The 70,808-nt window shown below is 38.3% G+C and overlaps 5 protein-coding genes, 2 long non-coding RNA genes and 3 pseudogenes across 14 annotated transcripts; 5 read left to right on the forward strand and 5 right to left on the reverse strand.

The window, feature by feature from the left end:
• Nucleotides 1-10,295: 10,295 nt before the first annotated feature.
• LOC103953134 lies at nt 10,296-12,114 on the forward strand (annotated as a pseudogene).
• A 645-nt stretch (nt 12,115-12,759) lies between these two features.
• LOC103953075 (two-pore potassium channel 5) lies at nt 12,760-15,335 on the forward strand. Its single transcript, XM_009364796.3, has 2 exons — nt 12,760-13,994; nt 14,652-15,335. The coding sequence occupies exons 1-2, from the start codon at nt 12,928-12,930 to the stop codon at nt 14,797-14,799; spliced, it is 1,215 nt and encodes a 404-aa protein (XP_009363071.2). The 5' UTR covers nt 12,760-12,927; the 3' UTR covers nt 14,800-15,335.
• A 3,410-nt stretch (nt 15,336-18,745) lies between these two features.
• LOC103953135 lies at nt 18,746-21,037 on the forward strand (annotated as a pseudogene).
• A 1,370-nt stretch (nt 21,038-22,407) lies between these two features.
• LOC103953076 (proline-, glutamic acid- and leucine-rich protein 1-like) lies at nt 22,408-31,136 on the forward strand. Of its 8 annotated transcripts, none has more exons than XM_009364799.3 (14): nt 22,408-22,770; nt 22,866-23,148; nt 23,549-23,665; nt 24,437-24,501; nt 24,713-24,830; nt 25,736-25,807; nt 26,449-26,508; nt 26,636-26,765; nt 26,854-27,047; nt 27,200-27,384; nt 28,102-28,229; nt 28,730-29,025; nt 29,467-29,707; nt 30,111-31,136. In XM_009364799.3, exons 2-14 carry the CDS (start codon nt 22,885-22,887, stop codon nt 30,884-30,886), a joined length of 2,646 nt encoding a protein of 881 aa, XP_009363074.2. In that variant the 5' UTR covers nt 22,408-22,770; nt 22,866-22,884; the 3' UTR covers nt 30,887-31,136. The 8 variants fall into 8 exon arrangements, with proteins under 8 accessions (XP_009363074.2, XP_009363073.2, XP_048434467.1 ...); XM_009364798.3 differs by having other exon boundaries at nt 22,408-22,733; XM_048578510.1 differs by having other exon boundaries at nt 22,408-22,577.
• A 744-nt stretch (nt 31,137-31,880) lies between these two features.
• LOC125474619 lies at nt 31,881-32,949 on the forward strand. Its single transcript, XR_007256090.1, has 2 exons — nt 31,881-32,304; nt 32,634-32,949. It is a non-coding gene; the product is annotated as an uncharacterized LOC125474619 (long non-coding RNA).
• A 66-nt stretch (nt 32,950-33,015) lies between these two features.
• On the reverse strand, nt 33,016-34,480 carry LOC103953078 (protein RADIALIS-like 3). The gene is made up of 2 exons (XM_009364802.3): nt 33,697-34,480; nt 33,016-33,485 (listed from the first exon to the last, which is right to left on the reverse strand). The coding sequence occupies exons 1-2, from the start codon at nt 33,996-33,998 to the stop codon at nt 33,458-33,460; spliced, it is 330 nt and encodes a 109-aa protein (XP_009363077.2). The 5' UTR covers nt 33,999-34,480; the 3' UTR covers nt 33,016-33,457.
• A 2,539-nt stretch (nt 34,481-37,019) lies between these two features.
• On the reverse strand, nt 37,020-38,243 carry LOC125468268. Its single transcript, XR_007256091.1, has 2 exons — nt 37,835-38,243; nt 37,020-37,323 (listed from the first exon to the last, which is right to left on the reverse strand). It is a non-coding gene; the product is annotated as an uncharacterized LOC125468268 (long non-coding RNA).
• Nucleotides 38,244-38,477: 234 nt separating this feature from the next.
• On the reverse strand, nt 38,478-41,357 carry LOC103953079. The gene is made up of 3 exons (XM_009364803.3): nt 41,089-41,357; nt 38,914-40,402; nt 38,478-38,822 (listed from the first exon to the last, which is right to left on the reverse strand). The coding sequence occupies exons 1-3, from the start codon at nt 41,330-41,332 to the stop codon at nt 38,636-38,638; spliced, it is 1,920 nt and encodes a 639-aa protein (XP_009363078.2). The 5' UTR covers nt 41,333-41,357; the 3' UTR covers nt 38,478-38,635.
• A 2,284-nt stretch (nt 41,358-43,641) lies between these two features.
• On the reverse strand, nt 43,642-46,609 carry LOC103953080 (pto-interacting protein 1). Its single transcript, XM_009364804.3, has 8 exons — nt 46,409-46,609; nt 45,980-46,068; nt 45,581-45,831; nt 45,371-45,497; nt 44,850-45,123; nt 44,478-44,610; nt 44,252-44,338; nt 43,642-44,039 (listed from the first exon to the last, which is right to left on the reverse strand). Exons 2-8 carry the CDS (start codon nt 46,062-46,064, stop codon nt 43,908-43,910), a joined length of 1,089 nt encoding a protein of 362 aa, XP_009363079.2. The 5' UTR covers nt 46,065-46,068; nt 46,409-46,609; the 3' UTR covers nt 43,642-43,907.
• Nucleotides 46,610-64,830: 18,221 nt separating this feature from the next.
• Nucleotides 64,831-65,993, reverse strand: LOC103953136 (annotated as a pseudogene).
• Nucleotides 65,994-70,808: the final 4,815 nt, after the last annotated feature.

Below are 70,808 nucleotides of genomic sequence, written 5' to 3' on the forward strand. Positions count from 1 at the left end.
CTTCACGTGTTGTTCACCTCCCGCACCATACGCTCAGCTTGGATCCAAGTTAGGTGCACAGTCTTGTCGTACAGACCACTTTAGGTGGTTCCGACTCGTAGGTGACCCGCGATTATTCGCACAGCCTTCACGTGATCGTAGCACTAGAGCGTTTATATGTATTACACCCAGGCATGTCGTACAGACCACTATAGGTGGTTCCGACTTGTGGGCGGGTTTAGTTATTGTGATTGAGATTTAAGCTCTAGATGCAGCCATACAGGTCACGTTAGGTGACTCCGGCTGCCAGACTATATATTATTGATGTGATTTATACCTGAGCACTTGCATTTCATCGTGAGATTTGGTATGGCATACTATTGAGCATGATTTGGCATATCTATATATACGTACGTATGTTTATTTTCTGGGAAGTATACAGGTTTTACGGCGAGGGGTTAGAATCTTGTTTTTGAAATGGTTTTTGAAAAGCTTTGTTTTTGCCCACTCACGCTTTTGTTTTGCGCCCCTCCAAGTTCTAGCGGTTCAGTTGGTTTGGTGGTTTCCCAGAGGGCTTTCCCGGCATTTCTGACAGACGATCACCAGCGTATGTTCACCTTCGGGTGCACTGTTGTAACGCTATTTTAGTTTAGACTGCTTTAGGCTTTCTGCTCTGAATTTGTGTCTCACTTACGCTAGCACTTATTACCTTCAATGTATGTATGCTAGTTTTTATTTATTCGTACTTTTACGTTACTATTTTATTAGCTTCCGCACTGTGCACATGGCTACGTCACTTCCACGTGACGGCCAGCACGCCCTGATCTCAGTCGGGGTGTGTCAAATATAATACATTTGGTACATACATTTCGGTATTGACATTTAAGTACATTAATTCAATATAATACATTTCAGTACATACATTTAGGTTCATGATAATATATGTCGATACAAACATTTCGGTACACTTATGTATTTACATATTTATGTGTCTCTAGTTTCTTTTAATATTTTCTCATTTATATTAATTTATAATTGAAATAACTAATATGTGCATATTAATCAAATTAAATGTGGAGACATTAAATAAAGATACACATTAAATAACAAAAATAGAATATAAATTTTAATAAAACAACACTTTAAGGTATTAAATTGAATATGTAATCTAGTACTAGGTTTTTTTTCCCCCCTTTAAATTATCATCTTTTACAAGGACTTAGCCCAATCCCTTTTTATTAAAGCCTTTTTTTTTTTTTTTTGTGGAAATCGATAGTTTATTAGATAGCTAGCAAAGGTTCCAAAGAACCTCAAACCCATAAATATATAGTACATCAAGACATCAAATAGGGACAAAACAGCATATACACCCCCTTATAAACTTTCCTCTACAAGAAGATCCAGTATAAAGGGAGGGGGATATGATAGCCATTCTGACACGCTACCAAAAGGCAAACTGTAACAAGCTAGTCGATGTGACACATTGTTGACCTGACGATGGATGTGGGTACAAAGATCTTTAATGATTGAAGGGAGCAAAGCCTTAGTGTCTTCGATAATCTACCCCAGAGGTGACAGATTAGTCAAGGGATTACGTAGCGCTCCAATAATCTAAAAAGAATCACCTTCAATTAATAAATTACGTAAACCCCTGTTCGTCGCCCATACCACGCACTCTTTAGCTGCAGTAGCCTCTGCTGGGGATAAAACGTTAGGGTATTTCTTACTGAGAGCAGCCACAAAGTTACCATTGTCATCATGAACAATGATCCTAACACCTCCAATCAAGCTATCCCGATTCCAAGCCCCATCAAAGTTGAGTTTCAGGCGTCCTGACCGGGGTGGGGGTGATCCATCGGGAGGGGATGAACTTGCAGAACTAAGGGATGGATGATTCGCATTCACTCGAACAAAGTCCTGCCACCATGTTGTTGCACGAGAGGCTGCCACTTCTGGTAAATCGCACCTGCCTTCCCATAGCTTTGCATTTTTGCAATTCCAAATTACCCAATAGATGACCATGAATAATTTAAACTTGTCATATGGGAGAGAGGCATCCAAATCCGAAGCCCAATCATGAAAAGAAATGGAGTGACGTCCATGACGGAGGAAACCAAAAACTGAGGAAAGCCATACACAATGGACAAAATGGCAATCTTGGATAATGTGGGATGTGGTCTCGCCAAAGGCATTGCAGAAAGTACTCAACATATTGTTCGAGACTCATTTTGAAGATAGGTTGGATTTGATATGAATGATATCCCTGCACAATCTCCAGAACATCATTCGAACCATTGGGGAAACATTGGCCTTCTACGAAGCAATCCAAAGAGGAGAGGAGGCAGACCCCGACGAAGATCCATGTTGACATTGCACAGAGGATATGAGCCATTCCCGAGCTATATGGTAAGCCGATTTAATAGAAAATCTTCCCTTATAGTCAAAATGCCATGAGAGACATTCTTCACCGTTGCAAATGCTCAGAGGGATGGACTTGATTACATTCACCTCAACGGTCGAGAAAGTGGCGACAAGCAGGTCGTGATCCCAATTCGGCGAAGCTAGGACAATCAAGTCTGACACTAAAGACAAAGTGCTCCCCATCGGCTTTGGGGAGAATGGCCTGAATGAGTAAGGCAAGGGGATCCATGGATCGTCTTAGATTCGCACCTTTAATTTGGAGCCAACAAGCCATTTTGCCCCGCGATTGATAACACCCCTCGAGGCACGGATACTACGCTAAACAAATGAACAATTTGGCTTAAGCTTAGCCTCCAAAATTGTACACATGGGGTAGTATTTTGCCTTAAGGATTTTACCCACCAAAGAATCTGGCTAACAAATTAGGTGCTAAACTTGTTTAGAGAGAAACGCCAAGTTAAAAGCATGGAAATTTTGAAATACTAAATCGCCTTCGGACTTAGGTTGGCAAAGTTTGTCCCAGAAAAGCCAATGAATTTTGTTCCCTCTGCCCGGCCTATTCCACCAAAAAGTCGCAATTAAGTTGTTTAGTTCGTCACAAAAGTATTTGGGCAATAGAAAGCTGCTCATGAGATATAGGGGAATATAATGGGCCATCGATTTTACCAGCAAATCCTTGCCTGCTGCACTCAACAGGCGGCCATTCCAGCCTTGGAGGCATTTTCATAGGCGTTCTTTAATATAATCGAAACAAAGTCCTCAGTTTCGACCAACCAATGTAGGCTGCCCCAATTACTTTTCATGGAAGATTATAGCTTTTACACCAAGGGCGAAAGCCAGGTGGGCCTTGTAGGTGCTGCAGACATTTCGGCTGAAACACACCTCACTATTGTGGAGGTTGACTTTTTGTCCCGAGGCCCGCTCATAGGTAGATATGATATTAGAAATCTAGTAGCAATCAGTCATAGAGGCACGTGCGAAGATGAAGCTATTGTCGGCAAAAATGAGGTGGTTCACCTCCGGGGACCCATTGCCAATTGATATTCCTTTGATAAGACATGTTTGTTCCTTGGCCGCAATAGTGGCTGAGAATCTTTCAGCAAATAGAAGGAATAGGTAGGGTGACAACGGGTCTCCTTGCCTTAGGCCCCAAGATGCCAAAATATAACCTTTGGGACGCCCATTGACCAGAAAAGAGAACGATACAGTGGAAACCAAAGTCATCACCAAATTGATCCAGATAATAAGGAAGCCCAATTTAGTCAGTACCCACTTCAAATATGACAATTCAATACGGTCATATGCCTTACTCATGTCCAGTTTGAGTGAGAGCAATCCATTTTTCCCCCGCCTATGTTTCGAAAGTAAGTTGGCCACTTCCGATGCAATGATTGAGTTATCCGATATGTTGAGTCCCGGCACAAAAACCAATTGCTGAGGCGAGATGATGCTAGGTAGAAGAAGTTTCAGGCGGTTTGCCACAACCTTAAATATAACATTACACAAGCTTATTGGTCATAGTTGGGCCATCTCAGTCGATATTTTCACTTTCGGGATAAGGCAAACCTGAGTAAAGTTGATCTACTTTAAAATCTTCCCAGTTGAAAATGATGAGCTAATGGCAGCCGTAATATCATGACCCGTTATTTCCCAATATTTTGGAAGAAAACTTAAGGTATTCCATCAGGTTTAGAAGCAGTGGAGGGTTTCATCTGGAACAGGGCCCTTTTGACTTCATCCATAGTGACATCACGGAGCAGAATGGGTTCCATCTAAGCTATGATTTTGGGTTGCATACAATCAATTACCTCATAATCATCACCAGAGTATGATGTTTTGAAAAAGTCCTGAAAATAGTCCAAAACCACCCCTTCAACACCTGCATCCGTATCTTGCCAGTGCCCTCGGGAGTTCTTAATTCTCAGGATGCAGTTCTTTGATTGTCGACTATTTGCCCTCTGGTGGAAAAAAACAGATGTTCCGATCTCCTTCCTTCATCCACAACACTTGAGAGCATTGACGCCAGTAACATTCTTCCTCCCCTACCAGGGTTTCTAGCCTCTGCTCGAGCAAATCATGATCCTCCAAAGACGAACTAGTTAGAGGGAGGCCAAGGATTGCACCCAGTTTGGCTCGAGTCTAAGAGATCTCCACCTTGTAGGACTTGAACTCCACATACTACCATTTTATCAAAGCTATCCGTGTAGCTTTAATTTTTTGTGCAACCTAGAACATAGGAACGCCGGAGACAGGTGTATCCTAAGCCTCCTTTATCACCCCAAAACAACTATCATTCCTAGTACAAAATTCCTCAAGGCTTAAACTTTAATGAAAATGACTTAAATTTTAAAGAAAATGACAAAACTTTAATATAATAAAAATAAATAAATAAAAGTAATAAACAAATTAACGCGCAAGACCCCAAGCTCTAGTCACACACATTATTTTTGAAACTGAACGGTACTACACTATTTTTGAAACTAAATGGTATTACACTATTCTGAAACCGAAGGTATTAAACTATTTCTCAAACTGAACACTATTTTTGAAAACTGATCACTAATTATTTCTGAAACTAAATACGAGTACTACATTATTTTTGAAATTGAACACGGGTACTACTGTCACGCCCCGATCCTGACATATGTCCAGGATCGACACGTGACGTCACCAAATACCCGTATCTCTAACATATCCCACCTCTGGGATATGGGCAAAGCACAACTTGAGAATCAAACCGCGTAGTAATTTTCATACACTTTATGGCTGCATCTAACCTCCTCGTTAGACTGCCTACGTACCCTAAACAGAGATCAAGTCATTCGTAGTTCATCATTCACTACTCTCGAACATTCATCGCATAAGCCATTATGTCTTAACATAATACCACAATTCAAGCATGTATCACCTCAAGGAACATTCAACGAAGTACAATAATATTCTCTAATTATCTTGCCATTCACACACACCTATGCTTTCAAACACCATTCGATAATCATAGCAATCAATAACACATACAATACATCGAAATGCAGGGCTAGAGCGACACAGTTCAGCCAAAGCCTACATCTCTAAAGCTGAAATCGAATCCAATGAGCCAACAAGTCAAATGATGCGATTTCAGACCACTCAACGATATCCATCAACATCAAGTTCTGGACCACTTAACGAAACCAAAACACCAAGTAGGATTCCGAACCACTCAATAGAATCATGGAGTAGAAGAGATTCTGGACCTCTCAACGAAATCTAAGTGGATATGATTCCGGACCATCACTTAACGGAATTCGAGTGGATATGATTCCAGATCATCACTCAATGGAATCGTGGAGTAGAATGGATTCCGGACCATCACACAACGAAATCACAGAGTAGAAGGGATTCCAGACCTCTCAACAAAATTCGAGTGGATACGATTCCAGACCATCACTCAACAGAATCGCGAAGTAAAAGAGATTCCGGACCATCACTCAATGGAATCTGAGTGATACGATTCCAGACCATCACTCAACGGAATCCGAGTGGATATGATTCCGAACCATCACTCAACGGAATCCGAGTGGATACGATTCCGGACCATCACTTAACGGAATCGCGGAGTAAAAGAGATTATGGACCATCACTCAACGGAATCTGAGTGGATACGATTCCGGACCATCACTCAACGAAATCCGAGTGGATATGATTCCGAACCATCACTCAATGGAATCGCGGATTAGAAATGATTCCGGACCATCACTCAACGGAATCCAGATGAAGCAGGGAATCAGACCATCACTTAACGGAACCCCAACGGAAACCCAATCCCAGATCACTCAACGAAATCGAGTGAAGGGCCAAGGAATATATCAATGGCTCGAAGAAACAATACAAGAACCAAGTACTCAATTTAGAAGGGCTGAACATAACAAGAAGTGAAATAAGGAAACAATATGTGAAACAAGTGTCGAAGCAACAAACCCTATGAAAATGGGTTAACGGTCCATTACTAGCCCTCACATTTTATCACATCATTCCAATCATACAATGTAACCACATTTTAAACATGCACATCAAATTACATTTCATAAATGTTTCCAATCCACAATCAAATCACAATTAAGGATCATAGAATGATGGCTAAGTATAAAAATAACAATTCAATAAAAATCACATATATTAAAGTCACTAGTACATAAATCGAGACACGTCAACCCGATGAGCCCACTAAACTCCATGAGTTCTCAACAACACTCTAAGATAAACAACACCCTAGAATAACTCAGATAAGTTGTCTAAAAAGTCAACCGTCGATCAAGGTCGAGAATAAGGTCCACAACCCTAGAATTCTAAATTGGAAGATCCGCTTATCAGATTTTTGATCCGTAACTTCTCAAGAGTCTTACTACTCTTTTAGAACAACATACTAAGATTTTATTACCATCCATAGGTTGGATCTCCGCCAATCTCTAAAATTAAGTGTCGGTCAACATTTGATTTAACTAACTTAGAAATTCAATTTGGGAAGATCCATACGTCAGATTCAACATTTGATTTAACAAACTTAGAAATTCAATTTGGGAAGATTCATACGTCAGATTCCTAATCCGTCAGTTCCTATGGTCCTCAAATATTATGTACTATAATTTATAAGGTTGGGTAACGATCCAACAGTTGGATCGTCAATTTATATAATAACCAAATGCCACTGAAAATGCAATCAACTACGAAACTATAGTAAATCATTAGCATTTCACTAAACAAATGTCAAATATGGAATCAGGGCATCAAAATTAGCCTAGGATGGTCAGGTGGGGCCTCAGCCCACGCGCTGCCATATGCAGCAACCAGCCGGCCCAACATGCCGGAAAATTCAACTATTTCTAAAAATTACCAAATTTCATAGAAATGTAGATCTTAATTAGTAGAGAAAGTTTTATACATGTGGCCAAGTCCAATTTAGCCGGGAAAAGCTCCAATTTTCCTCGAACCTGCCAGAAACCCTAGAAATGGGTGGCTTCGATCCGTCACCTCCAGTGCTCCGCCGCCACTATGGATGTTTGGGCTTTGTTCTAGGCCTCAAGAGAAGTGTTATGGTGGTGGTGATTGAAGAAAATCGTTTCACAATTGGAAGATCTTAGGCAAGGTTTCTCGTGGCACCCACAATGGGTTTTTCACTAAACTACAACTAAATTTCTTCTGATTTTTGGTGGAAATAGTAGAGGGGAGGTTGGTTAGGTGTTTGGTAGGAGTGGTAGGCCGTGAATCGCTAAAAAAATGTACGAAAAACCATTAGGAATGTTGCTGGAACTCGGGTCAGGTCGCAGGTCTTTAAAGGGATCCGATTCCCTCTTTTTCTTTTCTCTCTTTTCCCCTCCCTTCTCTTGTTTCTGATTGGGTAGCCCCCCAATCCCTCATTTTCTCTCCTCTCATTTTCATCCTAGTTGTCCATCTCTCTCATTTCTCTTCTTTTCTTTTCATCTTAGCCACATACGTGGCACATCACATTGCTCCAGAAAATCTAGAGCCTTCTAAACTGAAGGAAAATTACCAAAATGTCCTTAACTTTAAACGTTAATAACTCCTTCATTATAGCTCTGTTTCACGAACGATCTGAGTCTACGCATTCATGAGATCGAGCTATATTCGAAAATATAAATTGTGACCTTGAAAGGCCTACAGATTTTAAATAACTAATTTCCAAACTTCAAACTTTGTAACTAGTTTAATTAAAATCTAAATTCAATTAAATTAATTAAATTCCCCAAAAATAATACAAAATCTCAATAATACCAATACGTAGATAACGGGATTTCATAGCTACACTATTTTTGAAACTGAGCACAAACAATATTTCTGAAATTGAACACAACTGACTATTTCTTAAACTAATTATGGTAGAGAGGTGAGACAACTTATGGATATATGATTTGTTTGTGAGAACAAATTTCTACAGGAAGATGAATTTTGAGTTCCGAAAAAGAAATTGTGGTCATGATTATTACATTTTTGTGATTTTTCAAAAGGTTTTCACAAAACTTAATGAGTCTTACATGTTTATATTTAATCCAAATATCACATACAATTGTATATTAGATATACGCTCATACTTGAATATCACGAAGAGAATATACATTAGAAAAATCTAACCTTCAAAACATGTATTTGTAATTCATAAATGATTGGTAGAATTGCATAGGATAGTTAACGGCGAGGGCTAAATACTCTTGCTTTTTACATTTGTTTTTCTAAAATTAGTTTGTTTTCTCTGTGCTGCCTAGTTTCACAAAACACAATTTCAATTATTATACTTTTTGTTATTTTATTTCAATTCTTTCAAAATTTTGTTTGACGTAGTTAACTAAGAGTTTATTTTATATACAAATTATTCATCTCAATCGTTGTAGATAACGACCTTACTTGAGCCGCTTATACTACAATTACTTTGTTCTCTTACAAGTACTTCTAGGTGTTTTTAATCATATTTTTGCAGGTGGTAAAAATTAGCACTTATGTTATAATTTGAAAGTTGTGCTAGAAACATGGTTCATACTCAAGTGGGAGAATGTACGAATATGAGTATGCAAGTGATTGCTATAGCCAGTTTATCCAAATTGGTGTAGAAAAGTCTTATGAGAAGAAGATTACTTTGTCCTAATTTACATGGAATGAGACTTAGTATGTAAACTGGTTTTTATCACTTAAAGTTTGATAATGAGATTATTGGTGTTCTATGTGAATTCTAATAGGAGAATCATATTTGTCTCTATAAATACTGGTCGCTACTATCACAAAAAATGACGTTCATTATTGAACTTAGACGTGTTGTAAATTGAGCATATTATTTTTGTAATAGAGCAAAAACCTACTATATATTGAAGTCGCCAATGATTTCATTTTCGGGTTCAAAAAGGTCAGATTATTCTTACAATATGCAGCTCCACATACACAGCTCATATAGAAGACTTCCCTCTACACAATCATAAAAATTTAAGCCACATAACACTAAGCTTAAGCTCCTAACCAATTTCCTCAGTATGTTCTTGTAAATGTATATAAACGCACCAATCACCTGCACACTCACACATGCTGCATATTGAATATATAATAAGAAATAAATCATTTTTGTCACTTCCTCACTTTTAACGTTGATGAGGCCCGTGAAACTGTGTACATGACATGAATCCCCGATTAATCTCCATCTTTTGTTAACCTTTGACCAGAAAATAAAGAGAGATATTTTCTTAGCCAACAATTTCGCGGCATTTTCCATGCTCGGACAAAACCTTTCCTCTTAATTATATTCCACTGACTTATAGATAAGGAACCACCAGACATGTCTATTGTTGTGATAATAATTATTCAAGCTTTTACGCACTCTCACAAATTACATTATTGCTAAAGCCAATATTTGTCACATAGACGGGAAAAAAGAATTCGCAACTAATGCTCTATTTGAGGGCATCACTCGTCTAATAAACAACGACAAGTGTCTAGAATGTGAACCAATTGTCCAATTAGCAGATCTCATGTGTTAGAAATTGTTACAAGAGAGTTTCTATGTATGTACCCTTCTAGGAGACCAATACATTTGAATTGAATGTCCCCGCATTGGCAGTTTTTCCAACGTGAGACTTGAGAAGGTCAACAATCTTCTTTCTGTCAAAGTTACCACTTGATGATGTCATTCATATGGGATTTGCATCCCATTCGGATTTAAATTGTGAGAATCCTAAGAATTCTTACATCATAATCGTTTATTATACGTACGGTTATAAATTATTTTGAATTTTTTTATTTAAAATTAAATACAAATAACATCTAACAAAAACTAACAACGCGGTGTACCATGAATGATCATGAGGTGAGGATATCCATTCACCTACAACCGAACGCAAGGACAAAGCCGTGTTAGGATGGGCCTCCCCTACCCACCATACGTGGAGGTTGAGTTCGACATCTACCAGAATAATCAGTCAGACATCAACAATCCCGTGGGCGAACATGCAGGTATCGACATCAACTCTGTCATGTCTAAAATTACCATGCCATGGAATGGTAGCATTGTGGATGGAAAAATCAACAGTGCTAGGGTTAATTATGATTCCACGGCAAAAAATCTCAGCGTGGCTTTCACTAGTTATGTGAATGGAATTCAAGTGATGAGGTATTTGATTACAGTGTTAATGTGAATGACTACTTGCGGGATAGGGTCATTGCGGGCTTCTCCACTGCAACCGGCGATAATATCGCTGCCCTGCACCGGATCAACTCCTGGAGTTTCAGCTCAACTTCACAGCTGGTTGACATTGAAGCTCCACATCCTTTTTCTCCTCTACCTAAGTCAGGAAAGGGCAAAAATATAGGAATCGCAGTAGGGATAGGTGTTGGGGGATTTTCATTCTTGGTCGGTGGGATTGTGATTTGGTTCATCTTGTGCAAGAGGAGGAACGCAGGGGAAAATAGTGATGAAGAAGATGCTATGGTTTGCGACTTGATTGATGATGAATTTGGAAATGGGACTCGCCCGAGGAAGTTTTCCTATGGTGAGTTGGCTCGTGCCACAAGTGATTTTTTGGAAGAAGAAAAGCTTGGAGAGGGAGGGTTTGGTGGTGTTTAGAGAGGCTTCATAGAAGACTTGAACTCATTTGTTGCCGTTAAGAGGATATCGAGACGGTCTAAACAAGGATTGAAGGAATATGCAGCGGAAGTAAGGATCATTAGTCGACTTAAGCATCCGAATCTGGTGCAACTCATTGGTTGGTGCCATGAAAAAAAACTCCTACTTGTTTATGAGTTGATGCCCAAAAGCAGCTTAGACTGTCAATTGTTCAAAGAAAAAAGCATGTTGAGTTGGGTAGTGAGGTACAAAATTGTTCAAGGCTTAGCATCCGGGTTGCTTTATCTCCACCAAGAATGGGAGCAATGTGTGCTTCACAGGGATATCAAATCCAGCATTCGTATGTTGGATTCAAATTTCAATGCAAAGTTGGGGGATTTCGGGCTAGCACGACTTGTAGATCATGGAAAAGAGCCGAAAACAACAGCTCTAGCTAGCTTGAACAGTGGGGTACATGGGTCCCGAATATGTTATCACAGGAAAGGCTAGTAAGGAATCAGACGTGTACAGCTTTGGAAACAAGTAGTAATAATGAAGTGAACGTGGTGGAGTGAGGAAAGAGAAAGTGATTGAAGCAGCTGACTCAAGATTGTGTGGAAATTTTGACAAGAAGCAAATGGAGTGCTTGATGATTGTTGGATTATGGTGTGCTCATCCAGATTACAATATGCCCCTTCTTCCATCGAAGATGCCCGTCCCCACGTATTTGGCTGACGAATCTCGTCCAAAATCTTTTCAGATCTTGTCTCGTGATCATTTTAGTGCTTCCGAAGCTGAAGGAGGCGAAATTGAGGGCAATTCATCCTCAAGAAAGCAAGAAGAATCGTGCATTACTAGTGTAAGTGTAAACCAGTTAACAATCACAATGCTAGTGGGTAGGTAGTGAAAGCTATGACCTAGCTTATTGAGTATTAGCGAATCATCTTCTAGTCAACATATATGCTGCAAACAAGATATCCGACTCGTCCTCAACTTCCCCTGCGAATTGTTTCGAAAGCGATTTCTCATTCCTAGCCAGCTCTTTATTGATGATATGAAACACAAAGCCCATTTTGACGACTAGTTGCTATACTGACAAAAAATTGCATACAAAATCACCCGATAAAAAATTGCAACAAAAAAAAAAACTGCAAATTTTATTGCATGGTGCTAAGATACCACTATTTTGGTCTTCCCTCAAATCAAACCCAAAATTATTTAACCACTCAACTAAATGGATTTGTAATATAGTTTTTTATTTTCTTGGAATACAATGTTCGTATATTTTATTCCCTACAATTTGATATCCTAAAGATTTTTAAAGTGTCTAATTTACTGTATCTCTGATGATAGCTAACTCTGTAAGTCGTTTGTGCACACTCTTTTTCCTTCGACCATATTGAAATCTCAACAAGTTTTTTATCGAGGCCATTGTATGCACATTATCCTTATTTTTTTTTTTTATATTCTTCTCCCTTCAATGAATTTCGTACACTTTTCTCAAAAATGATATTTGAACTATCGAATTAAAAGTAGACAATTCGAACTATTAAAATTTTAAAGCGATTTCCACAAAGGTCCTTAATGATACTTAATCTTTTTTGTTTTTGTTTCAGTTTTCAAGATTCATGCACCGTACGCATGTTGGATTTCATTATAAAATACGTCAATGCAATTAATAGTAAAATCATTATGAATTATAATTCACTCATTCATATTTATGATTTGAAATTCATTTTTCAACAGTACAACGAGTCACTTGGCCCTTCAATGGAAGAGGGGGGCTCAAAGTCCCAAACTCTGATCGAAATAGGCAAAAATAAGCATACGTTTGAAGCAAAGTTAATGAGTTTTAACTACCGTCTTATCTACTTACTGCCACTCTCCCTCCACCATCCAAACTCCAAACTCCAAACCGAGAGAGAGAATCTATTCCCTTATTTTTCCCGATGGAAAGGGAGCCTTTTCTCGGCTCCCAAACAGGGCCCCAACACCAACTCCTCCAACCCACCCCCACCCCCACTGTTCAAGTCCCTGACTCTGATGATTTCTCTTTCAAAATCTCTCCCTCCCACAGCGAGCCTAATCTCTACCACCTCCAACAACCCCACCATCACCATGTCCACCAACCAGACCCGCAGCCCTCTTCGTCAGGAGCCCCGAATGCCCGCCATCAGAAGAGACCCGGCACTCTCCACCGCTGCAGGACGGCCCCTGCTATGGCCGTCATGCGAGACCTCAATCCACACCCAACAACCCAGGTCCCCAAACCACAATCCGACTCCACCTCCATCATCAGGCAAGCCGTCTTCTTGCTCCTCGTCTACCTCTCCCTCGGCGTTGTAATTTACTCCTTCAACAGGGACAAATTCTCCGGTGTCGAAACCCACCCGGTCGTCGACGCCCTCTACTTCTGTATAGTCACCATGTGCACCATCGGGTACGGTGACATTGCTCCTACCACTCCCCTCACCAAGATTTTCGCCTGCGTCTTTGTGCTCTTTGGGTTCGGTTTCATCGACATTTTGCTGAGTGGGGTTGTCAATTTTGTCCTCGACTTGCAAGAAAATATGATCCTGACCGGAATTCAAATGGGTCAGACTTCCCGGAATCATCGTTTCTCCGCCAGGAACTATATCGTCGATGTGGCAAAGGGCAGGATGAGGATCCGACTCAAGGTTGGCCTGGCGCTTGGAGTGGTGGTTTTGTGCGTCGGCATTGGGGCTTTGGTCTTGTGTTTTGTGGAGAATTTGGACTGGATTGATTCTGTTTACTTGTCTGTTATGTCGGTTACAACGGTTGGTTATGGAGACAGGGCCTTCAAGACTCTCCAAGGAAGGCTCTTTGCCGCCGTGTGGCTTCTGTTTTCGACATTGGCGGTGGCTCGGGCGTTTATGTATTTAGCGGAGGCTAGGGTCGACAAGAGGCACAGGAGGATTATGAATTGGGTTTTGCATAGGGATATCACTGTCCAGGATCTGCTTGCTGCTGACATCAATAACCATGGTTTCATCAGGTGAGTTTCCATTGCATCCATCCTATCTTCATCTACTTTTTAATTGCCATCTGTTTTAGATGTTACTGATGAAGTAACCTACAATATCATTGCTTATTTAGTAAAGAATGACAAGAGTTGATGAATGGTTTTCTCATCACGGTTAACTATTAGCTGCCTGCTCACCTAACAAATCTAGCAAACTCTAACAATTCTGATACGAATAACAGTGACGGTTTAGCGTAAGTATTGTATTCACCGTTGCTCTGGAGGATTGTTAGTATGATGATGGAATGATAATGATATCCTGCAAATTAAGTGTAAGCCTTGCCATGTAACATTGCGAGCATGTACTGTGAACTTACCAAATGTACTAAATTCAAATTAAAGCCTCCAAAAGACAAAATTGTTTGGAGTGAATTGAGTTGGCAATTGAAGATTCAATCTTCTAATTTTGGTATGAAATTAGTCGAATATGTAATGTCTAGCTGCATCGATCTAATGAAGATGCTTAGCTATTGTAGTGGACACCAGAATCCTGGTACAGAAATGTGAGTAATAAGACTGATTTATATGGATCCTCCTTTTAGTCTTTGTATTGATCAACAGGAGCAATTCTGAAAGTTATTCAATATGCATATTAGTCTCACGTACATGTTATTCGCTTGCTCATTTCAGCAAGTCAGAGTATGTTATTTACAAGCTTAAAGAGATGGGAAAGATAGGGGAGAAAGATATACTGCAAATCTGTGATCAGTTCAGTAAGCTTGACCAGAACCACTCTGGGAAGATAACGCTGCCTGACCTGCTGGCGCATCGCTTGTAGACTTGATAAGGTTAAGTCTGGATTCTGCTCTTTTTGTTCAAAGAAACAGACTCCTTTTCTCATTCTGGTGAAAGCATGGGAATGTTGAAGACAAAGGCCCTTGCGTTGTATATTCCTAACAAACTATTCTTTGAAGATTTATGCATTGCATATAAGCTTTGCCTTGCAAAAGATGAAGTGGATAGACATTATTCTGCACCGAGCTGCTGTACGAGGATTATAGAAGAACGTGAAGTGCATAGACAATTTGTCCACAGTAAGTTAGAATCTCTTCCTTTTATTTCTATTTTCCCTTATGATACTGTAATTGAAACAAAAAGGAATCGAGAAAAAAAGAAGGCCATGTGATGGCATTGGCACGCACATGGGTTCCCTGTACTTGCATCGTGTAATCGGAGATACATATACTCTCCTGAATTCATTAAGTAGTCTGATATACTTTCTTTCCTTATTCATGTTTCATTTCTTGTTTTGATACTATAATCCTATTTTTTTGGTAGTTTGCTGAATTGCAGATGATATAGTTTCCTGGTTCATACCTGTGTTTCACTTAACAGCCTTGTGTTTTAGTGTAGGCCGACTTAAGCAAAACTTACCGCATTTGAAGGTTTTTAGATTATAAAATTACTGACAAATCCAAGTCTAAACCATACATATGATTTGATCAAATTTGTATCCACCACCTAACTGACATCACCGGTTCCTTAATTGCTGATATATATTTTAGTTTTCGTTCTGGTGATTGGTTTCACTTTCACTGGTGTGTGCGAAAATTGACGACATATACGTATTGAAGCTCGATCCGATTGCAGCAGGCACAAGGCAGGCAGGCATGTTCGTGTTCTGAGGATTAAGTATTTATACCACATAATTATGTCTGGTCACTCTTGTATTAAATTAAAACATCTCACTACTCCAATGTCGGCTCCAGTAATAAGAAATAAATAATAGAAAACTTTATTCTAGTCCTTGTCAAATATGACTTTTAGACTAAAATAAGGGGTAATATCAAAATCTAATTTTAGTCTCTTGATACATTAATCATCTTATTTATTAATTATATTTTGATGTTTTAATTATTTATCTTTTACTTCTTAATTTTGATGTATTAATTTTATTTCATTATAATTTTCATTTTCATTTCATTAATCGTAATATATTTTGTTGTAAACATTTAGATAAACTAATTTTTGTTATACAATATATTTCAATGCTCTTTGCCTTCTTCCTTTAGGTACATTAAATTCATACCCTTCACGATGATACATTTCGGTGCATACATTTAGGTACATGCATTTTTGTACATACATTTTGGTACAAAGTACATTAATTCGATATAATACATTTCGGTAGATACATTTTGGTACTAACATTTCGGTGCATACATTTCGGTAAACATAACATTAATTTAATATAATACATTTCGGTGCTAATATTTTGGTACTTACATTTAGGTACATTAATTGTGTCTTTCAAATTTGAAGAATGTTAAATAAAATTAATAAATTAAAAAAACTTTTTTTGTCAAAAAATAAATTAAAATTTGTATATTAATAAATTTAAATATTTAATGGGAGACATTAAATAAAATACACATTAATTATTTTGAATTAAGAACACATCAAAGGACCATAATCAATATGTAATCTAACGCTAGATTTATTTTAAATTTCAATCATCTTGAAAAATTAAAGTTAAAAAACCCCTTTACCCATTAATCGTGTACTTATGTCGAAATAATAATAATCATTGGGATTACCACTCTTGACTTCCTGCCTATAGGAGTATTTCTAATGGAAATGTCAAATATTAATTTAATGGCTGTTGTGACAATATCAAATTTTCTTTTCCTCCAACCCATTGTTTTTTTTTATTATTATTATTATAAATGATATTTGTAGGATTCATTTTTAAAAAGAAATGAATTCAAATAAATTTTTAAGATTTACAAATGGTTCATTAATGGGATCCACATAATTAATTGACAACACATTTTTCATAAGTCAAATTTGGAAAAGGATCCTCGCCGAATCCTTTTCATGGAGATCGAAGGATCTCGTAATCGTGTTTGTTCATCGTACATCGTGCGGTCAGAAATCATTTAAATTTTAAAATTTAAAATTAAATATAAATTTTACCTAACGAAAATTGACTGCACGATGTACGATGAACGGATATTATTACGAAATCCGCCGGATCCCCAAGAAAAGGATTCGGCGAGGATCCTTTTCAGTCAAATTTGACTCCAAAAGACTCATGTCAATCCATCATGTAGAATTAACTTATTGGTTGGAGCTTCTTTATATTTTTAATTTTAATTACATGTCATTCTACTTAGAATTTGACATATCATTTGCAGATAGTCTAAACAATCTTTATTATATTTTATCAGTTGATATTGTAAGGGGTGATTCGAATGTCTACTAAAAAAACAGTTTCGGAATCAAATTTTTGTTTCAATTTCGAAATATTCGATTTATCGTAATTTTAAAAACCGACTTTATCTCAATTTTCATGTTTTAATTCGAACCTTCCGATGCAAATTCAACAAATTTCACGTCTTGTCAAAGGTAAGTCTTTTGCTTTTCTCTGTAGACGGTCGGCTAAGGGTTTTTTTGGGGCATTCAGGTTTCATGCTACGTTTGCTATACGCTCAGGTCGGAATGAAATGAAAGATTAAATGACAATTGTACCCATTCACTTTGACGAGTTTGACCTTATATGAGCCACCGTCAACGAGTTCAATGTCATCCCTCACATCTTCCGCCTAATCCTCACCGTCCCATCCCTCGAGCGACGGCGTCGGTCACGTCCTTTCACCGACTTTCCCTGATACCCTTATGTTCTTCCTGTTTTTCCCAGAAAATTCTCTCTTTGGCTTTCTGAGGAACCCTTTATCCGATCTGGGTTTTCTTTGTTTTGTTGTTTTTCTTCTTTGAATATAGAAATCAAACACAAAGAAAATTGCTTTTTGTTGGGTTTTTGTCACTCAATTTCCCGGGAAATTTGAAGTGCGATTAAAGAAGCTTGATTTTCCAGAAAAACAAGAGAACTCAGTTTTTGAGTTGATTTGTTGAGGTAAATTTCGATTTTTAATGAATATTTTATGCCAATTGTGTAGAAATAGAGAGATATTTGGAATTTTGATTAATTTTGTTTAATTTTTGAAGTGAAACTAATGAAAAAGAGGAGGGGTATTGTTGTCCAAAAAGTTATAATTTTGTGTTCCATGGGTTGGAACAAGTCGTTCTAGGGCGAGGGTGGCACGAAAAATTGACTAAAATCCGTTCCACGGGACAGGACGTCCCAGGCAAATTGGCACACCAAACGTGGGACGAGTGCATCCCATCCCACTGCGTTCCGTTCCATAAAAGTTTTGGTTGTTATTCCGGGGTTGTTCATCCAGACAAACGAAAAATCTAATTTAGCGCCTCCTTGACCATAAAAGGTCCCACTCGACTCGTAACCAACTACAGACCCTCTTCCACTTGCAGCACTTCGATCCATAGTTCCTTCCAGTTGGTGTCACACCATCAAATTCAATACAAAAGTAATGATATGGAAAACATGAAGATGAAGATGTCAAAGTTTTAGAAAAAGATGATGATGCATGTGTCATTGTTCTTGTCACGTCTGATTCTTCTGCTGCTCTGTATTATTCCTGTCCTTAATGGTGCTTTCGTTTCTGGTGAAAGTGATTATGTCTCAGCAGTTGGAGACCCGGGAATGAGAAGGGATGAACTAAGAGTGGCCTTGGAAGCTTGGAACTTCTGCAATGAAGTTGGAGCAGAAGCACCTGATATGGGCAGCCCCAGAGCTGCTGATTGATTTAATCTCACAAGTAAGCCCAACCACCATCAACCAACAAAGAAACTGAGGAAAATTCACTTCAATCATTTATTTACTTGCTCACCATTTGTTTGATAAATGTTCCAATTTCTTGACAATGTTGGTCACTACGTAATTCTCAATTAATTCTGTTAATTAATCTGTTAAACTTGGTACTTCCTTAAAACACAGGGTGAGCGAAAAAGATAACTTGCTTGAGGTGGGGACACCATTCCCAGGGATAAGCCAGAGAGCTTTGAACAACGTAGACCTCTATGCAGTGGAGAAGGACCTGTATCTGGGTTCTGTGTCAAGTCCCAGACTCTCCAAAACCATGGCAGTTCTGGATGATTATGCTAAAAAATGGAAACTTTGACACTTATGGCTGGGCTGTGCCCTTCCAATGGGAAAAAGACACCACCTTTTAGCTATTCCGGAAGGTTCCCTTGCTTTGGGAAGGGCTGTATGAATCAACCCACTGTGGTCCACCAGAAGACTCAGCTGCTGGATGGTAATACTACATTGAGAGGAGGTTTTAGTGGGACTTATGATCTGGGATCCAACCCTAGTGATGGGCTCGATTTGATATCTTTCTACCAGGTGGAATGGGAGAAGAAACGTGATGCTGGAAGCTGGCAGTTCAGACACATACTCAAGACTTCAAAGAATTATCCATGGCTGATGCTCTACCTCAGAGCTGATGCAAGCCAAGGATATTCTGGTGGCTATCACTATGATACAAGAGGAATGCTCAAAACAGTAAGTAGAATAATCGATTCATCCGAATATAATTTTGAGCACTCGAATCTAATTACGTTACTTATAATTTTGAGCGCAAAGTTTAGTCTTATTGCTTGTCTTGGTGATTAAGAAAATATGTAATGTAGTGACTGGCAAACAGGAAATATGCTTTCCTTGTATCATATGACAAATAACAAACTACCAATTCACAAAACAAGGACACAAATGGACGGCTGAGAATCTGTTAAGCTAATTGGATTTCGTGTTAATTTATTCAGCTTAGGATTTTCATGAATTATTAATCTTGTATCTGTCTCAGTCCTTTTTGCATGAATAGATTAATTATTCAATTCTGTTACTGTTAGATAGCATTTCATACCAAACCATGGTCAACGGTGTTATAAACTTCAAGTTCTTGACCTTTTTGAACTGTTAATGGTACTATTAGGCTAACCCAGGAGATGTTCTTCCAGTGAAGGTCACAAGGCCACTGAATCAAGCAGCTAAGTCTGACTGAATTTTTGCCTAAAGCCGCAACTCGGAAGTTCCATGACACCTGGCTCTGCATTTAATTTAATTAAGTAGAGAAGACTAACTTGTGTCAAATTATAAGTAAAATCATCTTTGTTTGAAGTTGGATCTGCCTGTGTTTCTAATAAATTTTGCTTCTAGATTATTTGAGAAGAAAAGGATTATTAGTCCATTTTATCACATAACTTATTCCAGATTGGTGGCTGTTGGTGTTGGACATTCTAGATTATTAGTCCATTCTAGATTATTCCAGAATCACCTAATTTTAAAGTAAGGCTGACTTTGGACATCAACATTCGAGGAGGATCCAAGAGCCAGTTTTACCTCATTGACATTGGTGGCTGTTGGTGTTGGAAGAACAATGGCAAACCCTGTGACGGGGATGCGATCACGGACGTGACCAGATACGCGGAGATGATCATAAACCCGGAAACTCCTGCTTGGTGCAGCCCGACAAATTTAGTCAATTGCCCGCCATACCATAGCACTCCGGATAACAGAAAAAATTATAGAACCGACACCGCCAACTTCCCATATGGGGCTTATCACTTCTGCTGTGCTCCGGGAAATGCTCAATATTTGGAGAAACCTGTAAGCGTATGTGATGCTTACAGTAATCCCCAGGCACAAGAGATAGTTCAGTTGCTCCCTCACCCCATCTGGCCCGAGTACGGCTATCCAACTAAACAAGGGCAGGGTTGGATTGGGGATGCTAGAACTTGGGAGCTTGATGTTGGACTAAACTCTACCCCTACCAGGTAATTAATTAAATTAAAATGTCGTGTTTGGTAACTATTTTGTGTTCAATTTAAACCATTTATAACTTCATGTGATTGATTTACATTTTCTGTTTGTGGTTTTGTAGGATCCCGGCACCACTCCTGCAAGAAGGATATGGGCATCAATTGATGTGGGTACAGAAATTTTTGTTACTGACAAGGATGAAGTTGCAGAGTGGACTCTAAGCGACTTCGACGTTATTTATACACCCCTCCAAATATAATTCATAACTCCACATCCATGCTAGAATTTTTTTTCAAACCTTTTCATCTTTCCAATTGTTTTTTCAAATATATTTAGAGCTAGGTGTTGTCAGGGCCGGCCAGAGGGCGGGCTGCCTAGGTCTCACTCCTGAGGGGCTCCCAATTTTTATTTTGTCACAGATACATATATATATATATATATATATATATATTAATATAAAAATTTTGTGTCTTTAGAGTGCTTGGGTTTTTTGCTTATAGAAATTTGTTGACCATACCAGTTAGAAGTTTTTTGAAATTAAACTTCAAATTTTATCTTCGATCAATTATGTGACAAGAAAGATTGATTGGGGTAGCTATTTTATCAATTGAAAAAGAATTAGTTGAAAAAATAGATTATGTAAACTTAATTAGTACATTTGCGTCTAAAAACACTAGACGTGTAATAATTAAGTAATGTTTGTATAACTTTCTTCTTTGAATATTATTTTTTAATGATATTTGATGTAGAAATAGATTTTTTTTTTTCCATGTATTTAGCGATTTTTTTTTTTTTATACATATCAATGTACAAAGGATCAAAAGTCAGAGAACTGCCCCACTTCGAAAGCTTGACTAGGGACCCCAAATTATCGAAGTCGGCCATGGGTGTTGTAGGGTTTAGACCGATTGAAAGAAGTGAAATGTGTTCGAGGATCAATAAGCGTGACTTTGCTTCCCCAACCATCCACGTCTCATCATCCATTAATAATATCCGCTCAAATTTTTTTTTAATTCTCAACCATTTACGTAGTGTCACATGTCCTTATCCATTAATAATAATCGCTTAGTCTTTTTTTATAAAATTCTCAACCATTTGCATAGTGTCTCGTGTCTGTATCCAATCTTTTGATTTTCTCATATTTCTCCATAAAACCCCTTCAAATCACCACATCTACTCACACCAACCCTCTTCCATCCTCCTACCTATCTCAATCCATAGATTTTCATAATAGAAAATTCTTTCAACAATGTCTAACTTGAGGAGGTTGCAAGAGAGTCAAGAGCAAGAAAATGAGCGAGAAGATGATGAACAAAGAATGAAACATGCTCAACACCATAGGCGTAGAGAAACAACAACCCATCAGGTGGTGCAAGCGATAGAAGCAATCAATCAACACAACCAAAAAACAAGTGGTTCAAGAGTTGGCTGTGCGCTAAACCTTAATCGATGCAGGGGAAATCGAGATGAGAATCTATTGAAAGAGTATTTTATTCCAAATACTTTGTACCTGAAAGATTATTTAAAAAGAAAATTTAGGATATGACTACATTTGTTCAACAAAATCATGGTTACTACTTACAACGATGATAATTACTTTATTTAAAAGAAGGATGATGTGGATGTTTTAGGTCTTCTTCCACATTTGCCATTATTGGGCTAGTCAAGTTACAACTTTATGTGGGGCTCACCACACTGACTGGGCTGTTGTCCAAAAGGATCTAAAGCCCATCCGAACGCAAGTTGATCCCATCGTTGGCTTGGCGCCCCTAAACATGCGGCTCCCCCAACACCCTTGTTCTTCACTTGTCGTAGTATACGCAGCTCTCCGTCTTTCTCCCAAATATTTTCCTCTATCAGTCTTAACTCTCTTCTCAGTCATAGTTACAGACCTCCATCTCCTTCTCCAAGAACCCTGCTCGGCTATTTGATAGGTTTCTTCTGGATTTCCCTTTTTTTCCTTCCTATTCTGCAGAGTATAAATTTGGGTATTTCTTTGAGAGTTAACCATTCATGGCATTCTCTGGACTGGAGGAGGAGGAAGAAAGAGTTGCAGAAAACTATTTAGGACTTTTGGGAAGGAAAGCAATGTAGGAAATTTCCTAACACTGAAAGCTATTGACTTGGGTTGAGTTTTGAAACTGTGACATAGCATTAGGGTTTAACTACCAAATTCATAAACCCTAAGGCCCTCTGTTTTTCCCTTTTATGTTCTATTTCAGAGCTTAAGCTTGGGCTCCAATGGCGGCCTTCGACCACGTCAAGGACATGTACGATGTTGCTCTAAGGCCTCGTCTGTTGCAAATGCTCGTAAGAGACCTCCCTGATGATAAACACCCGTCTGGGAGTCCGTTGGAGCTGTCGAAAGTAGTCTACGCAATCAAAACCCACAACCTCCTTTGTGAGCCTGCACAAGATGTGACTGACCAAAAGCTAATCACTACTTGGAAATCCGCTGCTGATTCCTGGGTCCGTCGCTTGGCGCAGCTTGTTTCCAGTGACATGGTATGTACAAATTAGTTTTTTACAGTTACAGTTTATCTGAACTTACTTGTTTGTTTATTATTTTTGAAAACTATAAATTGGATTTTCTTTAGTCGACTGAAACAATTGGGTTTAGTACTATAGGAAAGTTCATTATGTTCATTTTGAATGTCGAACTTTCAGTTTTAGCGATCAATGGTAGGCTAGCAAAATGCACCCTGAATTCCACTTTATGGAGGAAGCCAAACCAGTATAATTGTCGTGGGATGAGTCAGCTTTTATATTAGTAGTTGCAACTAGAGGCATAAGTAACAGTTTTACACCATGCTACGACGAGGCAAAGAAAGAACTATCTGTTTTCATTCTACCGAGAGTTTTCTTTGTCTTCCTTGTGAATTCTTTTGATCACTTTCTGTTGTAGCCAGATAAATGTTGGGAAGGAATTTGTTTGATGGGGGTGACTTGTCGGGAATGCAGCTCTGAACGGTTCATGGAATCATACTCTGGTTGGTTCCAGATATTCCTATCACATATTCAGGTACCGAGATGAATGCTTATTTAAATTAAACATTCATTATGTGGTAGTTGTACTTGTTTTCATTGGAGAAATCATTGCTTTTACAATAACACGTCAAATGCATTGCCAACTGTGGTTTTGATTCACCTGAACAAACACAATATTAGGTTTGTTAGTCTTCCTATGAATATTAATATTATTGATTAACACATGAGACCTCCGGCTACTTTAAGGAAAACTATGGTGCACTTATATTGATGGTTGGTTGCGATGATAAACATGGCCCTGGTGCCCAATTGCGCTCCACTTGGCTTCCATGCCTTTACTAAACAAATTATTCTCATGTTCGTCAATCAATATCTAAGAATTCACAGGACTGCTGATGTAGCAAGACCCACGCTCACAATTTTGGCTCATTTTCGAATTATAGATCTTAATTAATTATTAAAACAAAGAGATGCCAGACATAAATTACATTAATCCTAATATCCTAACGATCTATAAAATACTAAGGTTTGGGATTATATTATATGTTTCTTAGATATTTTTGGACGGCTGCCTAAGCATTTCATTCATTGCACTCTGTCCTTTCGGATCACATGATCCTCTGTTGCGATTTGTTTTTGGAGTTTTGATATAGCTCAGACTGCATTTATATAGGTTTAGATTCTGTGTGGATTCTGTCCTTTGAACTTTTGGTTTTGTTGTGAGTAAACTGAATAATAAATGAACTATTCCTCTTTCACCCTCTTAAGAATCTTTAACTTAAATCTTATTCTGTGTTTCATTTAGCAGTCTACAACTTCTCAATTTGTGAAGGTGGTCTCTTGTGCCTCGATGTCAGATCTCATCACAAGGTTGTATATTATATCTGAAGCAATTCCTCGAATTTTCATTGCTACTCATATCTGTCATCTTGCTATAATACCAAGTTAAGATTTAATGTTGATAAATGACATCCGCAATTCTGTACTGGAATTTATATTCCTTATCCATTGTATTTGAAGGCTATATAAATTAGTACTCTGTAAGTCCTCAAGTGTGAAGCTAGTTTCTTTTTTTTTTTAGGTTGGGTGGATCTCTAAATGCAAAAAGGGATGGAACTGCACATGCCGGGAAACTCGTTCAACAAGTTATTCAACCACTTTTGAAGTTGTTAGACGATGATCATTCAGAGGTTGTTTGGGTAAGCTACTTAATCTTGTCTTTAACGATATATTACTAATGTTATATAACTGTGAAAGAAGCGCTTTTTTTTCTGGCCAATTTTTTCTTCAATGAATTTTTGAATAAATAGAGACCATCATTGAAGGCAGTTGTAAGGCAGCGTCCTTAGTCATGTATTTGCAAATTTGGATGTTCTTAATTAAAAACCAGAAGCGGAGGCCAAGCTGGCCAAAGCTGTAGTCATGCAATGTTTCGATGTTATTAGTTTTACTGGTGTATAGCAATGTTTCAAAAAGCGAAGGCAAAGCTAAGGCGTTTCATGGATAGCCCCGCCTAGGCGAAAGCCTTGATGCATGAGGCGAGAGCCTCACGGGACCTAATTATTAATATATACTACTTTATAAAACAAATATCCATTGTCATTCAAAATTGCCCAAGCCACAAACAAGTTTAACTCACAGTCATTTGGTTTTGATTAAAAAAAACCCTGCTCAAATGACGTCATTTTGGGTTTGGGTAGTTTTTTTTTATTTAAAAAAAAAAAAAAATGGAACTCCTCAGGCACGCCTCAACCACGTCTAGGTGAGTTTAAGCTTACTTCCACTGGGCAGAGGTGTTTTCATCATCGTCCCGCCTCCAAAGCCGCCTAGGCGTGCCTTTTTTAAAACACTGTGTATAGTCAGTATTCATTGCTAAAATAGCATCATGAATCCAATAACTTTCATTTACAGGTGTTAAAGATTGATTAAAATTACTTTAAGAAGTAAGCTTATCGTGGTTTTTGCAGACTTATCTTTCCTAGTATAGCCTTGTGAATGTATTACATTTGTCTAAAGTAGAATATATAAAACAGTAAGATAATATTATTCTTTTTAATTAAATTGATGTTAGTTATGTATGATATGGTTTTCATGTTACATGCAGGAAGGAGCAGTTCAATTGTTATGCACAATTATATCTTTCTTTCCATTGAGCATCAATCGTCATTATGACAATGTAAGTTCCTTGTCCTCCGTTGCAGAATTTCCCTTAGCGAAGTACAGTAAATATTTTCAAATAAGTTGGTTTTTGGTGGATGGCAGTTTATTTGTATTATTCCAGTTATTGAGACTTGTTTGCCTTTTCTTAAAGCAATCAAATGCTGAAAATACCAAATTGGATCAGACAACTATCTAATTTCTTATTGTGTGGGCATGATCAGTTCTAAGTTGTCAACATTAAGTTACAAAATTATCAACTACACACTTCTCTTTGTGAGATGTGGCCTGCTAGAAGCTGAAAAATGATATTAATACTGCTTTAGTACCTCATTGTAGAGGGTCATACAATCTCATCGTAGGTAATGCATAGTAACCTAATAATGGTTGGCTGGACATATGTCCTCATGAATTGTTCTAGAGGCATAATCACCATACCATAAGTATGTTAAGCCTGGTTAATGATACCATAGAGGTAAACCTTATTTGATCCGCTTTACATGAAAAACCTAGAAGATTTTCTTGTTGCTCAAAAGAATGCTCAAGAACATTAAATCCCTCCTCTCAGGACCCCATGTTAATTGGAAAAACACCAGAAATGACTTTCTCGCCTAAACACTAGACCTTGCTTGCTAATGAATTCTATGTACGTTCATGCAGGTTGAAGATGTTATTGCTTCAACAATTTTGTCAGGAAAAGGAAGTGATAATATGCTGAAGGTAAAGTCCTGTTTGCTTGGACCAAATTATGTAGGAAAATGTAGTGTTAATATTCTGGCACAATATTGATTAGTAATGAACCAAACTATGGCATCTGCAATAACTTGTGTCTGGTTTCAACGTTCAGAAACTTGCTTACTGTCTGGCATTACTACCAAAGTCAAGAGGGGATGAGGATAGCTGGTCCTTAATGATTCAAAAGATTTTATTGTTGATTAATGGTCACCTGAATGATGTTTTTCATGGGTTTGAGGAAGGTACAGTTATGATACTATTATTGATAATTTTTATGTTGGTGTTGGCGTTAAGGTAAATAACTGATATTCGTATTAATTTGTATTGTAGAAACAAAACGCCATGCAATTATTAGATTTTTGGTTCCCCCAGGGAAAGAACCCCCTCCTCGGTTGGGAGGAAGTAAAGTGTCAGGAAAAGATTCAACGAAGGGAAGAAAGAGTTCTCAGCGTTTGACAATGTCCAGTATCTCTGCACTGATGGTTTGCTGCTCTACAATGATAACAACTTCGTACCCTGTTCAGGTGGGTTTCTATGAAAAAGAGGAAAAAAGAAAAACAGATAACTGAATGTCACTATAATATTTTCCGTAGGTTCCACTTATCTTTCCATGTTTTATGCACAATGTAAATGAATTTTGGTAGTCCACAAGTATCTAATGTATTTGTGCTAATAGGTGACTGTTCCTATTCGGTCCTTATTTGCCCTTATTGAGAGAGTGCTGATTGTGGATGGTTCCCTGCCACAATCTCTGCTTCCCTTTATGACTGCCACACAGCAAGAGTTCATTTGTTCGGAACTACCACTTCTGCACCTGTATGGTTTAGAATTCCTCACTGCTATTATAGAGGGTGTGCGCAGGTAAATCTAGAATGTCTTCCTCCATTATTCACCAGATGTGTCTTACTGATATAATTTGAAGGTTGCCCATTTAATTGTTATTTTTTGGTATGGGTTTTAACTTCGACATAGTTGAATACTTACCTGGAAATTTTGTTAACAGGGACCTGCTATTGTTGGCTTTTGCCCAATATTGTGCGTGTGGATAATCTAACTCTCATTTTCTGTCTAATTGCAAAACCCAACTCTAAACACCCCCCCCCTCCCCCCAACAACCCACCCCCCCCCCCAAAAAAAAAAAAAAAAAAAAAAAAAAAAAAAAAAACCAAAAAGAAAAAAAAAAAGGAAGGAAACAATGAGAGAACAAATGGTTTTTCCTTTGAGCTGACAATTTATTGATATAAAAGCTTGAAATATAATAAATTCTCTCTAGTGGCATTCGTCAATGAATATCTTAGAACAACATAAAGTTTTGTTCAATAGAACGTTTGGGTAATAGGTGAAACATTAATTCTTGAACTTGTGATACTCGGGGGGATGCTTACTTGATATCCCAACTACAATGCGAGTTCAATATGCCAAGTCCTTCTGAACTTAGGAATGCTAGAGATGTTTCTTTTAGGCTCTATTTCTCTCAGCTATTATATGTCTTAAAGATATTTCCTTCTTTACTTTGTTTCCTAGTTCTTGAGTAGTTAGAATGCTAACTTTCTGATAATCTTGTTGTCTTCCTTGCAGTCAACTTTTACCACATGCTGCTTATTTAGTGCATCTGCTTTCAGTGTATTTAAAGAGATGTGCATTGCCAGAATTGAGGATAAAGGTCTACTTAATCACAAGAATGTTGCTGATATCCATGGGTGTTGGTATGCAGTAATTTCAGAAAATATATTTATTCTAGATTTTGTCCTGCTGAATAGAAACATGCCTGTTAAATACTGTCATATTACATAGACAGGGATGGAGCAAGATATGTTGACCACTACAGAAAGCCTAATCCCTCTAGAAAGGAACTAATCTGTCTAGCCTTATTACTAAACAAAGCCATTCCTTTGAGAAAACCTAGAAATAAAGTATATGCATTGATCTTGCTATCTTGTGGGAGAGATGGCTACTTCCATCCTGAATTTGCATTGAAAAGTCAAATTCAGTAAGTAACCACCCTTCAACTGTGTTCTGTACTTCTGATATATTGCCATGGTCTTGTGATGCTTCAGTCCATGATCCTCATTTGTTTAAGATAGCTAGTGTTTAGGAAATCTGCATAAAGCTTTCTCCCAATACCCTTTATTTTGGTTGCCATTTAGTGCCTTTCTTCTGGAAATCATTTTTTGGTTTTGTTAATTGGGAACTTTATGCTTATCAGGGATGACAGTAAGCCTGGCACGGGAAGTTGCTAACAACGCATTGATTGATCTGAGTCCCATTGTGAATGAGAGTGGTGGTGCACCTTCTAGTGGAATCTCATCAAAGCCTTCTACTGAAGAATTGCTTCAAACACCGCAATCTAGCCATAGAAAGAGGAAGCATGGAGCTTCAAGCGGATCTCTTGAGTGGCGTAAGACTAGTAGTTTGGAAGAGGGGAAACCCAAGAACCATACGATATCTCCTATTCCTGTGAGAATCGCTGCACTTGAGGCGTTAGAAGCTCTTGTCACTGTGGTATGTGTAGTCCATGCCTTTTTTTCCTTCCTTTTCCCTTTTGTGGAGAGAGTGTACTCCGTATGTCCTTGAATAGAATGTTGATTCAATGCATCTTTGTGTATGATATATATGTCAATCCAAGGTCTTGGATCCGGTTTCGGTAAATAGTTAATGTAAACATAAAATAGTGAAGTCCCTCTTGCACAAGTAGAAGACTAGTGATGCTTGACTGTTGGATCCTAGATTTCAAAATGGAGTCTTCAAATCTTAATTTTAGCAACTATATAATCATCCCCCCACCTTGCTGATTTTGTTGAGTTCATTTTTTTTTCTTTGGTGATGTCTTTATTCATGTGTTCCCGATCTACTTGTGTACGTAAAACTTAAAATGCTTGTGGATCATTCTTTCTGATCTCAAAGGTCTACTAATGAGTGAGAGGTTCTATTTCTTTTGCTCAGGGTGGTGCATTGAAATCTGAAGGATGGCGATCTGATGTTGATCTTCTTCTGATGAACATAGCTACAAATTCTATGAAAGGGGGACAGGCTGGTAATAACAAAAACATTTACCAGCTGAATGAACCTGTTGATATTCGGGGTGATTTTCAGCTTGCTGCTCTACGTGCACTTTTGGCATCATTACTTTCTTCTTGTGTCCGCCCCCCTTATTTAGCTGAGGGTCTTGATCTTTTCCATAGAGGTAATTTCTTAAAAAATAAGTGAAATCTCGTTTTTCATTTTGATTATCTCATGGATGTATCAACAACAAATAGACATGTATTACAACTAATTACTGACGTCCAGGAAGGAATTGCACCACTTTAATAACATTTAATTACTCGTAAGGGAAAACTACTGACGGAGTAAGAGACTGACTACGGTCTGAATCTACAAATTAAAAACTCAATGACAAGCATGATACATCTTTCCGAAAAAGAAACAGACATGTAATGAAATGATAATAACCATCTCAATAATTTTACTTTAATTAGAATAATATATTTTTATGCAATATGCATGAGTGAAACGGCTATAGATGAATTTTGTATTTCTTGTGTATATTTCCTCTGTTATTGTAAACACATGAAAGTGGTTTTCTGCAGGCAAGCAAGCAACTGGAACCAAAGTTGCTGGATTTTGTGCTCATGCTCTTTTGAACTTAGAGGTCCTTATACATCCCAGGGCACTCCCACTGGCAGGTTTCTCTGATGGAGTTAGCCACAAGCTCCCAGAAAACATGTACTCTAGTAGTGTAAAGCACCGAACACCTTTTTCAAGTGACTTACAGGGAATGGTGTATGATGCTTCTGATTCAGATTGTGACGACCTATATAATAGCTGGCTTGCAACTGGGAAAGAAATGGAAGCACCGAGGAGTGACCTAGACAAGACTATGCAGGCTGGAGAGCCATCCAAAGCTCTAACAATTCATCGGGATAAAAAACTTGCTGTAGATGGTTCATTTGGTAAAGAGATTCTAGGAGGAAGTGCACGGGAACTGGAAGTACCCATTGAGGATGTGGAGATGAGAGTCAATGGGACTGAAAATATGGTTGAATCCTGCCAATTTCAAGAATCCGCAATGCAACTTGAGAATGATCTGTCTTCAAAAGGTGCCTCAGTGTCTCGAACTACAGTTGCTGAAGAAGTCTTTGGGAGGGTTTCGCTGGGAAACGGTCCATCAGATCAAGCAGGTAGCACTACGGTTACAAGCCATGATGTGGTGGTGGCTAAAGGTGATGGGTTTCTTGGCAGAGAGAGTAATTCGGCGTCTGCTTCAAATCCTGAGAAGGGCAAGGGAATTGCATATGAACTGGGTAATGATTCGGATGCGGATTCATTTCCTGATATTGTGGATCCAGATTCTGATTCTGAATGATGTGTAAGAGTTTTTGGTTTATTGAGTTTGTTTTGTAGAGATTATAGAATTTGTCTTGGGTTTGGAGGAATCACGGAGTTGGTTTACATTGTTCGTGTTGTTGGACGTCTTAGTCAAGTGTCTGGTGAAGGAGAAGAAATTCAGAAATTGGCTCAAGTGTCTGGTCATCCTTTGGAAACAAAGTTTTACTTTTACACACTCAAGATGTTTATTGAGATTTTAAAGAAGCTATTCCTAACCTTTTATGACAGTTTTGCCAAAATGTCAATCGGTTACGTAATGTTTATCTCTTGAAGTTTGATCTGTAGGCAACAAAATCTTGCATTACCAAAAAAATCAGCCCGACAATTTTAGTTAAAAACAAACAGTGAAAAAACAAGAGGCTTCTGCAGATAAACAGGCAAGCCAAACATCAACCTGGCGTGGCGGTGGGGTTTAGATGAGTTTGGTGATGAAGGTAGCTCAATCGTCACATGCAATGCAACCATATTTGTCAATTGTTGTGGGCCCCTTCCATCATTGAAATTACACATTAGGTACTACTAATTTGTGGTTTTGAAGAGTACTTCCAACAACAATTTTAGGGCGGTTTGATACCATTTTATATTTCTTTTTTTTTGTTTTGTTTTATTTTTTTATTTTTATAATAACCAAACATTGAAATCTTGTTGGGTAATTTTTCAGTCTTCATTGGCTCGAGGCTCTTGATTTTTTGTTCTATCCACGAATTTGTCTAACTGAAAATCAAAAAAATAAAAACTCGAGGCCAAAATTTGAAAACTCAAGGAAGTAGATTTTAGTTTTTATTTTTATTTTTTAAAAACTGAAAACTGAAAGTAGTAACCAAACAATATTTAAGTTTTTCAATTTTTTAAAAAGTGAAACAAAAAAAAAAAAAAAAAAACAAAATGGTATCAATTTAAAAAAAAAAAAACCCAAAAGAAATTAACAAAGTGAATAATGAACTACTCTAAACGTGATTTTACTAATTTTGTCTCTTTTTTGTAATAATTTATTAAGAGTGGCATTAGTGATGATGGGGTTGCGAGTACAAGAAGGGAGTGTAGTACATGTGGTCGCTTGTACCTCATTCGTTCATCTTTTGAAAAGCTCTTTCACATTGTTTCTTTTTTGTAATAATTAATCCAGTTAGTTAATACTTAGTAGTACATAGGATAGGACAGAAGAAAGAGGCACGTACTACTGTAATGCTACAACTAGTACGTATACTTAGTAGTACATGGTAGGTAATGCTGGTGATTGAACTGGGTTTTGGTAGTACATGTGTGTTGTGTACTGTATATCTATATGTGGTTTATATACAAACACCAGTAAGGGACAAATATTATACCCACACACAAGTTGGAAAGAAGCAGATGGAGATGAGGCAAATATCAGTCTCAAACGCCAACCAAGAGGTGTAAGTATATATATTATTACATGTTGGTTAGACTACAAATTTACTCAGGTATTTGGGTAACGTGGAATGAGAGTTAATAAGACAGGGAAGAGGTAGAGCATGGATGGAGTTCTCAAGAGCAAAATAGAGCTCTTGTGACTCTACTCATGCACTGCCTCTTCCCTGGCTTTACCTCCCTCTCCTTCCTTTTTCTCATCCTCTTTAACTTATTCCTTATCATTGAGGTTAAATGTAGATTCACTATCCGAAACATAACATATTACGTGTCTGAAAATGGATCATTACCCTAAACAAACTTTACGGCCCTCTCATTAACTGCGTTGTTAGGTATTTGTCATTCATCGGCAGATGCTCACTGCCCGTTCGTCATCAGCTACTCATATACTTTGAATTCATTGCTATGTGAATCAATGCCATATATGCCTATATGCAAGTGACTGTTTGCAGGCTTCGTTACCTTTTCTGCTCGGCACAAGTTTGAAGGTTGAGAATGCGTTTCATAGGCACTGCAATACAACAAGGCTTAGGCCCCAAGAAACAGCAAAATTATGGTTTCTGAATAAAATGATTGTCTCTATCTTTTCGGTTGATTGTGAATTCTGTTTCAGTTGTCCCAATATTCAAATATAGTTTCTTTTCGTAATGTTCTTGTCATTTATGGCGCAATCTTGTTCACAAAGGAAAATGTATCTTAAACAGAGCAGATCGCAAAACAAAAGCAAACAAATAAATAAGTAAATGTCATATACAATTTCCTACAATGAGCTGTGTTCCCAGACATCTTTGCATAGCAGAAATCTCATCAAAGACGAAGTAGATGGATCGATCATTGGTATGAAATTATACCACTGTGTAAAGATGCAGATCATTTGTAAATATATTTTTAAGTAGCTAGAAACTAAGTGAGTGATTATAAATTATATGAGATGAATCAGAAAATAGTAGCCTATGTGGGGTCTGGAGTGTCGATCTATCTGACTTGCATTTCACTGAACTTGTGCTTTACAAGAAGAGAAGGGTGAATATTTTGCAAGCTGCTGACAGAGCTTTCAAACTGATACACTTTGCATGACCAGCAGCTTCACTTCATCCTATTTTGGGTACACGCTTGAACGAGAAAGCTTCGACAGATAGCAATTTGCCGGAAAGATTTAATTCAAGTCCAACTGAACAAGCAAACTGTTGCACGACATTTTCTAAACATCAGAAAAAACTAAAATCTCCCATGGAACTGAATAAATATGATCAAGACTAAACTAGCTATCTGACAGGAAGGTAGGAACGAGTTCTAGTAGCTGTCCAATTTACATGTGAAAACCAATGAATGAAAAGCAAATAAAAGCATTTTTTGCAGCAATCAAGGACTTTAATCCACAAAGATTTCACATACTTGTTAGTTTCGTCAGTCCAGCACACGGAGTGAGTACAATGATCCACTTGAACATAATTCTGGTGCGGCTGCTGTCCGAGTTTGTGATCCAATTTACCAGATTCTATGACCTGCAAATCCTCCAAAAGAATGACATAATGTTTCTGGACATCCTCTGCACTCTTTTTCCCTCCGACCAAGGATGCAACTACGTCCCAGCGCTGTGGGTCTTCCTCGTCAACCACTGCCAAAGCCAGCTCGAACAACTTGTTCTCCTCCCAAGTCCACCCACACACAAGCGTTGGAAAAACATTCACGTCCATGTCAGCAGCAGAACCAGATTTTTTATAAAAAAAAAGGGAGAAAACAAGGGTGAGCCAACAAAACAATTCATTCACTTATTGTTGCTACTTGCTTTCATCCAGTGAAGAAGAAAAAATAGGGTTAGATTCTTTCCTGACCACCTCTCTCTCTCTCTCTCTCTCTCTTCTGATGGGTGTGGTGTGTCTGTCTGGAGTATCTGGTTATCTTGCAAAAAAAGATTCCAGTCCCTAATTTATAGGAGGGAGTGTGTGAGGGAATATGTTTGGGTCCTCCTTAACTCAAAACTAAACCATGATCCGGTGGTTCCGAAATAGAAGTTAATAAGACATCATAGGAACAAATATTTTAATCTGTTTTGGTCAAAACTGGAAAACCAATGATAAAAAACAGACAAAAAAGAAGTAATAAACCATTTCTTGCAAACCAAGAATTCCAATCAAAATTTTATTTTAACATTTTGTGGGTTTCCAATTATAAACTATAGCATTGGATGCCAATTGTGTTAGATCCTGCACAACGGCAACACATAATTTTGGAGTTTACTCAACCTCGGGAGGGGATGACTATTTAAACCCAATAATTAATGGGGAAAATAGGTTGTATTTTAAATGGCTACGTTAGTAGCTTGCAATAAAAGAAAGAGACTTGTGTGGTTGGGATCATGAAACAAAACAATGCCTCATCTTTCTACATGTGCATCACTTTCATAGACTTTTCAATGGGTAAAAAGACCGACTAATTAAGCAGCCAATTAAGGTAAAGAGAGATGAATCAAACACTCCAAATTCCTCCTCAGTTTCCTTTATTAATCAAATTTAATCTCCGGATTGAATTTGAATATGGAGGTTCTTGTTAATTGCGGTAAAGGTTAGCTTTTTGTTAAATATGTTTATCTGTCCCCTTCAGTCCAGACACTTCTGGACCCAGAGGATTTGCCTTTTGCACCTTATCTTCTAGGCTTTGCTCGTAGCCTTGTGTATTTCACCATCACATATTTATCTCGTGTACACATAACTATTGATTTTATCATTTCAATGACACAAAACTGGTGAATTGCTCTTAAAGGTTCGTTTGATAACCATTTTGTTCTTTTGTTTTTTATTTTCAATTTTTTTAATTACTTATAGGGAACAAATACGTGAGAGAAATTAAGGATGACAAATGGATGAAGGGAAGACACAAAACTAAATACAAAAAAAATTATATATGTTATGTTACTTTCAAGATTTTGTTTTCATTTATTCTTTATAATTTTTCCCTTCTTTCTCTCATCATCATTCTTTCCTTTGTATACTTTCCTCACATTTCAAACACAAAAAGTGAAAGTCAAAAGACAAAAACATATCCTAAAATTTAAATTGTTGTCAAAGACACCAATGGTGATTTGGCATCCAGTCACCACTTTGTTAAATTAAGTACTTAATTTAAATCTCATATTTGAATAAAAATATTAAACCAACTTGTATTATGATATTTAGTGTAACAAGTTATATTCTCAGTACATTGAAAAATTTCTCGAAAGGGAGTGTCTCTGTTTCGAGTGGAGGGTCTTAGCGTTTAATTGGTTAGAGTGAGAGAGAGAGAGAGAGAGAGAGAGAGAGAGAGACAAATCAGTGGTGGTGGTTTTATCTTTGTTTTTGTTTAGGTTAAGAGATAACATATTAAGGAAATCCACTTGTTTGTTTGTTGGCTTGGAGTTGGATGGGAAGATCGAGAAGATAATGAATGATAATTAGGGGGGCGACTTATCAGACCGACTCGCGAAAGATCAGTTTTTAATCTTTATTTCTTTCAAGTCAATTGCCAAGAACCAAACGTCTGGACTTGACTTGGAAGATTACCAATTCGGAGCATTAACAAGTTTCTCTCATTTACTCCATTATTCCTTGCAAGCTATAAGTTACTCTTCATGTTCTGAAAAGTCCAACAAAGATCGCACAAATCACTTATCGAACTGCTTAACAAGATATTTTCTATCAAGACAAGCAAAACACACAAAGTTGCGTGGTTCAGTATAATTAGTTTACTCTTGCATTTATTGATGAGTGACGCTATTTAGTTACAAGAAAGAGTCTTCCGTGAAAGAATTAGTAAGCAATTATAATATTTAGACACAAAATTAATATTTTCTAATACATATGAGCTCAATCCATTACATGTCATAATACAAGTGCAGGAAAACTAAAACTCTTGACTTATATTATTATGTGTACCAATGGCGCATCTAGGATTTTAACATTGGGTGGTCCCAAAATAAAAATTAAAAAAAATGGGACAAAAATCATTCATAACCTTTGTATAAATAACTTTACAAGCTCCGAAGACTAAATTTGTCCAGGATGAGGTTTCATACTCTAAAAATATGTCAAGATAATTTCATTGTCATTACAAGAAAAAACATCTCTCAATGGAATGGAGATAGTCAGAAGAAAACTGGAATTGGTGGTGGGCTTCGATGGTTGGGTGGGGCGGGGATGGGAATTGGGATAGTCTATGAGAAAATTGGAATTGGTAAAAGCGAAATGGTATTGTGTCGGATTGGACGAGGCGTAATTGGAAATTTGGAGTGGTACTTTGTTTACTCGAAAGTCATTTCGGGTTTCATTGTTTTTTCAAACGAATGCTCTCTCACACGGCTGCTGCTATGGTCAAAAGTATTTTTTTATTTTTTACGTCAATGGTCAAAAGTATTTTATATGGTTATGTTAAGATTACTTAAGAAGAAAACTCCTCTATTGGGTATAAAAGATTGAAGTGAAAGGGATGACACTATTGGAGGCAGAAGATTACTTACGAAGAAAACTCATTTATTCTAATCCTCGGCAAACTGATAGGATTCGAAGAGAATAGTTTCCTTCATGTCTAATCGCTTTTCAAAATGAAAAACTCCTCCCCTACCTTGAGTGTGCCTTGAATTTATGGGGGTAATCTTTTCATTTTAATCCTCTATTTTGAGTTTAAAGTAAAAACATGCCCGTAATTTGCAGGTGTCAACTGTACGAGAGAAACTGGAGACAGCATGAATTGAATGTCCCTAATTTAGTAGAGCACAATTCCCATCATAACACTGTCAGCACATACACAAGCTTCTCACTTCACATACCAATCTCTGTCCTATCATCACTCCACTCAAATTACCAATCTCACTTAACCTTGATGCATCACCTTCTTACTACACATTAACCTGTCGCCATGTCACTAAAACATAATACCACACAATTTCTCCAACATACATATGACTCGTGTGCAGGACGAAGCCAGGAGAGACCAAAGACCCCTAATTTGAGCCACAATCTTAGGTTTAAAGACACAAGTCTAAGCTACCTGCATGGCAATTTTCCGGAGAAAAATCAGTTTATATCATCAAATCTACAAAGGGAACGCAATCAAAATCATGGGGAGCTTAGAAAACATTTAACACAGCATCATTTCTCAGTTTAGTTAGCAATTTTCAGGAGACAAATCAGTTTATATGATCAAATCTACAAAGGGAACCCAATCGAAATCATGGGGAGCTTAGAAAACATTTAACATAGCATCATTTCTCAGTTTAGTTCCAGGAGCAATCCAAATTGAACGGTTCATCTGAACCCCAACAAATGAAAGCTCCAGTAGCAGACAATAAATATAAAGGATGAATAAAAAACTAGGTGTTATTATACAACTATATTCTCCCAGATATACTCAAAACAAACAGTGTCACATAGAATACGAAAAGCTTGATCGAAATTTTGTCTTCTCTGCAACATCCAAGCATATACTATTATAGCCATACCAGGTTCCAGAAATCACATCCCTCCTACGTGCATGCAATTGCAGGTACAGTATGGCTTACCTTGGCATCCTTCTGTGCATACTTCCAATTGCTGTTCCAATGTCGGAAGTTGCTTCAATCTTTTTCCTCTGCCAACGTTCTTTGCATCAACTAAGTAAAATACCAAGCCCTACATTGAACCAACATAGAACCACATCCAATGGTCTTACAACCTGATAATGAAATAGTCTTCAATGGAGCTCATCCGCAAGGACAGTTGAATAATAATGTCCAGAACAACATAATCATGTAATCCCTGATCCGTGTAAAACATGCTGAAACTTGCCCACAGCTATATAATCTTCCATATGCAAACATATGCTGAAACATGATATTACCACTTCCAGATGCTGTTCCTGACATACTTCGTCACTTGGGGCAGAACGATCCATTGATTTGTAATGGACAAAAAGCCTCATAATGCAGGTACAATCAACTTCTAAAAAAGGCAGCTTGCAAGAACTTTGATAGCATAATAGGTCTTGCGTTAGCAGCATTTTTACCTATTCCTTAGAAGCTACTCAAGCACCCCAGAGCCAGAGAGGACATAAGAAAAAGAAAAACAAATAAAAAAAGGGAGTCGGCGAGGTGGGGAGGAGAGGGGAGTGGTTTTGTGTTTTGGGGGGGGGGGGGGGGGGGGAGGGGGAAGGACATCTAATCCTACTTGGATCACATGTAAAAGTTTCCATCCCCCTTAGTTTTCTAGTAACAGTATTTTGTTTCAAAAGTAAACCCAGTTGATCAAGTCCGATAAACTGATAATATTTTGCAGATGTAGCCATTATAAAGCCACTCTCTGCATTTATAGTGTTGTTGACTAAATCAAGTACCAGTTTCGGCAGCTGTTTCAGCGTTAGTCTCTTCAAGGGTAAAAGTAATCGGTTGCCATCCAGATTGATGATGAATGATCCATTTCTTCATGCTGACTATCATATTCAAGATCTGAAGTACATTGCCCAAAGCAAGCTCTTCAGAGCATGCTTTCCTCAAAATAATAGCTGCTTCATATCTGTAGAGGAAAAAAGATGATCAAAGCTCATTGTCAAAACTCAACACTCCAGGAAACAAAAGTAGCTGAATAATACACCATAAACATTTACCTGCATTGAGAGGCCATTATTGCCGATCGTCCATATGAGGAACTCAGAAAATTCTGTATTCGTTCCCATGTTGCTTTAGTGTACTGATTAAGATTACCCCCTATAGGGTTCACACACTTCCATAATTTCTCATTCTTACCAACATACAACTGAAGTGCACCCAGGCTCTGCTTGACCACCATATGTTGCTCTATTGCGTAATCCAAGGCCTTCCTTACATCGGTATTGCGGTGTTTCAGATCACCATAACGAATGCAATCGGTAATGTTTGCTTCAGTCGGCATAATTTTTTCAACTTTCAGGGTGTTCAAAGCTAGTAAAATAACACCAATAAGGCCTTGAACATATTCAGATGGTGGTGTGCAGCCTTGAGCTCCCCAAGTACCATTGCTAGGTATGTTGTTTCCAGCAGCAGGGGAGGATTGAGGAGGCCGGTACTCGGAACCACGAGGATACCTGTTGTTCATAGAATCATGATGAAACGCCTGGCCACTCTGCATATTATGGCCTTTATAAGGCACATTTAAGCTAGCTGAATTCAGTGAATCGCTAGACCTTGGTCTACTAGACTCTTCCCCATTTCGATGAGGGAACCTTTGTGGATTTTGAGCATAATTGTTGTACTCAGAGATATTTAGCTTACTCATATCAGGCACATTTGTAGGTGGGGCTGAAGTAAATCTAGGGCCACCAGGTCTGGGAGGAATAGGTCGTAAACCATAACTATGGGAATTAGGAGGGAGCATACTATCTGGTCCAAAATTCGGTTGCATGTGGAAGTTGTTCAGCCTCTGAGGAGGAGGATACTGGTTTGGTTGACCTAGGAAACTATTTCCATCACTGCCTGAAGGATCAGAATTTCCATGGAAGAAATTGGGAGGGGACCTACCATTGGAGACTGGAGTGTCACCAGAACCAAAGAATTCGTGTGGAGCTTTCTTGAACTGCTTTGCATGTGTATGTTCTGACTGGTAAGAGTAATCAGTATTCTTGTCATCTTGGTTCCCAACTGGCATACTTGAGACTCTTGATATGTTGGGTTGATTTGGGCTTTTCCGATTGTTTTTCCCCTTGTTTTTAGTATCACCAACCCTTCCGCTGGTGGAAGGCTTTTGATTTCCCAAAGGATGTTCATAATAAACTGGAGGCGGGTTTATATTGAACGTTTCAGGCATTGAATGCTGTGACATTTCAGGGTTATAAGAATTGTTACCATTTGCAAGCTGAGATGATTCCCCGCTTGAAAGTGGGGGCCCTCCAGCTGAGAGGCTCGTCCAAAGCCATACACTCTTTGCTGCAGCGACGAGGGGTGCGGAAGCTTTTTGTGGTTGTGCCAGAAGAATGTTGTATCTTCTCATGCGCAACTGGTGTAGAGCATTGGAGAAATCCCTGTCTCCAGAAATAAGCAGGTAGTTTGCTGGTGCAGAGTTATCCACTGCCCAGAACAACATATCGACTAGAATCTTCTTATCACTTGCATCTTTCACACCTGTTTCAGACAATGAGCGGTCAACGAAGATGATAACGCTGATGACAATTTAACTAAAATAAATATTTTGAAGATAAATACCATAGAAAAATACCAATTATAAGAACAAAACATTCAATAATCACAGCATATTACCAAGAATGAATACGAGAAGAGAAATGATCAATTTGCTATGAAAAACATAGTTGTGACATAAATTCGAGCACTTACGGTATAAACAAAACAATTCATTGCTAAACTGAAGCAATTTATGAATGGGTAGTGCTATCCACACACCCATTTTTACTTTTCACACACCTCCATCAAATATCGGCTGTCAACTTGAATGAATTGAAGAAGATCAATGGCAGAAAATTAACAAGGGTGCGTGGGAGGTTAAAAGTGGGTATTCTTTATGAATTAAGGACTGACAAGATTAATTAAAATCATTGACAAAGCAAACCAATAGGTCACTATACTAATACTACCATCAAATTACACTTCACACACAATTTCACTAATCAAATAAAAAAAAATTCAAAAAATAAACCAAAGAAAAGAAAAGAAAAGAAAATTTTGATATTATCGAATCGGAAAAATTAAAAAACAGCAGCAGGCCAAGCAAAACAACAACCAGAAACGGTTGGCCACGATCTTGTAGGCGAGGTCTTCAATTTAATTATTTATAAAATTAAAAAAGAAAGTACCGGCAGGGACGTGGTTGAGGGCGATGCCGGTGCTGGAGAGGGCGTGCTGAACAGAAGCAGGGATGCCGTTGGTGTCGCCGTAGGCGGAGATGGAGACGGGCCCACAATAATTCATCTTCACGAGGGCGGAACTGATGTTCTGGGCGATGGCGTGGACATCGCAGACTTTAGGGACCTGGCAGTTCTCTATGTCCCACCACACCGACGTTTTGGCGTTCACGTACTGCGCCTCCGCCATACCCATGGAGGACGCCCCCGCCCCAGTGGTGCTTCCGTTCACATCCCCACGCATTGTCGACCTCTAGAAGCTTGAGATCTAACGATTACTGACGAACGAAGACGATCGGTTCTTCAAAACATCAACACACCAAATTAGAATCGAAATCCGACTGATTGATTCGCTACTCCTCCTACTTCTCCTCCTCCTTCTTCTTCTTCTTTTTCTTGTTGTATGGGTGATTCCTTTCTAGGAATTGCAGATTGATCTGTCTGGCGCCTGCCTTGTAAATTTTGTTGATTGATAGACTTCTGGGTTGGAGTGTTTGGACTCCAGCCGTTCCTCCGTCTTTCTTTATTCTTTTCTTTTCTTTTGCCTTTATTTTTATTCTCTTTCACTCGCTTACTCAAATAATATCCTTCGCCTCCCCCGAGAGGATTTTGAATGTCACGGGAACAAATATGGTATATTACGTGTTATTATATTAACAGAATAATATGTATGTTAAAATATTAATAACTTAAAAATACAATTTTCACCATTTATATAAAAACACATGATGTACCACCAATGCTCCTATCATAATGAAAATTTTCTTTCACCACCTTCGTGGGGCACATGTTGTTCATTTGAAAGTTTTAACGAAACACTTTCTGTACTATTTATTTTAACGAAAAATGATATTTTTATTTTAAAAAATCATTCATGCTACTGTTCACTTACAACACTTTTTATCATTTTAATTAAAACTCAAAGTTTTCAAATTATTTTCATTAATTTTCTTTATTAATTTTCCTAATTTACCTCTGCTTTATGCAAGCAGGCCTAACGGTATTACGGTATGCGAGTCGAGGAGGGATACTTTTGTCTTTTAACGCTTATATTTTCTTTTCGGATTGTAGTGATGATATTAACTTGGACAAAACTTGACATAAGTTTATTTTTTTCAAGTTATTATTATAAAAGTTCAATTACTGAAATAGGTTTTTACATTTAATTTAAACTACAAATGCATAAAATCTTTTTGATCAACTAAAAAGAGGTGAAAAGACAATTTAATTTTTTATCAAAAAATAAAATCATGAGTAATAATGTAATTTGGCACAAACCACATTTTGTTGTTCTTTTAAAACCTCACCTCATGTCATATCTAAGTAAAAATAAAAAAACCACCTTCAACTTAGACAAAATAGAAAAGCTATCATTTATTTCTTCCTTCAAAATGTCTTTAATATAGTGAGTAGTCATATCCAAACTAATCTTTCTAACAAACAACGCCTAAGAGTTTAAACATATAAAAATAAAATAATATAAAAACAAAGATGTAAAATGGTCGGTATAATTTTATTTGGGGCAGTTTACAAAAGCTCATAACCAAAACCAACGGCTTGGGTTTGATTTTGAAGCATTTGATTTTTGTTTTTTTTTTCTTTGGTTAAAATCATACTAAACCGTTACTTGGTACTACGATCTAGTGATATTTCTCTTCATTTGTAAGTAAGGGATCTTAGATTCGATTTTTATCAAAGACAAACTTTAACTACATTATTGTTAACGTATTGTGAAATTAAACTTATTCCTTAGATTGATGAGGCCACAATCATCATAATTCAATTGTCAAAAATTACGGTGGAAATGTAGTTGTCTACAAGTGACTAGATTTTGATGTGCAATTCACCTACCAACTCTTGGCCTTAGCCATTGGTTTCACACCAACAACTAACCAAAAAAAAAACAACACATTTATTTTCCTTTTTTTTAATATATTTTTTAAGACTTATTTTTTTCAACGCTAATGCTGATTCATACTAGTCAGTTTGACTAATAAATCAAGCTTTGAATTATTGCCATTGACCAAATGGCCTCACCTAACTGAGTACCCGTGTACTAACATTCTTCTGTTAAGGAGACCATCAAATCTAGAACTCTATAAATCTCTACCGCCTGTTTATAATATTAGCACAAAAATTAACGTTAATTAAAAGGTAAACAATGTTAAAATATTATTTTAGCTACTCAATATAAATTTTCATGTCCAATAGCACTCTCAATTTTAACAATCTTTGAACAGCATATTTTTAACAATTCAAACTCAACCTACACATTTTTCAAGTCAACATTCTCTCTTCCTTTTCATCTTCCTCAAACGTCCACCCTAAATTTTATTAATTTTTTTAATATTAGTTGATGAATCATTGCTCTTTAAATTTAAAAGATGACTGTTCATTTTGCTATAACATAAACTCTTTTGTAGAATCTGTTGTATGTTTGTTTTTATAGATTTGGCTCTTTAAAATAAAGTTTTGGTTATTTTATCGCATATATTGGAGATGCCCTTAAAAACATGAAATACCACCTTGCATTATGAACAAATCAAATACACCGCAAATAATGAAGCAATATAGTACATCTCTGTCGAAAAGAGGAAAAAAAGATGAAGAAAAAGAAGCATATAGAACATTGTGCAAACAATATACCACCAGACCACCCTCAGAACTCTATCCCCTTTGTTACAATAATTGCATGCTGAATTACTCATACATGCACACACGACACACCTTCAGAGGCAATGGGAGAGAGACAGAGAGGGAGATTGAGAGATTCACAAGTTTGGTGATTCACCGGCAGGTCCATGACGAGCATTTAACAGGGGTTGGAGGGCTTTAACAACAATGCTCATGTTCGGGCGGAAATCAGCCTCATATTGCACGCACAAGGCAGCAACAGCAGCCATCTATAATCAAGATTCAAGAAAGAATATAGCATTAAGTTTTAGATGTTTGGTAAGTAAAAGCACTGTCCACATGCAAATGTATGGGGGAAAACGGAATAGATGCATGTTCAGCAACACCACCGTCGTGCCAACAGAAACAAGAAATTACCAGAATTGCATATTTATGGGTGTATGCTTGTGTGCATATATGCATGGAATGATACAGTGATTACCTTTGCAACTGCCTTTGGTGGGTACTCTCCTCCTAGTCTTGAATCAATACACTGCCTAACTTTGTCTTCACTAAGCTTTGGTGTAGCCTAAGACAACCCAAATACTTCAAAAATCAGTTTGGTTGACTAAAAAAAATTTACAATATAAGAACAAGAACATATTCTTATGTCTATAATTTCAAAAACAGATGGCACGTGCTACGTGGACAGAGCACAGGTATAGTACCCATGTTACTAGACTCTGCTGTCCCCGTGGTAACGTATGATCAACTGGTTTTCGTCCAGTCAAAAGCTCAAGCAGGACAACACCAAAACTGTAAACATCACTCTTGGCGTTCAACTGTCCAGTCATTGCATATCTGCAAACCACAAATAAAATTAATGAATATTGGGGATCATTGCATGCACCCTAATACCAAACTTTTAGGGAGCACTATTAGTAAATTAGGTACGTTATTGCCTCGCCTTTAACACTTAAGTAGGTAATGTAAAGGATTCTCAGCAATCAAGAAGGGGGCTGTTTGATTTTTATCTTAGAATAGAAAATGCGCTACATTGTCGCTAAATGCGTTCTTTGAAGGACCTATTAAAAGCTTACTCAGGGGCATGATAGCCAAAAGTTCCTAGCACACGAGTGGAGTGAAGACGTGCTGCATTATCTGGAGCTTGGTTGGACAAATCAAAGTCTGCAATCTTAGCAACATCATCATCAAATATGAGTACATTGCTAGACTTGATGTCGCGATGAATAATGTGGGGATCAGCCTTTTCGTGCAAATATTCAAGCCCTTTTGCAGCACCCACCGCAATTTTAACACGTTGCGCCCACGACAAAACTGGACCAGGTTGCGCCCCTTTAACACCTTTCCTTCCTGTATTAGCAAAATTATCAGGTCAAATACTGTAGTTTCGAGAAACAGCTAAGACAACAGCTCTCAAGTAGTCTAGTCTCACTCAATGAAAGAAACTGCTTTTGCGAGAAATAAGATTAAACAATAAAAAGCAAAATAGTTGATTTCCTTGCACAAACAATGCATCGACCAAGATTGCGCAGCCAGATTAGAATCATTAAACTCAATCCCATCTTTAAGGCTTCACTTTTATCTTACTCTTACATACCGTGTAGAATGTCATGAAGAGATCCATTAGATGCAAACTCGTAGGCAAGAACACGTGAAACCCCATCAACGCAGTAACCAAGCAGTTGAACAAAGTGGTCATGTTTCAGCCTTGATACCATAGAAACCTGAATCCGTCATTCGTCAATTTCGAAATGAATTTAAACTTGTTTCAAAAACAAAAATAAATAACGGGTTCTCTTGTCTAAACCTGGGCTAGAAATTCCTCATCAGGTTGTTTACTGGCATCCAACTTCTTGATCGCTGCATGCTGCCCACTTTTAAGAACCCCATAGTATACTCTTCCATATGAACCCTCTCCGATCAAAGCACTGGTCCCAAAGCCTTCAGTAATCTCCTTTAGTTCGTCAAATGGTATGGTAGGAACTTCGATAGGCTGGACCCTCACGGGTTGAGCACCTCTGGGTGCAGTTCCTGAGGCATGATGGCTTCCCTCATTTCCTGTGGAGATGAAATTCAACTCGGTCGAAAATTGATAAAATTGGCGACGGAACAAAAGATACAAGAAGAAATGAAGTAAAAGATACAAACTTTCCGAAAATAGACAGACACAAAGCCGCAGATATAAGAGAGTGGATTGGATTAATACCTGCTGGATTTTTCATCATGTATTGACCTCCATGGTCGGTCGCTTTATGCAAATCATCGTCTTCGCAACAGCCAAAGCAGCTCATGATTCTTTACCCACACAAAAACAAAAGCAAAAACAAAATTAAAATTATAAAATAAAACACCTTTAAGATTTAAATTGAATAAATGAGATTGAAATTTAAGCCCAGATAAAATATGAATATACAAGTTTCAGTACGTATTATGTAACCAGTAATCAAATTCAGTTCAGCCACTGAACACGGAGATCAAGCAAATCGCCACCAAAAACAAAAACAAAATTCGAATTTTGTTTGTTTAGAAAAAGAATTAATATAAAAAAGGTGAAAAATGCATAGATCGGTATCAGCAGCTGAGAATTAGAGTAGTGACAGGGAAAAAGAGAGAGCGAAACACAGAGAGATGGTACCTGAAAGAAAGAAAAATTAGGGGAAAAGGACAAGTCGGTGCTGCTTGCTCTTTGTTGTAAACTAATTACAAGGGAAGGGACTAGTCTTGTCTGTTGGGGTGGGTGGCTGTGTGTAGAGAGAGATCTGAGAGCACCAAATCCGGCGGAGGAAGCGCAGCGCAGGATAAGCGGGAGGAGGATGCGCAGGATAAGTAGGACACCGCGAAAGAGGGAAGCAGAGGAGGGCCCGGGGAGGGTGAAGTCTTTTGCAATATTATTTTAGGATTAAATGGGTAAGCAGATATTTTGTTTTGTATTTAGAATTTTAGAATGTGTATTTATTTTGTTTTAATTTGGTGTTAGTCAGTCACTCAGTTATTCAATACTACGGTCTGGTGGTATTTTTTTAAAAGTAAGAAATTTTAAATTCAAATCTCGTTGATGGGGAAATCGATATCAAGTTAGACTGCTCATTATGTGGCTTACCCGAACTTCACATTCTCTTAATGTAAAAATATCGATTTACTCATACAAAAATTAAAAAAAAAAAAAAAAAAAAATTGGTGTTGGCCAGACTTGACTGGTTACGGAGAATGAGAAAATGTGAATGAGACCATTGACCCCTTCATTCCTTCCTTTGAGTTCGATCGCTTCCATCCGCGCGGAACAACTCAACTCCCATGACATGGATGGAAGAATTCTTCTTCTTCCCCTGAAGTGGTACGTACGTAAATTACTAGATAATTATTCAAACACTTAAATTTATGTTACCATTTTATATATGAGCTAATTATATTTACTGATACTTTTGTGTTGCCTGCTCTTTTAGATTCTAAACTCATTAATTAACATAACATATACATATCATTTCTTATATTATATGTATATGTTAATTATAGTTTGAAAATGTGGTATTCATAGCATTTTTTTTAGGGGCTTTTGGATCTAGGTCCAAAAACTTAGATAGTTTTTGGGACCGAGTCCAGTTATCCAATTACATATTTTGATATCAATTTTGCCCCTTCAGATAAAAATATTTAAATTCTTTAATTTTTTATCATTTATTCAGTTTTTAAATTTTGAATATTTAAATACTCAAACTAAAATATTATCTAGTAACTACCTACTATTTATGAAGAAAACAAGACCGATATAATCTAGTAACTACCTACCTATTGTATAGGAAGAAAATGTTTTATACCTACAAAGCAGATATAATCTACCCGCAAAACAAAAATAAACTACCTATTGTATTGGAAGAAAAATGCTGGGAACCTACATGGCGGAACATAAAAATATAAATATGATATAATATACCTCCATTAAAGGAACGAATTTGGAGGGAATAACACAAAAATATCACCCATGAAAAGAAGAGACAAAAAAGAGGAGGATTGATAGAGGGAATTGTTTGGAAGAAGGAAAAAATGAGGGATGAAACAGACTGGGGGTTGAGGCGATTATATGGCTATAACTAATCCTACAATTAAGGGATTAGTTAAACCACAAATTATCTCATAATTAAGAAATTTTGTGTATTTACTACAATTCGTAAGCCTAAGGGGTAAATATGGTACAAACCACAAATAAACATACATGGAATCTCAATTATTGGACCTATTTCAATGAAGTGGACTAATTCTACTAATCTCTCAAAAAATTGGATATATATCAAATTATCCCTTTTTATTATTATATAAGAAATTTAGTTTAGACCAACAAGTAATTTTGTTTGTAAGGGAATGTATCATAAACCTATAGAAAAAATATGGGGGCCACAACATGTGGCAACCACTTATTGGCTATCCTCGTAATCAAAGGGAGTTTTTCTCCAACTTGGAGATTAATCACGACGCGCGACAAATGGAAACACCATATTAAACATATTAATATCCATTAGCCAACACAACAAAGTTCCTCCAACTTCATCTCTATAAAAGGATAACCTCCACTCTTTTCAAGATAATGGTTAATTATCACAAAACACGTCAACGTGGCACCCCAAACACAATTTGCTAACTTAGAGCATCTCCTTTGTAGGGGTGGGCACGGTGCTGTTCCACCCCTAAACTGGAACCGGAACCGAAATATATTAACGGTTCGGTTCGGTGCGGTTCCACTTAAATTTATTACTAGAACAATACGGTTCGGTCTACACCGGTTCCGATTCGGTTCTTGCCGGTTCCGATTCGGTTCTTGCCGGTTTACGGTTCCTAATAATAAATTATTTGAACACCAAATCATTATGCATTCAAATACATCTTCTAAAACTGATTACATAAAGTTGCATACAACACATCTTTTTTAATGCAAATGTCTTTGGTAGTGGCACCAAGTCAACAAAAAGAGACAACTAAAATACATATGCACTGGTCAATCAGTCAACAAACAAAAAAATGATGAAGCAAATTGCAGGTTTTCAGACTTCAGAGAGCAAGCAGGAAGCAGCAATTCCTGTACACAATTTTTCAACCTATTATACCATGACATGTGTGTGTATATATAATTTATTTATTTATTATTAATAAAACGGTTCGGTTCGGTTCGACCGGTTCTTGGTCATTCGAAACCGGAACCAGAACCAGTTTGAACGGTTCGGTTCGGTTTTTCACTCAAAGTTGACTTTTCCGGTCAACACGGTTTTTTTCGATTTTTTTTCTTACGATTCGATGCGGTTTTGCGGTTTGGCGGTTTTTATGCCCACCCCTATCCTTTGGAGATGTTAAATTGTTCAAATCAGCATTAACAGTCATAAAAGGTAGCAACAATGGTTTCCAACTAAGAAGCTAAATCTGATGTGGCATGACATGGAATGACAGCTCTCACCCTTGCTGTCAAATTTGACAGCACCTTCAGACCATCTCCAACAGAGATATCAAATTTTAAACATAAAATTTGAATTTGACAGCCTATGTGGCATTTTGACATTTTTAAAAATTTTGTTCTTCGCTCAATATGTTAAATTAAACTATTATTTTATTACACTATTTTCTTTTCATAATTGTTATTATATAATTTAAAAACAAAACAAAATTAAAATAAAGTGGACCCCACCCAAATTTGTTCCAGTTGTCCTGTCATCGTTCCTCCAACACCACCATCTCTCCCCTTTTGACGTCGTCGTTACCCGTCATCGTCGTCAGGTTTTCACCCAACGGGGAGTTGATCGTGTCCGCTGACGTCTCCGGCCCCTCTCACCAGCTTCGGCGACGTGACACCATTGTTACCCTCACTCTTCAACGGCTAGTAATTCGCATTTTTCTCGATTCTAAACCCCTTAGCACCACCGCGGTCCGATTAGAGCCTTGCACGCCGCCCCCCTCGTCCTCAGAAGCCTCGCCACCGTCGGCTCCAGCGATGTCACTACGGTGCAATCAGTTGCATAGCCATTTAGCGGCGGAGCTCGTCGAGATCGAAGGGAACAGAGGGAAGGGGAAGGTTAACATCAGGTGGAAGGGGTAGGTAGGGATTGGATGTCCCGCCGCGATGCCTGATTCAGGAAGAGATGGCACTGGAAGCTCGGATCTAAAAGAATTTGTGGCCATCGAGAGTCTGTTGTTAATTCTGGGCTCCATGGGCGGGTCTAGATAGATATCGTTTCAACAAAATGGTTGTCCCAGAGAAGAAATCTCAAATCCCCATTTTTCTTAGTTCAAAGCTTCAGCTTTTTTCTTAGAAATGAATAAAAGTAACAGATTATTATAATTTGTTGGAAATTAAGAGCCTTGGGTTGTGGGTTTGCAATGTTGCACTGCTATTGTTTGAAAAGTGGATTATTGGATGTTACAGTGGTGGTTGTTGGAGCAAAAAAAAGGAAGAAGTGGGGTGAGGCGTATTTACAGTGGTGTCGAAGACAGAGATGTCGAGCCTACGGAACCCACATGGTGGTCATGGTTGGGAAGAAGTTCAACGCCGGCGAGCAGGGAGGAAGAACTGCCAGACTTAGGTCGACGGAGGCTGGGCTCGACGTCGTGGTCATGGCAGCAGCCATGGTCTGTGTTTTTCTGCGAGTTGTTTACTTGTAATTTTAAGATGGAAGGGTAGCACCAATCACTAATTAATTACAATAAATGTTTTAAAACAATAAAAATTAGCAAAACGTATTTAATAATGAATTAAAAATTAGCAAAAACGTATTTAATTTGACCATCTCCAAAGGAGATGGTCTTAAGCACCACAAACTCTTCGGTTGGTCCCACACCAATGCCCTTCGATACTTACTCAGTTCTTCTTGCAGGCCACCTAATCTCTCTACCCTTTATTTTTTATTTTATAAAAGAAAAAAAAAAAGACAATTGGTGGCAAGCTACGGTTTTCCATCCTTGCAAAGGTTAACTTCATCACAATGTAAGTTGAACCAACTTGTGTACATCAATGCAAGTAGCCATTTAAAGGTGTTGAGCCATTGTATGACGACGTGGGTTCAAATTCCGTTGATAGCTAATCTATCATCTAAAAATCTCGTTTGACCCAAAAAAAAAAACTTCTGTACATCAACAAATTTCTTATTTCGGGACAAGTTAAGCTTCATTTCTCTAGCACAGGTTAATTGAACCTATTATTTTCTTTAATTAAGATCAATGCAAAAGAATCTTTTCAACTAATGTCAATACCCCTTCCTAATAATTATCTTTTTTTTTTTTGAATGGAAATAATAATTATATTTATTGATATGTCATTCAAAGCACAAAATGTTAATTAACTCAACCTTAATTTTGAAAATTTTGATGACCTAAAGCAAATTATTTCATTTCATTTTTAGATATTTTAAATCAAATAAGTTTATAATAATTTATAAATTTTTTTCATAAATTAGATGGAAATGTTCTTAATTGGCTAACGAAGATAAACATAAAGACCAAATTAGCCAAATTGAAAACACAGGGACTAAATTGATCCAATGACTAAAACACAGAGACCTTTTAAACATTTATGCCTTATTTTTATGCACAAATCACAACAACTAGACGACTGTTGTCATCCGAATTAGGTTAGGAATGTGATTGTGGAAATCGTAATGAGATTTCTATGATTTCTTTTAGATAGTGTCCTAGTTCAGTTGTAATACCTAAAGGGAAAGGGATTTACCTTCCCTACATAAAGGCAAGGTGAAATAACGCACATCTCAGAATTCACCAAAGTTTCTCTCTCTTTGTTGCCACACCCCTCTCTCCCTCTTATAATTTCTCAATTAAATAAGCCTATAACATGTACGCTCTTGCTGACGATAAAGAACTAGATGCTAAGGAACTGAAGGTTTGTGGAAGAGATTCTTCTACAAATTGAAGGGCTCAATTTCATTTTCTGCCAATTAGGTTCCCGTAAAACATAGACTTGATATTTATATGCCCCTGTTTGCATGAAAGTATTTTCGATGATGCATGAACCTCCAGCTTATTATTTCATAATTTCACTATATATATTGTATATTGCATATATTTGCAAATATATATAAGCATGTCTATGCATACGCGATTGATATTTGCTTATCGTGATGAAATTGTTATGTGTGAATTTTGTGAGTCAAATAAACCGAAAGAAAATAGAAGTACAAATCAGAGTTTTGAAAACCCAAAAACTGAGAAAAACAAAAAAAAAGAATAAGAAACACGATCGAGCCGCGGCGCCAAATCGAGTCACATTTGCTTGCTAGAAACCATGCCGAGTCGCGAACCGTTGCGCTAGCTTGCAGCCGTGTCAAGCCGAGCTGACTGCTCTAGCATCTCGCACGCAAAACGATGTTGTTGGACATTTAGGTTATATGGCCCTAGTTAGATTTGCTGCCTTGATGCGCCTCGAGCCCAGTCCAGCACCTCTAGATCTTTTTTTACCAAGCCTAGAGCTTGCTCTATACCTTTTACCCTCTGCCCGCTTACCTGCAGCTTCCTTGCATGCTAATGGGCTGTCACTAGCAGCCTTGCCCAAGCCCAATGCATGCGGCTTTGTCGTAGGGTCGTGTCTTGCACAGCAGCCAGAATCACATTTTCTCGACCCAAGCTAATTTTTAGCCCCCGTTGCTTCGTAGCCACACCTATTATGTTGGGGGTGTCCTCGGCTAAAGCCCTATTAGGCTATATCTTCTTAATCGCTTGGCCCGAAGTCATCCAGAGCTAATATGACCTAAACATCGTTATTATTATTTTTGCTTCTGCGATCAACCATGTATGATCCCGATCTATTAAATTAATTTAAGTGACCATCAGTCCATAAATTCGACAAAAATCCAAAATTATTGGCCCACAGTCCATTTCAATATTTATTTATTTTCTTTGAACCATTGACACCCTTTCGTAGTCTTGAAGCTACTCACACTTAGGTTCATGAAGCAACCCCAAATTCAGTACACTTGAATTATATATTGTATTCCGTGTTCTTGTAGGTACCTCTTTTATGAATCTAAAGTTCATACTAAACTCGAACTTGTAAATTTGAATTTGGTGCATTCGAAACCCAAAGTTTTCAATCAAAACATACACCATGAAACTTGAAGTTTTCATGTTAAATTAAACCAATACATGTCCATAAAACTCAAATGTTCTAACTAGGTGTTTATGGATCTTTGATTTTCCATAAGTAGCTTGATTGTACCGTTATGGGAGTCTCCAGAAGTAACTACTTGAAGTGGGTTCAAGAAGTGAAGCTCCACCTTATCTCTAAAAGTTTCAGAGCCGCTATTGAAGGGGCTACGGATGTACCGGTAGGTGAAGCTGACAAAGCTACCACCATGATCTTTATTCGAAGACACATGCATGAGGCACTGCAAATTGAATACCTCGTTGAAGATGATCCACACTTCTGGCTTGCTCTGGCAGAGTGCTTCAATCACCAGAAAGATATATTCTTCCTTGTAGAAAGATATGACTGGTAGCACTTACGCTTCCATGACTTTAAATCTATGAATGAATACAACTTTGAAGTTTGTCAAATCTGATCACTGCTTAAGTTATGTAATGAGGACTTGACCAAACAGGATCTCCTGGAAAAGACCTATTTGACCTTCCATGCCACCATTATTGTCCTGCAACAACATATCGGCCACATAAGTTTACCAAATTTTTGGATATGATCTTTATCTTACTCCTCGTTGAAAAGCAAAACTAACTGTTGATGAAAAATCACCAAACTCGACCTAATGGATCGAACGCTACACCTGAAGCGCAAACGACTATTTCTCGAGGTCATAAACAATGCGGAAGGTGATATGATCATGGAAAGAGACGGAATTTCCAATCACGAGCGTCTGCTCTGTAGACCTTAGTGTTGGAAATATGCCCTGAAAGTCAATCTTTGGAAGAAACCTTTCAGGACAATGAATTGATGTATATATGACTCTTATACATCGGAAGGCAAAGATACTAATTAGGACTATCTCAATGAACGAAATATGTCCTAAACAGTGAATCCATGGACAATGGGTCGATGGAAGAAGTAACCTAATGATGTTAGATTACAGAGACCTTCTTCTCATAACCATCATGTCCAAAAAGGTTCCTGGTCATAAGGATTGTCGGAGGGATACTGACAATCCATAGACTGGTACATACTATGTCCGCTTCAATTGGAAGGATGGAAAGTCTCATCCCATTCGTGTAGCGACACTAAGACAAGCATGTAGGTGCTCATTAAGGGAATGAGTTCACTGAACACAATCGAACGAGAGTACTTGCATGGAGGTCTACTCACATGTCAAGCAAGTAACTCTAATGGTTGGAATAATGTAAGTAATCCTTTGACCTGAGGCATCGTCGTTGTCTTGTGGTTAAGTACTTAATCTTTGATTATGTTAAAGTCATTCCATTCGCGAGTGTCCAAGGCATCGTTGGGGTTAAGCCACTTAGCCATGAAGGCAAGTGAATGCGCAACAAGGAATCTCTAATCCTCGATAAGAGAGGATGAATACTCTAAGATATGATTCGGGAATCTTCGGCCGAAGTATCGAGCGTAATAAAGGAAAGCGTTCCTATACGTCTCAAATGAATCGTATAAGAAGGAATAATCACATTAGGGGTTTGACATTATAAATCCATACCCTAGTAATGTGATTGAGAGTATTGTTTTAGAGAAGGATCGAATTACATTGTAATTCCAACTGAATAGGTTCTCCGAATAACTTCTACATTAGCTTGGGTAGCCATGATATATGGTTAGATGTCACTCATGGCTTGTGAGTTCTTCTAGATGATTAAATGTAGTCATTAAAAGGAAGGTGAATTAAAAGTAAGTTTTAATTCACTAAGTGATTGGATAATCAATTGGATTGGTGCCAATCACCTCACTGCCTTGCTAATTAGAACCTAAAAAATTGTTCACCAATACACTCTTGTAGTGAGTAACTAATGGATGAAGGAAATAATTAATTGGATTAATTAAGTGTTTTGATTAATTTAGAAAGTCTAAAGAAATCATAAAAGCGATAAAGATCGTTTTGGGCTTAAAGAAACGTTCGGGTTTAATTGGGCCCATTGGGCCAAAACCCATTGGGCTTTTATTCAAGCATTGGATGACTTGAAATAATTAAAAGCCCAAAGCCCAAACCAAACATCAAAGGCCGGCCAAAGAGAAGGGAGAGAGTGGGTCAATTGTTGACTTGTTTCTTTATGTAATAAAAGGAACATTATGATGAAACATGAGAGAGTGTGTTAGGTGGTTCATAATACACAAAAGAAAAAGAAAAATCTCTCTCTCTCTAACCTCAAAGGCCGGCCACCAAAGGGAAATTTTAGCTAATCATCTTATCACCCTTTGGTTAATTCCTTCATCTTTCTCATTACAAAGTGGGTGAGGATCTTTAGAGGTTTTCATATCTTTGGAAACTTGAAGAGGACCTAGGAGCACTCATTCTCAACAAAGTGGAGGAGGCAAGGAGGGAGGCTAGGCTCAAGGAGTTCAAGGAGCAAAGAGCTTGGAGGTGGTCAATCCTTGGTCTTAGATCTAGATCAAGAGGTATAAAACTACTCCTAAACTTTGTTCTTCAATAAATTGTTTTTGATGCATCACATATAAACCTATGCATCTTGAAGGGGATTTGCATGACTATAGCTTTGATAAAATGTATGACATGCTTCCGTTGCTTTCGTATATAAATTTTGAATTGTATATGCATGCTAGTCACTAGAAATCCCACATAAATCTTATATTTTCCCTTCACTTAGGCCCATGACTGGAAATTTTTTCCCTTTCCACGGCCATGATGCCTTCCGCGTCTTTTGTAGCCTCAAGAAATAGTCACTTGCGCTTCAAGCATAGTGTTCAACTCAATGGGTCAAACTTGGTATTTTTTATCAACAGTTAGTTCAAATTTTCAGCGTGAAGTAGACATAGATCAAATCCAAAAATTTTGATGAACTTATGTGCCCGATAATGTTACTGCAAGACAATATTTGTGCCATGGTAGGTCGAATAAGTCTTCTCCACGAGATCCTGTTTGGTCAAGTTCTCAATACAAAACTTGACAATTATCAGATTCGAAAAACTTCAAAGTTGTATTCATTCACAAACTCAAAATTTTGGAAGCGTAAGTGCTGTCAGTCGTGTCTTACTTCAGGCAAGAATATATATTTTTGGTGATTGAAGCGCTCTACCAGAGCGAGCCAGAGAGTGCGTAGATCCTCTTTAGCGAGGTATTCTATTTGCAATGCATCATGCATGTGTATTCGGATGAAAATCATGGCGGTAGCTTTGTCAGCTTTGCCTATGGTACGTTTGTAGCCTCTTCAAGTGTAGTGAATTTGGGTTGCTTCATGAACCCAAGTGTAAGTAGCTTCGGGACTACAAAAGGATATCAACGATTCAAAGAAAAGAAATAAATTATTGAATCGTTAACTTTTAAATAGTGGAATGTAGGCCAATAATATGTCGAATTAATAGACTACTGGTCATTTAATTTAATTCAATAAATCGGAACTATATGAGGTCGATCGTGGAAGCAAAAATAATAATAATTTTGTTCATGTCATCTTTGGATGGCTTTAGGCCAAACGAGTAAGAATATATAGCCTAATAGGATATGAGGTTTAGCTAAGGACACCCCAACGTAATTCGGTGTTGCTGCGAAGCAACGGAGGCTAAAAATTGGATTGGGTCAAGAAACGTGGCAGCCTAACAATATTGTGTTAGCTACTATGCAAGACACGGCCTTGCAGCAAGCTGCTGCAGGCAGCCTATGCTGCAGGTAAGCAGACTGTTGGGAAAAAGCCTAGCAAAACTTCTGGTTTGTTGGAAAAGTGGACTTAGGCGAATTTAAATAAATTTATTATATATTGTAGAAATAAGTGTTTACTTATATTAAAAAAAAATATATAATTCATTATCAACTCCAAAATAGAATGACATATACATTATAAAGTATTGAAACATAATGAAAACATGAGGAACAAGCTTATAATGTGTGTTTCATCTAAGTATTGAACAAGTCTCTTACAATTTATTAAAAAAATAACATGCAAAATGAAAATTATTTATTTTCTGTCTAAGTGAGTTGCAACCCAGGCAGGTGACTAGGTGGGTCTGGATGGGCTAGGCGGGTGCCTATGCAGTTTAGACGGGTGCCTAAGTAGGTCTAGACATCCTTTCTTAATTTTTAAATGCCTTGGAATAAACCACGGTGTACAACTGCCTAGCGTCTAGGCAGCGCTAGGTGGCGATTTTTACAACAGTGGGCTTGGAAACACCTATGTGATACAAAGGATGATGGGGCCATGGGTTTTCATGATTTGGAAAACTTCAACACTGCTCCCCTAGAAAAGCAGTGTTGGAGGATGTTGGAAAACCCTAATGCTTTTTGGGTTCGTGTTCTAAAAGCTCGCTACTTTCTCGGGGTGATCTTCTCACGGCCACTCGTGGATCCCGTCCCTCATGGTCTTGGTCTAACTATCTGGAAGGTATGAATTTCATAAGGAAGGGCTGTAAATGGCAGGTTGGAGGAGGTTCTCGAATTAGTATTTAGAGTGATAATATGCTTCCTCGTATCAGCTCATATTGCTTAACCCCTACAAGGATTCAACCTGGACCAATTCCAACTATAGTCTCCTCCTTAATTGACAAGGATTCGAGGTCTTGGAGACTTGATACTATATCTCACATCATTTCTAATCGTGACAGAGAAGTCATTTCCTCTATTCCTCTTCACCTTATTGCGAATGAAGACCGGCTATTCAGCCTTGGACTAGAAATGGGGATTACTTGGTTAAAAGTGGATATCGGCGGGCCATTGAGAAATCTTGCATGGGTTGTGTGCTCCTCCCACTCGATCCTCCCACCAGATTAAGACAAGAGTATGGAAATTGATATGGAAGCTTAAAATGGTTCCCAAGATCAGCAACTTTCTATGGAGAGCCATGTCTAATTATGTTCCTACAAAGTTGAATTTGTTCAGACACCATATAAATCCTTATCCTATTTGTCCTTTTTGCATGGAGCTTGAAGAATCCATTGAACATATCTTATTGTTATGCCCATGAGTTAGTTATGTCTGGTTTGGAGTTGGTATTGGCTATCGTCCTAATATACAGGCTGTCAATACTTTGATAGGTGGTTTTCAGCTATGGTGCGTATTGATTCTACTCCAATCTCCCAAAAATCACAAGGTTCTTTCTTATATTGGCATCTTATGTTGGGAGTTATGGAAAGAAAAGTGTTGCGCCAGCTTCAATAACTGTTGTCCAACTCCTATCTATGTTCTTTCCAGAAGCAATCGGTTGCTCCATGATATCTCATCTTGTATGCCTATTTCGATTCATACTTCTTCTGTGGGATCTCTCTCTTCCCTAATGTGGATCGCCCCTACTCCCCATTTTTTCAAGATTAATGTGGATGGCGCATGGATGGCTCCTTTGCATGCCAAGGTGGGTGTTATCATTAGAGACTCTGATGGTTTGTTGATTGGTGGGGAGGCAAAATCTCTTGTTCGGGCTTCTTTCGAAGGAACCGAGGCTGAAGCTATATTGGAAGGGATGAAGTTGACTCCCAAGCACCACATTGATCATGCCATTATCGAAAGTAATTCTAAAGCTGCTATTGATACTCTTTCTATTTGCTTGTGCAACGGTTCATGGCGCATCTTCCCTATTGTTAAGGTGATTCCTCCCTCTTTGGTGATGGTTTTATCTCGTGACGGTTTACCATGTCCTCCTGTAAATGAGTTTTGAGGCTGGCAGGTTTGTCCCTACCTCCCTCTTCCTCTTTTGGTTGCCCTTTTGGCTTTTGGGTGCTACTTCCTTAATTGACTGGGAATCTATCATTCCTTGTATATTGAGGTTGTATTGCATTTCTTCCCTGTCGGGATTGGGTTTGCCTCAAATGGCCCCCCTTTGTACTTTCTTTGTCAATGAACTTCAGTTTTCCAAAAAAGAAAGAAAAAAAAGAAGGGATGCGTACGTATGAATCAAGTATCCTCGTTAATAAAACAAACTCTTGGTTTGTCAAGTATTGGAAGACTAGTTAATTAGTAAGGGACAAATAGCTAATGGGGGAAATGCCATCTGATTTAACCAACTTAGTTACTATTCTTGTTTTGTGAAATTTATCCCCGAAAGGAAATCCATGCATGCTTGAATACGCGACTTTCAATAGTTTAAGAATCCAACCTCATCACAAATAGCATTTACAGAAATTAAATCCCTCATTCAATTGAATATCATTGGAAGTTTGGGGATTCTCATAAATTATATATTATATAGCTTGATTACAAATCTAACTAATTTTGGACACCATATTTATATAAGGCACGAAACAGAAATAATAAACTTTGGAATTTGATTTAGTAGATTTCTTTACCAATATGGTCACTTCAATATTTCGTATTATTTACAAAATGGTACCCTTTACAAAATCCACACATTAATTGATTCGTTGATTGGATTCTAACCTCACTGAGACATACAATTATAAGCAACAATTCTCTACTTAAGTTATATATAATCGTAGATTGGAGTAAAATAGTAACTCAAAATTAAGTTTGATATACCATTCTCTCTAGCTATATCAACAAATTGAATAGATACGGAAAAAGGTTCGCTAAAACTTGTTTTCCTCGTTGTGCTCTTGATTGTTTCATCTTCAGGTAAAATACTTCTCTCGAATGGTTGTTTTTTCTTTTCCAACTTTGCAACTTCTCCTCATACGTAACATATTAGTATATATGATAATTTCTAGTTAATAATCAAGCAAATATTGATGGTAGGTGGGCAATTTGGAGCCCAAGTACAAATAATAATACCTCTCCCTGGTAAATGTAACACAAAAAAAAAATTGCTATATCAGCGTTGCTTGTGAATGCAGAGTACATCATTGTCATTGCAGTAAAGACGAAATGAATAGATTCTTTCTTCAAGGCTCCTCAATCCCCTCGCAAGCACATATGAAAACCCCGTAATTACGCCTGTAATTTTCTCATTATGTTGCTATTAAAGTACACAAGTTATGCATGCGAGACTACTTAAATTAATAAAATCAAGTTATTACGTTAGTTGGTGTGGATTTTTATTTTATTCACGTAAAACAAAATGCGCTTGAAGTCGAACAAAACCGATTAGGTTGGTTTGAATATTATGCTAGTTTATTTTTTCACCTATATATGTTATGTTTTTTTTCTCATTGTTCTCTCCTACTTAATTTATCCTCTCATTTGTGGAGTCGGTTTGTCTTTTAAATTCATTCAACTTATATGTATTACAAAAATCATTGCAATTTCTTATATAGTTTCAGTTTCATTTCTCTTTTCATTAGTTGTGTAAGTACTTCCAAGATTTAATTGTAATATAATTGGTAGCTGATCTTGGACAATATTCATGTCTAGTAATTTCTCATATCACCCTTGCTTTCTACTGGTACCTTTTGTAACAACGAGAAATTTTTAATTGTGATCGGAATACGAGTGGTACTCTATGTCCATTTATAGAAATAGTGAAAAAAATTATTTTTCAAGTTATTAACTTTTTAATACACATATCACATTTATTTGTACAATAACACGTAATGTATCATCCCCTGTACCAATCACATTAAAAAATCTCTCATTTCCGACGCACTGGTGGCTGGGGCGTGCATTGTTTCTTGAGCGCCTTCAAATGCTGCATTTTCGATCTTATGCATTCAACGGAATTGGAACATATCTTTTGCAAATTCAAATATTATTATTTTTTATTTTCTTAATGGTTAATTTACTCCTCTTTCTGCCTGGAAAAAAATAACTTACATAGAATATATTTTCTAGGAAAAAGCTTAAGAATCTAAATCACATATTAATAAAAAAAAGTTTTGTTAATCAAAATAGGGTTAAAAGATGATTTAGTCTTTTAAAAAAAATTATAAGTAGTAATGTAATTTCATAAAATTAAATTTTGTTTATTATTTAAACATCATCTACATGTGACTTTAGCATATATCTAATATTAAAAAATAAAAAATAAAAAACAAAAACCTCTTTCCCCACTTTTTGTCCCTCTCTCATTCCCATTTTAAAAACAAAAATAAAAATTGTTCAGATATACAGAGTGTGTAGGCATATGTTAGTGTAAACACGAAAAATTCCTGAAACAAGAAACAAGAATACGTGTACAAAATATATTTTTGTATTAATGATTTTGGGGTTACAATCTCTTTGTAATTTGATCCTCTGATTCTATCTTAGTAGGGTGTAGGTTTGTGGACGAGTTGTTGATCCAAAGGGCCGTCGGGGCTTGATCTAAGGATGAACAGTTGATGAATGGATCTTCAAGGGGCGTTGGGCTTGATCTTGAAGAATGGGTGTATGAGTTTGTTGAGGTTGTTGATCCAAAGGGCCGTTGGGGCTTGATCTTAGGATGAACGGATGATGAATGATGAACACTTTCTTCAAGGGGCTGTCAGGGCTTGATCTTGAGTTGGTGGAAGTTCTTTAAGGGCCGTTGGGGCTTGATCTTGAAGAACGATTTGACGAAGAACGAAGAGTGCTTTCTTGATCCTTCGGGATTTGCTTGAGAGCTTTAGAGTTTCAAGGCTTGAAGGTTTTGGTGTAATGTAAATTCCTCTTCCTTTCTTTTTTTCAAAATGAATGCCTTGGCTTCCTATTTATAGAATTCCAAAACTTGATTTTTGGATTTAAATAATCAGATGAAATAAATCATTTCTGCCAGGTATTGACACGTGTCCTATTTGATGACTTTTCCAATTTATTTCGATTTTTCGTTGAGTCACACGCTACATGTAAAATTTATGTGACACGTGAGAGTTGAAATTTTAATTATTGGTCAACATTCATTTCACCGAAATTTTGATGTCTACAAATGCCCCCACTTCAAGGCGCGTCGTAGACATGTGCTTGTCACGTGTAGAAGATGCGTTTTGAAGTCCCTTAATGTAGATGTCAACCCAAGGGCCGTCGGGGCTTGATCTTGAATTGGGCTGGAAATTTCTTCAAGGGCCATCGAGGCTTGATCTTGAGCTGGGCTGGAGGATTCTTTTGGTCTCATCCGAAGGTCTGAACTTACTCCTTTGATCTGGAGTTGAATTTGATTCAAGGGTGGTGAACACTTGATTTTGAATCAGACTTGTGATTTCTTCAAGGGCCATCGAGGCTTGATCTTGAATTGGAAATAAGACCATGAGTGATTTCAGGATTCAGACACATGGCAGGCAAGCACGAGGTGGAGGTGATGACCTGTTTCTTTGTTCAATCTTTCCAATTCGTATTGAAGAGTACGAATTAGAAAGATTGATTTTTTATTGTCACTCGTCTTAGCTGTTCTCCAAGCAGATGTGGTCCCTTCTCCGGAAGTGTATCAACCGTTGAAGATGACTACTCGAGAGCAATGCTAGGTAAGCAACCAGGGAATAGGTTCCAGGTAGTCGGTTCCAGATCGGCAGACTGACTCCAAGTGCCGGCTGATTGCTCTTTTCACTTTGCCATGCGAGTAAGAACAAGGACAAAGGAAAAGACATGGAGGAAGCATGATATGAGATACCTTTGCTTTTGAAGAAGCAGCGAATGAATCAGCACATATATTTGTTGTGCTTGTCTCCACATGCTTCGATGTATCATTTTCACTTGCCTTACTTGCTCCCTTTGCAGAAGTGGTATTTCCTTATGCAGGTTTAGCATCTTCTCTTGTAGTATTTGTCCTCTGATACAGGAGTGGAATGCAAACCTTGCATTTGAATGGACCATCACTTCTTGGTGGTAGCGCAAGTTTGAGTGGAGGTTCCGACATATTGCTTTCTCTGTCCTTGTCTTGGCAGGTAAGAACAAGGGCAAAGGAAAAGACAGGGAAAAAGCATGATATGAGATACCTTTGCTTTTGCCCTTGATGATATGAGATACTTTTGCTTTTGAAGAAGCAGCGAATGAATCAGCACATATATTTGTTGTGCTTGTCTCCACATGCTTCGATCTACCGTTTCCTCCTGCCTCATCTGTACTCCAGGCATTTGGTCTCTTCTTTGGGGAATACATCAATGGTTGAATATGTGTTCTCAAGGAAGAAGAAAAATGAGCATGTTTGAGAGGTTTGGTTGCAGCTACATTCTCGGCCGAGAAGAAAAGTCATGCGTTTTTGGGTGTATGCCTTGCCATGAATGTTGATGTATATATGAATTGTAATGGCAAATAGTAGTGCGGATGCAGCAATGACCTCCACGCGTCTTCAACTTTGTCAGAGATCTTTTGACAAAGTTGCACGCGTTATCTGAAGAGCCGAGATTGCGGCTTTATCACCCACGCTTGTCGGCAACCTCTACGCGTCTTCAACTTTGTCAGAGATCTTTTGACAAAGTTGAACGCTTTATCTGAAAAGCCGAGAGACCTCCACGCGTCTTCAACTTTGTCAGATATCTTTTGACAAAGTTGAACGCTTTATCTGAAAAGCCGAGATTGTGTCTGAAGAGTTGGCGAACTTTACGCAGGAAAATCCGGCTTTGAAGAGTGGTGTCTCTTCAATTCTGAATCGGTGATTGTGTCACCTCTCCTTTTATAGAGGTGATCGATCACTTCTAACATGCACACTTTGAAGATTGCCCATTCGTGAAAATCGTCTCCGGCCCGTTGAGATTTTACTCCATCCAACCCTTTTCTTTTAACTTCTTGAAAAATGGCTAACCCATCTAACCCATCTAACATTTGCTTAGATTTGAGTCTTAGCAGTGATCCGGTCGCGCCGCGTCAGGGTAAGGTATGGTGCCCGTCTTTCTTATCTTCTAATGGCCCTCTTACAGGTGAAGACTCTGTGATGACGGATGCAACAACAGCTACGATAGTAGCTCGGAACCTCCTCACTCCTAAAGATAGTCAGCTGCTTTCAGGACGGTCCGATGAGTTGGCCGTTCAAGAATCCCTAGCTCTCAGTGTTCAGTGCGCGGGCTCTGTGTCCAACATGGGCCAACGCCTACTTGCTCGATCCCGTCAGGTTGAATCATTGATGGCAGAGGTGGAAAATCTCAAGTAAGAGATCAAACAACTTAAGCACGAGAATAGAAGTTTGCACGTGCTTGCAAATAATTATTCGACAGGCATGAAGAGGAAGCTTGATGAGATGCAAGAATCTCAAGGTCGAATTCAAAGTGACCGTCAAAGGCTTGCGTATTTCTTCCAGAGGCACCTTTTTCCTGCGTCATCTAGCGTTCCACCAAGTATTGGGGCCTCGAATGATCTATCTTCGGTGCCTCCCGCTCCTGGAGTTTGGCCAAGTAGTGGGGCTTCACGTGAACAACCTTTGTGAAAGCTCCATCTTTTTTTTTTTTTTTTTTTTTTTTGTACGCAATTGTAATTTCTCAGAGATTAATGGACATGCTTTATTTTATTCAGTGTATTGTGCTAAATACAGATAAAACATATACATCACCAAGATGTGTTTTTTTTTTTTTCACTTGATGCCGTCCATCATCATTCCTTTTTATTTATTTATTTATTTTTTTTGCTTTCGGTGGCGCTGATCCACCAAAGATGTTTTTTTTTCTTTATTCTTTACCTTAATCATTGCTTCCCAACATCATCATTACTTTCCAACATCATCATTTCCTTTTACTTTATTTTATTATTATTATTATTATTTTTTTTTTTTTTTTTTGCTTTCGGTGGCGCTGATCCACCAAAGATTTTTTTTTTCTTTATTCTTTACCTTCATCATTGCTTCCCAACGTCATCATTGCTTTCCAACATCATCATTCCCTTTTACTTTATTTTATTATTATTATTTTTTTTTCTTTTCTTTTAATAATAATTTTTTTTTATATATATATTCCCCACATGGTGCAGGGAGGAAATGTAGAGGAGCTTGGAGTAGTAGGAGGTAAGAGACGGAGGAAGTTTTTGGGTGTGAGTTGACAAACTTTGGTTTTGTCAATCACATTCACAGGTAGCGACAATGGCGGAAGTGCAGAAGCAGCCAGAGCTTGAAGTAGTGCAAAGCGTTGAGCTTTACGATCGGCTAGTTGTTTGACAGCGGTCACTGAAGTTTCTTCGCTGATTTTGATCATGGTGGCCAGGGGGACGAGCTCGAGGTTTGTTGGCAGCGTGAGGAGACAGAGGAAGAAGCTCCACCATCACTCCTCATGTAAAAGTTGACTGCCAAAAAATTCGGCACCACCCCTGCAGCTTTATAACAGGTACTGACCATCTGCTCCAGTGGAGTTGAATGCTCTTCGCAAGCTTCAGCTTCAACAGGATATGTTGGGAAATAATTTTGAAAGAAAAGAGATGCACTTTTTGAATTCAGAGGCTTTGATTCTTTTCTCTTCGGGCATGAGCCTGGTTTTACCCCAGGATCTCCAGCTTCGTTTTCCACCATCTATTTCAACTGGTAAGCTACTCCTTCCTGTGCTTCCTTTGAAGCATCAGACGTAAAAACAAGAAGCCGATGATTCTCTCGCACCATTTCAGTAACAGTGGGCCAATCTTCACCCTTTCTTGGCATTTTCGCTACAGGAAACCAATACTTATTTAACCCAGCATTGGTAAACAATGTCGTTAACCCTTTTGGAGTTTTCACGTAGTCCTCAATTATAATGGTCACAATCTCTGTCGGGTTCTGACTTAAAAATGTTTCCACTTCCGTCAAAGTGTTAATTGCAGGTTGAAATGCAGTGAAGTTGAAACATTGCCCCTTAAAGGAATGACAAAGCCAGATATCATTCTCAAAATCGTACATATCCAACATCAGCCCTCTCACTCCATTTCTCAACTGGTTAGTAACAGTGTCCTCTTAGTTGTAAAATGTGAGTCTTTGAACACCAGCCACGGGCGGTGCAACAACGATGCTGAAAGAATTATGAGTCACCAACCATGTGTACTTGTTGAATGGAAACCCATTAATAATTGAAGTGGGTACGATTGCTTGGCCTCTGGTGCAAACGAGTTGATTCTCAACGGAAGCAGGGCAGTTGCCACAGTAAAGACCCGGCCAGCAGTCCGTCGCCGCCGCACAAGCATCTAGAACCTAGCAATTGCCGTTGGAGCAAGCAGTGGAACTGGTGGCCAGGACTGAGAAGAGTAGCAGGAAGAGGACGACAGTTGACGAGGCTCTGGATACACCGTCGCGTTCCGCCGAGCACGGTGGCATGTTAGCTTGTGGTTCTACAGAAAGCTCCAGAAATCCACCGCCCAGAGAGAGAGAGGGACTGATGCGGCTGATGATGATGCTGTGCTGGCGAGATTGGCTGCGCCAACGTGGAGGGAGCTCGATGAAGAAGGTGGTGAGGATAGGCTCTCTCTCCTAATTCTTTAGGCCTTGAGCTGTGGTGCACTCCATTTGATTTGGTGGATATTTTGTCACGGGCCTTGAGGTCTAGAGGGTCTAAGCGGATTTTGGGCTATGGAGGAGAAGCTGCCTTAACCTTCGAAGTTCAAGAATGGCGCTACCCTCTACGTCACTTACGTAACGTCAAACTGGATGTCGCAGAGACGGCGGAGGATCGATCGACGAGAAGGCAAGTGGTGAAGTTGTCATTGTTCACCAGGTGTTTAATGACTTCAGCACCCTCTTTTCTTTTAATAGCGAGCCCTGGACCAGTTAGGGCTCATACATCGTTTCTGGGTCGTGGTGCAGCAACAGTAGGGGCGGACGAGCTGGAAGGTCCAGATTCTGGTGAGGAACGAGTCATGGAGTTTTGTCGTCCTCCTTGACATCCACTTTAGTCTCGAGGCTGTCTTCATCGAGCGACATCATGATAGTCGACGGAGAGGGTTTGCAGAGTATGCGGGGGAAGATTCCGCCGAAAAGGTGGCGATGGCATTCTCGAAAAGAGGAGTTGCAGAAGATGAGGTGTAGAAACGGAAGCCAAGAAGCGAGTGGAGATGTCGAAGCTGTGCCTAGGCCCGGATTTGGGCTTCAACGAGGGTCTGCACCGTCCGTTTTGTCTAGGGCCTTGAGGTCCATCTGCTAAGCCTGGGGCTGCTACTGTATATGTTATTTGGGCCGAGAAGGAATTTATATATATATTTTTTTTCTTTTTCTTTTTTTCTTTTGAAGAAACTGTTTTTTTTTTTTTTACTCAGAATATTGTTGCATTTGTAATGAAATTGACTTTCGATAGTCAAACATTTAATAAAACCTAATTTAATTTTTTATTTTGATGTGACTGAACTCGAAGTTGAATGTTCGAGCTGCCTACGTACCCTTCCAAAGAAAAGATTAAGTCATAACGTAGTTCAAATACATATATTTTTTGTTGGTGCCGTACACAGTTTATGCTCTTGCGGGCTAGGAGCATTTTGTTGTCACCTTTTATGCTTGTGTGGACAATGAGCTTTTGGTGCCATTTGCAGTTTCAGCTCAAGCAAGCAAGGAGAGTCTTGGTGCCGTTTGCATTTTCAGCTCATGCAGGCAAGGAGCGTTTGTTGTCGCCTTTTATGCTCGTGCGGACAAGGAGCTTTGGTTGTCGCCTTTTAGGCTCGTGCGAACGAGGAGCTTTGGTTGGCGCCTTTTAGGCTCGTGCGAACGAGGAGCTTTTGGAATTTGTCAAACGATCTTAGAGAGGCATTCCTTGCAATCTTTATAGCAAGGAGTCTTGACTGAGTGATTGAAGAAGTCTTTGGGGAAGAAATCGCGCATCGTGATGGCAACGAACGATCTTTGTGTCATAACTTCATCACCCTCAACACTTTCATGTAGCTTTGAAGGTTGACGGTAGCTGCTTTGCCCCCTTTCCGATTGGTGAACTTGTGGAGGAGACCTATGTTTCTTGTGCATTTTCTTTGGAGTGACATAAGTCCATCCTTCAACTTCACTTGACTTGACTGACATGGTTTTGGAGCATGCCCCCAGCGGTTGAGGTGAAGATTTTGAGTTCAAAGAGCCAGAAGTGACGGTGGTATAGTTTGACTTCACCACATCCTTAAGATCTAGCTCGATGATCCCTTTCTGAGCCAACTTCATGATGAGATCTTTTAGCACAAAGCACTTTTCCGTCGGATGACTAATGAAGCGGTGGAATTTACAGTACCTTGGACTGTCAGTACGGTTCATATCTTCTGGCCATTTGCACTCAGGTAGGTCGATCACCTTTTTGTCAAGCAAGTCTTTCAACATAGCAACCACGTCAGAGTCGGGGAATGGATAAGTCTTTTCCTCAAGCTCCTTCAAAGTGCGTCTACGTATCTCTTGATCACGAAAAGCTTCGGTTTGAATCACCTTGCTTCGTGTATGGATTTTGACTGGAGTTGTGTTGACCGTCATTGCTTCCTTGGTGGGTTTCCACGTAGCCTTATCCACCTTTGGCCCCAAAACTTTGTCATTCTTGTAGTCGGCGATCTGTTCTTTCTTCCCATGACGGGTGATGCTTAACTCCATATCATGGGCGCGGGTGGCTAACTCCTCAAATGTTCGTGGTTTGATGCCTTGAAGGATGTAGTGTAGTCCCCACTGCATGCCTTGAACGCACATCTCAATGGCAGAGGTTTCAGAAAGCCGATCTTTGCAATCCAGACTTAAAGAACGCCATCTATTTATGTAGTCGACGACAGGTTCATCTTTCCACTGTTTCGTACTGGTCAGCTCTAACATGCTTACAGTACGACGAGTGTTGTAGAAACAGTTGAGGAATTCCCTTTCTAGCTGGTCCCAACTGTTGATACACTCAGGTTCGAGGTCAGTGTACCAGTCAAAAGCGTTACTTTTCAGCGAACGCACGAACTGTTTGACGAGGTAGTCTCCCTCTGTCCCAGCATTGTTGCAAGTTTCAATGAAATGGGCGACATGTTGCTTCGGGTTGCCTTTTCCATCGAACTGCATGAATTTTGGGGGCTGATAACCCCTTGGCATCTTCAAAGCATCAATCTTCTTAGAGTAAGGCTTTGAGTACAGTACGGAGTCATGCGAGCTTCCTTCGTACTGTGTCTTGATAGTGCTTGCAATCATCTCCTGTAGTTGCTGGATAGAGAGAGATCCCATGGACACCGTTGCTTGGTCTAGCTTCAGCTTCTCTTCAACTTTCTCCGCTGGTGGCTCCTCTTCTTCGTCGACTTCTTTCTCTAATAGGCCAACATTTGGGTCGACTTTCACGTCGGGCAGCACATCTAGTTGGTTGACAAGTGCGGCAATCTGCAAGTCTTTCTCTTCCACAGTCCGTGTGAGCTTTGCGATTGCTTCATTCATCTGAGCTAGCTGCTCCTCGATTGAAGTTGCTCCAGTGGTCATGACTTGCATGGTTGTACTGCCGCTCGAATCAGCGTCGGAGAGTAGGGACTCTGAGTATTTCCTCGGGCTTTCCCCCCTTGATGCCCTTAGCGAGGCTAGGGTGATCACAGACTCGTACTTCAGGTGCTCTTGTTCCTTTGACAGAGTTAATGCAGGGGCGGAAGCCGCGGCAAAAAGATCTCTTGCCTTACTTCGGGTTATGATGCCCGAAATATCACCACTTACGGCGATGATGTTCTTGTTCTTTGCTTTGATTGCAGGAACAACTTGATCCTTTCTTGATGCCATTTGCGTTTTTCGATGATTTGAGGATAGAGATGAGAGGTAGAGATTATCCCACCGGGCGTGCCAAATTTGTAAACACGAAAAATTCCTGAAACAAGAAACAAGAATACGTGTACAAAATATATTTTTGTATTAATGATTTTGGGGTTACAATCTCTTTGTAATTTGATCCTCTGATTCTATCTTCGTAGGGTGTAGGTTTGTGGATGAGTTGTTGATCCAAAGGGTCGTCGGGGCTTGATCTAAGGATGAACAGTTGATGAATGGATCTTCAAGGGGCGTTGGGCTTGATCTTGAAGAATGGGTGTATGAGTTTGTTGAGGTTGTTGATCCAAAGGGTCGTTGGGGCTTGATCTTAGGATGAACGGATGATGAATGATGAACACTTTCTTCAAGGGGCCGTCGGGGCTTGATTTTGAGTTGGTGGAAGTTCTTCAAGGGCCGTTGGGGCTTGATCTTGAAGAACGATTTGACGAAGAACGAAGAGTGCTTTCTTGATCCTTCGGGATTTACTTGAGAGCTTTAAAGTTTCAAGGCTTGAAGGTTTTGGTGTAATGTAAATTCCTCTTCCTTTCTTTTTTTCAAAATGAATGCCTTGGCTTCCTACTTATAGAATTCCAAAACTTGATTTTTGGATTTAAATAATCAGATGAAATAAATCATTTCTGCCAGGTATTGACACGTGTCCTATTTGATGACTTTTCCAATTTATTTCGATTTTTCGTTGAGTCACACGCTACATGTAAAATTTATGTGACACGTGAGAGTTGAAATTTTAATTATTGGTCAACATTCATTTCACCGAAATTTTGATGTCTACAGTTAGTATAAGATAAAGTGAGACTAAGAAAAATTATTATTTGAAAGAGGTTATTATTATATTTATAAATGAACAATTTATTAGTTTATCGATAATATTAACAATAATAATACCTTATCCCCCTAAGTGATATCAACTGTATAAATCCTAGAATGCCATTGCGCTCAGTTTTGTGTCATGTCTTTCGTTAGCTCCAAGTATTCCATGTTTTTTTTATTATAATCTTCCAAGTCTTTCTAGGTCTTCCTCTACCATTTTTGTCATAAGCCTCTATTTTATAATCGCATCTTCTAACCAGAGCATCGTAGGTCATTAGTTCACGTATCCAAACCATCTTAACTGATTTTCTCTTATTTTATCTTCAATTGCGGTCACTTCTACTTTACTTTGGATATCCTCATTTTTGTTCTCATGTGCCTACGCATCAAACGAAACATTCTTAACTTTGTTCTCGTGTGCCTACGCATAAAACGAAACATTCTCACCTTTGCTACATTCATTTGTTTCATGTATTGATGCTTGACAGCCTATTATTCTGTACCATAAAACATAAATGGGCTTATTGTCATCCTATAAAATTTCCTTTCAACTTTAATGGCATATGATGGTCGCACAACACTCCCAATGCACTCTTCTACTTCATACTCCAAATTGTATTCTATGGTTGAGATCTCCATTCAATTATCAGTTCTTCTACAAGATAGATCCAAGG

Source organism: the organism of the source record quoted next, unplaced genomic scaffold, assembly GCF_019419815.1.
Source record: "Pyrus x bretschneideri cultivar Hongxiangsu unplaced genomic scaffold, Pyrus_bretschneideri_v1 Contig121, whole genome shotgun sequence".
NCBI classification, from domain to species: Eukaryota; Viridiplantae; Streptophyta; class Magnoliopsida; order Rosales; family Rosaceae; genus Pyrus; species Pyrus x bretschneideri.

Coding starts and splice junctions, on each gene's coding strand:
- LOC103953076 (XM_048578509.1), top strand. CDS start 22,885: ATGGCGGCCTTCGACCACGTCAAGGACATGTACGATGTTGCTCTAAGG. Junction 24,502..24,712: donor ATGTCAGATCTCATCACAAG/GTTGTATATTAT, acceptor TTTTTTTTTTAG/GTTGGGTGGATCTCTAAATG. Junction 24,831..25,735: donor ATCATTCAGAGGTTGTTTGG/GTAAGCTACTTA, acceptor TGTTACATGCAG/GAAGGAGCAGTTCAATTGTT.
- LOC103953079 (XM_009364803.3), bottom strand. CDS start 41,332: ATGGGTATGGCGGAGGCGCAGTACGTGAACGCCAAAACGTCGGTGTGG. Junction 40,403..41,088: donor CCTCAACCACGTCCCTGCCG/GTACTTTCTTTT, acceptor TGTCTGAAACAG/GTGTGAAAGATGCAAGTGAT. Junction 38,823..38,913: donor ATAATGGCCTCTCAATGCAG/GTAAATGTTTAT, acceptor TTTCCTCTACAG/ATATGAAGCAGCTATTATTT.
- LOC103953078 (XM_009364802.3), bottom strand. CDS start 33,998: ATGGACGTGAATGTTTTTCCAACGCTTGTGTGTGGGTGGACTTGGGAG. Junction 33,486..33,696: donor TGGACTGACGAAACTAACAA/GTATGTGAAATC, acceptor GTCGTGCAACAG/TTTGCTTGTTCAGTTGGACT.
- LOC103953080 (XM_009364804.3), bottom strand. CDS start 46,064: ATGAGCTGCTTTGGCTGTTGCGAAGACGATGATTTGCATAAAGCGACC. Junction 45,498..45,580: donor ATGAGGAATTTCTAGCCCAG/GTTTAGACAAGA, acceptor TGACGGATTCAG/GTTTCTATGGTATCAAGGCT. Junction 44,611..44,849: donor TTTGGCTATCATGCCCCTGA/GTAAGCTTTTAA, acceptor TGTGGTTTGCAG/ATATGCAATGACTGGACAGT.
- LOC103953075 (XM_009364796.3), top strand. CDS start 12,928: ATGGAAAGGGAGCCTTTTCTCGGCTCCCAAACAGGGCCCCAACACCAA. Junction 13,995..14,651: donor AATAACCATGGTTTCATCAG/GTGAGTTTCCAT, acceptor TGCTCATTTCAG/CAAGTCAGAGTATGTTATTT.